This window comes from Pinus tabuliformis, chromosome 9 (assembly GCF_031772625.1).
Source record: "Pinus tabuliformis cultivar Carrire ecotype Pingquan chromosome 9, CPIR1, whole genome shotgun sequence".
Lineage (NCBI taxonomy): Eukaryota > Viridiplantae > Streptophyta > Pinopsida > Pinales > Pinaceae > Pinus > Pinus tabuliformis.
The window spans coordinates 929048467-929120555 of record NC_142307.1 but is presented as its reverse complement, the minus strand read 5'-3'; positions in this window follow the sequence as shown (position 1 = coordinate 929120555).

Genomic DNA, 72089 nt, shown 5'->3' with positions numbered 1-72089 from the left:
GGTTAACTATGTGGGCTAGTCGTGGAAAGAATATAACACAACCCAACAATGTTGCTACTGTGGAGCTCTTGGATCATCCTAGTGAAGACATGTAGCTAATGATTGACATCCTCTGGGAGAGGTTGCTATAGGATTTCCTACAAGATGTCCTGTAGCTGCTTCTCCCTCAGAATTCCTAATCATGTTGCTGGTTGGGCTGTGAGGATGGTACAATGAATGGACAAAGGCAGTAGGAGTGTGTGTGGAGTAAGGCACATTCAGGTAATTCTCTTACTCTCCTCTCCTTTTCCTTTTTTTCTCTCTCTTTTTTTTTACTGGCAGAAATTGATGTCCTTTTGATTTGAATGGTGAGTGCACAGATGATGATAATGGACAAGGTGAGCGGTTAGATCATGTTTAGTATTAATTTTAGGGACCTAGCAAACCTACCATGTGCCCTTGGATTGCTTCCTGTAGGTTTTCGGACCACTGTAATTCCTACAGGATCATCCTGAAGGTTTTTTAGGGGATCCTGTAGAAAACATAGTCTACGCATAAATTGAACCAGTGGAGTGGAAAACGATAGAAATGATGGAAGGATGCATGGTAAGGAGTGGAGGAGATGGATAGGTGTGAGGCAAGGTTCCCTTTGGATCCTCTTTTTGCTCCTTGACTGTCTTTCTCACCCACCTGCAAACAACAATTATATATTTTTATCTCTCTTTTTTTTTTTTGAAAAACACCTAGGCTTCCTCAGAGAGGTTTTCACCCTAGATGCTTGGCTTGGCTACTTGAAAGAAGGTTTTCACCTCAGTCCTTTTTTTATTTTTTATTTTAGTGACCTGATGAGGGAGGAGCTGGAACTTGCTCCACCATCATCATTATTTTATTGATATTGTCAATGAACTCTTGCTTTCATAAAGGCCTCTTGTAAATTTTCAATTGGTGTCCATTAACAAGCAATGGAATGGCTTCTTCATCTATAGTTTTCATTTGCACTAATCCATTATCATGGCATCTCTCCACCACATAAGGTCTGAGCCATCTTGTCCTTAGCTTGCCCTTGAAGTCTTTATACCTAGAATCATATAACATTTCCCAATCACCCTCTTGAAATTGCTTCTCCTTAATATGTTTATCATGCCATATCTTCCTCTGAAGATGAACTTTCTCTGTATGTAGGAGGGCCTGCATTCTAAATTCATCCAAGCCATTCGATTGGAACAATCTTTCTTTCTATGCATGATTGATATCCAAATATAGTTGGGCTGCCATCCTTAATGTGTTATATTCAAAATGAATGGATAGAAAAACCTTTTTCCCATAGACCATCTCATAGGGTGTAAATCCAGTGGTGGTATTCCATGTTCTATTATAGGCCTAGGTGGCCTCAACTAGTCTCTCTGCCCAACCTTCCTGCTGCTACTCACCACCTTGGTTAAGATGCTCTCTAGTGCCCTATTGGACACCTCCACTTGCCCATTAGCTTGTGGATGATAGGGAGTGGAGATCCTATGCTTGATTTTGTGATGGCTGAGTAGTTCTTAAATCATGTTGGAGGTAAACTGGCTGCCTTGGTCTATGACTAGCTCTCTTGGGTATCCAAATTTGTAGAATACATTCTCCCTTAGGAACTTAGCCACCTTCTCTTCTATTGCTGCTTTAATTGCCTTGGTTTCAGCCCACTTAGTCAAATAATAAGTGCACACAATAATGTACTATTTTTGCTTTGAAGGAGGGTTGATATGCCTAATGAAGTCCATGCCCCACTTGTGAAATGGCTCAAAAGTCACTTGAGGCTGTAGGGGAATTTCATCTCTTGGAGTAGACTTTCCCATCCTCTAGCATCGATCACACTGACTAATGTACTTTTTCACATCCTGATGAAGAGTGGGCCAATAATAGCCTGCTTGTAACACTTTGAATGTTGTCCTCTTTGTTGTAAAGTGACCTCCACAAGGCCCATCATGACAGGTATGAAGGATGTCAAAAAATTCCTCTTCCATTACGCACCTTCTCAAGAATTGATTTGGGCCAATTTTGAAATGATTTCCCCCAATCCAGGTGAAGAGGGCGCTTTTCCTGACTATCTTGCTCTTTTCTCTGGAGGTCAAGTTTGGTGGGAACTATGTTGATATCAAATAGTTTGCTATATCAGCAAACCATGGAGAGAGAAACGAAATAGCAAACAAGTGCTTGTCTGGTAACTGGTCATCCACCATTCCTTCTTCACCTGCTGGCAGATTCACCCTAGATAAAAAGTCTGCAACAACATTTTCTTTACTAGGATTATCAACAATGGGTAGATCAAACTGATGTAATAAAAGAAACCACCTTATAATTTGAGCATTCACATCTGGTTTGTTCATTAAATATTTGATTGCAGCATGGTCAGTATGCACAAATGTTTGATATCCTGTAATGTAATGCCTAAATTTGTTTAATGAATGCACAACAACCAGGAGTTCCTTTTTGGTCATTGTATAATTTATCTTAGCCTTTGACAAGTTCTTACTGATAAAATAGATGACATAGGGCAGTTTATCCTCTAGCTAACCTAAGACTACTCTTATGGCTTTGCATGAGGCGTCAACATGAATATGAAAAGGGAGGACCTAGTTTGGGATCGGAGAATTGGTGCAATGGTTAACTTATCCTTTAGAATGTCTAAGGCCTCTTGACAACTTTTTGACCATAAAACTCAGAATCCTTGGCTAACAACCCAAATAAAGGAGAGGCGAACTTGCTGAAGTCCTTTATGAATCTTTGGTAGTATCTAGCTAACCCTAAGAAACTCCTGACATCTCTCTGCTTTTGCAGAGATGGGACATTTTGAATGATTTCTATTTTGTTCGGGTCCACCTGCAAACCTTGCTGAGATATTGAATGACCTAGCACGATCCCTTTAGTCGTTAAGAATTCACATTTTTCCAGACTGAGAGATAGATTCATTTCAATGCATTTGTGCAATACTTTGCCTAGGTTTGTGAGAGCTTCTTGAAAATCACAACCATAAGGTGTAAAATCATCCATATAGATTTCCACCATATCATGTACTAATTCGGTGAAAATACTGAAGAATGCTCTCTGGGAAGTGGCAGGAACATTGCATAGGCCAAAAAGAAGGACCCTATATGAAAAATTACCCCAATGATAGGTAAATGTGGTCTTTTCTTGGTCTTCTAGGCATATTCGGATTTGGTTGTACCCACTATATCCATCTAGAAAAGAAAAAAACTTTTTCCCTGCTAGGTTGTTTAACACTTGGTCGATGAAGGGTAGGGGAAAATGATCCTTCTTTGTGGCTTTGTTCAATTCCCTGTAATTGACACAAATTCTCCACTTGCCATTTTTCTTGGGAACTAACACTAAAGGAGAGACCCACTCACTGTCGGAGATAGGGTAAATGAATCCTGCATCTAGCAGTTTTTGCAGTTCTTCTTTGACTATATCTTTAAGAGTTGGATTCATCCTCCTTTGTGGTTGTCGGACTGGCTTGCAACCTTCTTTGATGTATATGTGGTGAGTACACACTGAGTGTTGTACTCCCTTCATTTCCTTGTAACTCCAAGTGAAGGCTTCTAGGTTTTCTCTCAGCATGTTGCATAGCTTTTCCTCTTCGAGAGCAGAAAGAGATGGATTAATTTTCAATGTTTTCTCTGGGATGAATTCTATGGTTTTGACATGAAGTGGGTTGGGAGCGGCCAAGCGTAAGTCAATTGGATGATTGTTTTTGGTTTCCCTTCTTCTTCTAATGGTAAATATCCAAGAGTTGGACTTTGGATCAGGTGTTCAATTAAGTCATCCTCATCTTGCTGTCCTCCTCCTATGGTTGCTTCCAAAGCATAAAGTTGGACAAAATAAACCTCATATTCTTCCTCCTCCTCCAACAATAAAGGTAAATCATGCTCTAGAGAAGCTTGAGCAGGAGGGTATAGGACTAAATTCTTGGACATATGCCTATTATTGATGGTCATATTCCCAGCTCTGCAGCTAATGTAAGCATCAGCTATGGCCAACCATGGCCTACCAAGGATGAGAGGATAACTCGTAAGTTTAGCCTTAGGCTGGAGAATTAGAACATCTGCAGGGTACTCCCAGGAGTCAATGAAGACCATCACATCCTCTACAATTCCCTCAGGGGTGACTATGGAATGGCCTGCAAGTTGTAGAACCGTTGTGGTCTTTGTAAATGACCCTTGGAGGTTGAGCTTAAGCATGGTGTCCTTGGTCATCACATTAATGGTAGCCCCAAGATCGATCAGAGTGTGTGGGATGATGATGCCATTGATGTGCACATCTACTATAGGGTTTCTAGGGTCCAAATATTTCAGACATATTACCTGCCCTAGCATTAAGTCAAACAACTACCCAATGACATTAATTGTAGGGGCATCCATTTTTCTTCTTCCTTGATGCTTGAAGAATTTCTCCTTAATCAACTTATTTCAAATGGGAACATCTTTTATTTCTTGGAGTAGGGGGATCTTTACACATAGATTTTTTAATTCTCCTAGAAGTTCAGTTTCTTCTAGGGTAGGCTAGAGTGGTTGGGCTAATCTCTCAGGAAAGGCTGGATTTACTTTAAGGTTGCTTTCCTCTCTTTCTTCCTCAACCTCCCTATGTGGATGGGGATGTTGGTTATCCGGGAGGATTCTCCCAGATGTTAAGTTGATCTCCTGGATTGCTACGGCATAAGCTGGATATGATGTCTCTCCACTATATACTTGTTGAGCCTACCTATTGTTCGTGTTTGGATTTGGCTGGGCGGGTATATGGGGTTTCTTGGGTGGAGAAAAGTGTAGGAGTTGTGTTTGGGTAGGTGGTGGAGGCAATAGGGCTGGAGCATTGTTATATTGTGGCCTCCACCCCTCGAGTGGTGTATTCCACTGAGGTTGTGGCAGAGCGTAAGGTTGAAATGGCTGGTTGGTTCACTAAGAATGATACTGCGATGCATAGGACCAAGGAGAGGGTGTAGATCAGGAAGGATGAGGAGGGGGTCTGCATGAAGGTATAGCTGTGGTTTGGTTGGGGTTGTAATATGCATGGGATGACCCTTGCATACCCTGCTGGTATGGTCTAGGTCCAGGAGGTATCCTTTGGTTGATGTAGAAAAGCTGCTCAATGACCCCTTCAGCTCCTTGATATACTGCTTTGAGTCTGGGTAAATAAGGGAACTTATATTTGGAGTGGTTTTCTTCACAGACCAAGAAAATCTCAATACAGTTCAATGGACATTCATTCCTAGGATGCCTACTAGTGCAGCTAGGGTAAAAGATGGCCAAGGCTCTCTCTGCTTACTCTTGCTTCCTTTTGATGTTCATGGTGTCTAATTGCAAGGAAAGGGTTTGCAACATCTCACTTTTTAAATCTTCTAGTATATTTCCAATTTCACCCTTGATGGATGAGTTGGAAGATGATGTGCTAGCCATATGTTGACTATCCCTACCCTTTTTCCTAGCTGCCCTAGAATGGTTTCTAAAGACAATCTTGATATTCTCATGGGGTAATTGGTAGATATCTCCTCCTAATAACAAATGTAAGGTAGCTAGAAGATCTTCCCTTACTCCTTTGAGCAGGACCAAATTTAGTGACTCAGGGACAAGTGTGCACCTGACCCTTTTGTAACTAAGCTAGAATATTTCTTCGTAGTCTTCTAAGGATTCATCCTGGCCCATGGTCATCTTGAAAATTTCTTATTTAGTATCATTTTACCTACAGTAGTCTTGATATTTGTTGTTAAAAGCCTGTTGCATCTAAGCCCAAGTTGTGATGCTATCTCCAGGTAAACCCATGAACCAGCACAATGCTACATCCTTGAGGGTAGATGGAAATAATTTTAACTTTTGCTCATCATCCTTAGAGTCATAGGTTCGACATATAACAACAAACTCAAATAGGAAAGTGTCAGGGTCCTCTGTGGTCAGGCCATGAAAATGAGGTAGGGTACAGGGGCTTATATTCTTCACCTTAGTGTCCCCGTTGGTTTCCCTGATGGGGAAGGCACCCTCAACTCTCTCTCTATTCCCTCTGTTATTTCGGGTTTCAGCCAATGGTTCAGTAGGAATGGTTTCCTCTTCTTCTTATCCCCATATAGGTTCTTCAAATATGTTAGGTTTCTCACCTAAAGGTTCCTCCAGTTCACAACCACCGAAGAAGAGAGAAGGTTGGTTGTTGGATGCAATGGGGGTATTTGGCAAGAATTTCCCTGAATTGTTCCTATTCCTATGAGGCATGGAAGGAAATATTTTTGGGTTGGTTTTTGTAAGATTCTTTTTAATTGGAAAGTACTTTGTAAAAATAAAATTGCTGATTGAATGAAAAATACTGATAGAAAGAAAAGTTACTTGCTAAATTGAAATTCTACTTGCAAAATGGAAAGGAAAGCAGATAATGACAACTAAAAGAAAGGAAGCTACTAGATTAATTTTGCAGAAATAAACTAATGGAAGAAAATTGGAGACTAGAAATAGAAGAAAAGAAAGCAGTAATCAAATTCTACTCAGACACCTCCCTAGCAACGGTGCCAAAAAAGTGATGAACACCCACGAGGTTTGTACAAACTTGGAGGTGACAGTGTTATATGCACAAGTAAAAGTGAAGGTCCTACCTATTGTCACTATTCATTCAGCAAGAGACCCCAGGGGTTCCAAGCCAGACTTCTATAGAGTCAAAAGAAGCTTGATTCTTTGATGGAAGAATAGCAAATCTATTGTAAGAGAGCTACTCTATTGCAGTAATGAGGAAAACAACATGTAATGCTAAATCACACCATATCCTAATTAACCATTTAAACAACTATGTTAAGCAGAATTGCTATATCAACACTAACCTAATGCTGCTATCTATGTTAAAGAAGTAAAGAGCATCAAACCATACTAATGTGTGAGCAAGAAAACAAAACTAAATCTATTTTCACTTCTTTTTTTGGTTTTTTTGGTAAAATCAAGCATGCAATTTAATTGTTCTTGTGGATGTGACAGGTGGATGGAAGGTGGTTGAGGATAGCTAGAAGGTTTATGGAATGATTGGATGGTGTGGAAGGGTCCTAGGAGGATTTTTATGACTTCATAGAGGTTCCCCATCAATTCGACCTCAAAACAGGTCGTTTAAGGAAAACCTACAGGATGTATTAGAAACCTATAGGATGATCCTGTAGGAATTACAAGAAACCTACAAGATACAACCAAGAGCTCATTGTGAGGTGTTGGGAAGCTAGAAAAAGGTGCGTGGTGAGTGGGATAGGGTGTTAGAAGGTCTACGAACATTCATGAGTCAATATCCAAGTGAAGAGATGGCTAGATTCACTCAATGTTTCTAGGGGAATTTCAATGAAAAAGGACAAAAGAACTAGTGAGGGTGATGGAGGAACAAGAGATGGTTAAGGTTGATGAGGTGGAAGACGGATGCTAGTGATGAAATCTAGACCTCTTGCTAAAGTACTTGCAGTGCTTAAAACATGTGTGTCTTTCAAGAACTATGCAACAAGATACATCTTCATAAACTAGAAAAGCTTGAATCAATTGCCCATATTATGCATGAAGAAAGTGTTGAAGGAAATGAGAACATGAGTGAGATCTTATTGCAAAAATAGAGTAATGGAAAAAGATGAAAATGAAATGAACCAAACGCTGAATCAAGAAAAAAAACTCCAAAGCTCATGCAAGAACTAGAAATCTGTGTTTTTGGGGCTACTGAAGGGTCTCTTCCTCAAGTCATGGTCCTAGAGGGATGAAGTGAGGCCGAGGAACCTACTGACAACCTTGTGGTGATCCTTTTTCTCCTAGCTAACCTGTTAACTAAAGGAAGGCACAAATGGAAGCAAACTAACATACAACCAATCTAATCTACACTGCTGTAATGGAAATGAAGCTACTTCAGAAAATGAACAATCAAGCTATGAATCTATGCTAGCATACATGTACAATAAAGATGAGCCTTGGCTTCTAGGGTTGGGCCCTAACCTAAGAGCTTTAGCCCTCTGAGTTAACTCAGTGTTGGCTCAAAACAAAACTCATTCTTATTATCAAAACAATGGATTACATAAAAAATTGTCACAAGTCTTGCAGCTCGAAAATAGAGTAGAGTTTTATAATAAAAAATCCGAATCCTACTGAGGTCCTAGCCCTCTCTACTTATACATATGAAGTCTCCAATGGCATCCTTAAAATTAGGGAGGCTCGGATCCCAAACTCGAGATAAACTGGTGCTTTGTCTTTCACTTGCTCAGTTGCCTTCTAGTCCTCATGATTTAGCTGTTTGCACTCCAAGCTGATGGAGGAATATTTGAATGGAGGGGTAGTAAATGAGGAGGATTTACCTTCTATAAGTCCTCTCCCTTGTCCCATTCGAGTTTTGACCAAGGTCTTTGCCAAAATTCCTTGCTTTTATCCTTTAATCCTGCATTAAATGCACATTAGTCCACAAAGCAAAATATCCAACTCTAACTCATCTCATAAACAAAATATAATCAAAAGTATGCAATAAGTTGTGAGAATAGTTGGTTTGAATAGGCTAGGAGGTGAATTAAGGCCCATATAATTACCCAATGATGAGGCCCTTCAGTTATCAAAACTAGATTATTTTTGTTGAAACTAGCCTAACCAATCGATTAGGGGTCCATACTGGTTCTATTGATTGTTCCACACTGGAAATGGCTGGTTACATACTCAAATTGGTGATAAATGTCAAAACTGACTGGTTTTGTACAAAGCTATATAGTTGGTGATGGGGACGACTTGAGTATTTAAAAAAAATTGATAAAATATAAAAATATTGAACATGAAAACCTAACCAGGGGCCCATCCTAATGTTATTTAAAGAGATCCCCACCCTCCACTTGACTCACAATTCATTGCAACAATTTGGAAATTTTGAGTTGAGCAACTTCGGTTGATTTGGAGAGTTTTAGAACATTTTTGTTGATGTATTTTGGTTCAGATATGGATTGTTCTTGGCGCTATTTTGTTTATATGCACCCTTGCTTGCAACATATATGATAAACTTTGCAAATTTTTGTATGATGGCTTAATTTGGAGAGATGATTCGAAGAATTGTTGGGCTGATTTGAAGAGTTTTAGAACATTTTTGTTTATGTATTTTGGGTCAGATATGGATTGTGCTTGGCACTATTTTGTTTATATGCACCCTTTCTTGCTACATACATGAGAAAATTTCCATATTTTCGTATGATGGCTTCAATTCATTGTTGGCATTATGATGCATGTGTTGTACTTGATGGCAACCCTCACTTGTATATGGGAACTAGATGAATCTACAGAAGAGATATCATATGTGACAGAGTGCATGGCAGTTGTGTTTATAGATGTGACAAAATGCAGGGCAATTCAAAGGAATCAGTTCAGAAGTAATGTACAATGGCAACTCTCTCAGATGACAGTTCACAGTGCAATAGGTTAACAACAAAGGATTACAGATCAGACTCCAAAAAATGAAGAAAGAGAGGTATATGTTGGTTCAATTTGTCCAAGGAGCATATACACGTAGGTTAATAGAACCAAAGGAGCATATAACATATACACATAGTTTCACAAAGGGAAACACATGTACATGTTGGAAAACCAAAGTTTTTGACTGAGCTATTTAGTCCAAGGTATTGATCCAAGGTACTTGGTTCGAGGTAATTGGTCTGTGGTATTGACACTAGGCATTTGGACCAAGGTATTGGTCCTAAGTGGTTTTGGTCCAAGGTATTAAGAAAAGCCTAAAACTATATAAGGAGGAGAAGATCATTAGGCCAAGTGTGCAAGTATTGAGTATCTTTTGAAATGTTAGACCATATATGCAGGTTATGAGCTTTTGATGCGTTGCTTGATTTCATCTAAGGATGCACACATGTGGTTTATGATGGTTGATGGATCAGGATCATAAAGCCTTAAATGTATTATCATTATGTGGTTTGATCATGGACAGTCTAGATTTGAATACTGACGCATGTTTTATTCTGTAAAAGATATGTTCTGGGTATGACTGAAGTCTAGAACATCTGTGAAGTTTTAAGTTAGTATTTGCAGATATGTACATTGTTTCTCTTTGGTAAAAGCGTGTATACACATTGGTTCGACACATCAAAGTTGCGTATACCTTATGAACTTTGATGTTTGAAGTTACAGTTGGTTCTGGTTGTTGATGTAGAGTTCTAGGTTTTGCTTTATCTTCTGGTGACTGCATTCTGATGACAGTGTTCAGATTGATTGATTGTGATTTGCTTCAGTGATAATGGATGAGATCTAATGATGGATCAGGATCATAATGACTAATCATTATGTGATCTGATGGGCTAGAACTGATTGCTAACAAATATGTTATCCTTTATATTTGATGATCTAGGTATGTATGAAGTCGGGAAGTGCAGCGAAGTTATAAGTAAGTATTTGAAGATCTATACGTTGGTTCGCTTTGATGAAGTTGCGTATACACGCTGGTTCAGGTTTTCCAAGTTGCATATACACTCTGATGCATTTTTTTTAGGTTACAGCTGGCTCTGAATGAAGATGCAGTATTCTAGGTTCAGATCTATGTACTGGTTACAATGATCTATCTATTCTAGTGGATTTGTTGAAGTTGATTAAGTATGAACGAGTGGTTGATTTATTTGTGTCAGAGGTTCAGAGGTTGTCAGTGATTGATTGAGTTTGGTTGATTCAAAAAGTGATGATTGAGTTTCAGTGATTGGTTGATGTAGATGTAGTTGATGGTTGTATTGCAATGATGATTAATTCTAAGCTTCAATGTTGTTGATGGGTCCAGTATGAAAGTTGGATGAAACGAGGACTTCGTATGTATTTTTGTGTACCAGGAGCATCCAGTTTGAAAATTTATGAAACGTGGTCCTTGGAGGAAGAAAGAAGGTCGTAGCCTTTTGTAGGTCGGCAACTACGTACTAGTAAACATATCGGCTAGTACAAGAGCTAGGGGGTTGTAGCTCCCTTCCAGTAGAAGCTGGAGAATGAGAGAATGTTGTAATCTTTTGCAGGTAGAAGCCTGTGTATTGGTATGTGTCTGCACCAATACAATGTTGTAAACAAATTTTCTTATTATTAAAAGAAGATAGAGACAACAACAACAGGTGGTTTTCACCCACATTGGGTTTCGACCTTAAATCTTGGTGTTCATGTGTGTTGCTTATGTGTGATGGTTCATTCTATTATTAACTGCATGTGGTTACTGTTTAATGTCTAATAAAGTACTGATGCACAGATTAAAGATCAACATATGATGAATTCACTGAATCATAAGTTCACTAGATATACGTTGGTTGCCTTAAGAACAGTTGTGTGCACACGTGAGTTCCCTTCATTGAAGTAGTGTATATAAACTTGGTTATGGAAATGAAAAACATATTGATTTGCTAATATTGATTCAACCCCCCTCTCAGTATTCTTTCCAACAACTGGTATCATAGCAGGTCCTTTGCAGAAGCTTGATCACTTGAAGGAGATTCGTAGAAACAATGGGAAAGAAGAACGCACCTCAAAAGAAGAAGGCATATGAAAGGAACTATGACAGTGGGAGAGTCAATTACGGATTATGTGGAAGCATCTCTTCAGATTCAGAATCACCTCAGAATGAAGATGAACAAGAAAAAGAACTATCAGGTATGAATTTGTTATCCTCTGGTGATACATTTCTTTGTCCATTTGAAGATGATGAAGGTGACAACGAAACAACTGAATTTTCTCTTATGGGTGAAAGAGAAAGATATCAAATAGAGGCAGAATTTCAAAAATCACAAACAAAATTAGAGATCAACAAGATCTATTGGACAAAAGGCAGTGTGCCTCAAAGAAGAAGCTACCAGACTAAAAGCTCAACTGGAGGAAGGAAACAAAGTAAGGAAAAGGAAGATCAATGTCAAAAGCTGCAGGATGAAGTGACATCATTAAGAAATTAAGTAAATAAAAGGATCACACCAATAAAGAAACTTAAAGATAGATCCAGTTACTATGAAGGTCTTGAAGCTAAGATCCTCTCTCTAAAAGAAGATCTTGAAAAATAAAATAAGCAGAATGAAGAACTACTCCAAGCTCTTGAAGAACAAGAAAAAGAAGTTCTCAAATTAAGGCAACAAGTAGAGGAAGGAAGAAAAGCTGAAGAAGTCATGAAGAAGCAGTATCGTGAAAAGGAAGAGCAATATTAGGTTTAGGTAAATATACTAAAAGGTAAATTAGAAGAAAAGGATAAGCTTTTACGATTTCAAGATAGTACTAAGACTTCAGATGATATTCTTAGTATTCAAAGGTCTCCTACCATCAAATTTGGTCTTGGTTTTCATGAATTTATTGAAGGTGAATCTAGCTCACAAGCTGAGGCAAGGAAGTCTAATGTAAAATCTAAAATGCTCAACAAGGAGATTAGAGGTCAACCCCATCAACAACCAAGGAAATAAATTCTTCAAAGAAAATATTTTACTCCTAACTATGGAAGTGATAGTCAGTTATTTCCTCAAATGAATAATGTTGAATGTTTTATATGTCATAATCTTGGACATGTTGCAGCGAGATGCAGAAGTAGAATGGTTCAAGACCATCACACAGAAAGATCATCAGCTTCCAGGTACTTTAAGGGATATTGTTTTTCTTGCAATATGTTTGGTCACAAAGCCATTGACTGCTATAGAAGAAATATGAAACATGTAAGATGTTATGCATGTAACAAGTTTGGACATATAGCAAAGGAATGCGAGAGAAAATTTCAGATGCCATACCAAAAGGAGAAAAAATCATCACTGAAGATATGGAAGAAGAAACAAGTAGAGTCAGAAAAATGTGGCATGGCACAATGTACAGACATAACAAACTTAGGGGGAGATGAAAGTGTGAGAATAGGAGGAACAGGTTCAGGGGGAGAACATTCTATGCTTCTAATAAAGCATTATTGGAATTATGTTTAGAAGTCTTTGGTACCTAATCAATGATGATGATGCTTATGTGGCTAAATGATATATCTTGCTATGTTACAGTTATGAGTTGCCCATGATAAAATCTCAGATGATACTTGGGGTCACAGTTGGTATTCAGATCATATTTATGGATGATTGTCAATGACTTTTTGATGATGAATATAGTACATAAATGTTGCTTACATGGTGATCTTCATAAGGACAAGAATAAATACAAAGCTTGAGTACACAACTTCATTATTTGATGATGAGCCACTCATTTCTTTTATGCTGTTGTCATCACGCCTTCAAAGATGCATAAAGTTCATATGGTGCAGTTATGATGCATGACTCCTATAGTTCTTGGCTCTCACATGGTTGAAGATTGTTGCTATTGATCATATCAAGAAATCTTGACAAATAACCATGAGCTCATGGTTTGCTAGATACACATTGCTATCTCTTTGATGGATATACAATATGCTAGATACATGGATTATTACTTAAGTTGCATATTGATAAATATTGCTGGTTGGCCAAGAGAATGGCATTATTGAAGGTCACATGAAGACATAGCTATTTGAAGACATGGATATTTGAAGACATGGCTTACTTAGACACATAATGATGATGAGTTCTTACCTTATGATGATAGGTTGATACTCAGATATGTTGATTATCATGGTTGATGCTTATCAAATGTAGGATGTTCCCTAGTGATGAAACATGGTTGATATATTAAGGGTTCTTGTGAAAGATCATGCAGTTCTTGATGATGATGTGATGACTACGGTGTTTTCACATATGATATGATGTGAATGATTTTGTGTTACTACTTGGAGATATGACATATGCTTAGTTTATTCATGGAAGGTTATGATAAGGCTCTTTCTACTAAGGAAACGAAGCAAGTTGATCTTGATGAGATCAAGAGGATGAGTTGATATCTATATACAACATACTTAGTCACAGGTTGATGATATTTACTTTGTCATATCTTCAGAACTGATGATGGACATATACAGGTTACAGGTCTGGATGTTGTTGACAGATGCTTATGGTGCAAATCATACATGGTGTATGATAGTTGTTGATGACTATCATGGTCTTGTTTAGATATTTGGCCTCTATTATAAATGTCATGTATATCATTCGATGTAAAGGTCATATAAAGACCCATGATGTAATAATTTTTCTCTGTCTTTTGATGAGTCCTTTTTGGTCATATGATGTAATTTGTACCCCCACTATGCATAGGAAGGATGATGTAATAATTGCTATATTTTAGTCATGTATAAATTGGTATATCCCCACTTGGTTTGAAGGATGAGTCAAATTTGGTATATCCCCACTTGGTTGGGAGATTGATATATGTATGAGTCATTGGTGATAGGAAGGTCAAAGTCACTTAGTTGAGTTATAGAGTCATGTTATTCTTTTGGAAAATATTTGTAGACTCTGCATGTGCTCAGGGGGAGCATGGATGATATAGTGCATCTCAGCATGTACAAAGGGGGAGTTTAATCAAAGAATTCAGCATGTGCTTAGGGGGAGCATGATCAATGTTTATATTCAGCTGTTCAGATATGAAAGTCTTCTTTTTGGTCATCCCTTTGCCCTTGATATCAAAGGGGGAGAATATCTTGGTTTTCCCTTTGCCCTTGATGTCAAAGGGGGAGAGTATTTTGGTGTTTCTTGATATCTCTAACAGTTTCTATAGCTTGCGGTAATCAACACCAACATGGCTGGGATCAAGTCCAAAGGGGGGTGTTGTTGGCATTATGATGCATGTGTTGTACTTGATGGCAACCCATTTGTAGTAGAACAAATCGGTTATATATGGTAGCTAGATGAATCTACAGAAGAGATATCAAATGTGATAGAATGCATGGTAGTTGTGTTTACATATGTGACAAAATGCAGGGTAGTTCAAAGGAATCAATTCAGAAGTAATGTACAATGGCAACTCTCTCAGATGATAGTTCATAGTGCAGCAGGTTAACAACAAAGGATTACAGATCAGACTCCAAAGAATGAAGAAAGAGAGGTATATGCTGGTTCACTTTGTCCAAGGAGCATATACACATGGGTTAACAGAACCAAAGGAGCGTATAATGTATACACGTAGTTTCACAAAAGGAAAAGTGCGTACATGTTGGAAAACCAAAGTTTTGGACTGAGGTATTTAGTCCAAGGTATTGATCCAAGGTACTTGGTCCGAGGTAATTGGTCTGAGGTATTGACCCTAGGTATTTGGACCAAGGTATTGGTCCTAAGTGGTTTTGGTCCAAGGTATTGAGAAAAGCCTAAAACTATATAACGAGGAGAATATCATTAGGCTAAGTGTGCAAGTATTGAATATCTTCTGAAATGTTAGACCATATATGCAGGTTATGAGCTTCTGATGCGTTGCTTGATCTGATCTAAGGATGCACCCATGTGGTTGATGATGGTTGATGGATCAGGATCATAAAGCCTTAAATGTATTATCATTATGTGGTTTGATCATGGACAATCTAGATCTGAATACTGACACATGTTTTATTCTGTAAATGATATGATCTGGGTATGACTGAAGTCTGGAATGTCTGTGAAGTTTTAAGTTAGTATTTGTAGATATGTATGCTGTTTCACTTTGGTAAAAGCGTGTATACACGCTGGTTTGACACATCTAAGTTGCGTATACCTTATCAACTATGATTTTTGAAGTTACAGTTGGTTCTGGTTGTTGATGCAGAGTTCTGGGTTTTGCTTTATGTTCTGGTGACTGCATTATGATGACAGTGTTCAGATTGATTGATTGTGATTTTCTTTAGTGATGATGGATGAGATCTAATGATGGATCAGGATCATAATGAGTAATCATTATGTGATCTGATGGGCTAGATCTAATTGCTAACACATGTTTCATCCTTTATAATTGATGATTTGGATATGTCTGAAGTCGGGAAGTGCAACGAAGTTATAAGTATTTGTAAATCTATACACTGGTTCACTTTGATGAAGTTGTGTATACACATTGGTTCAGCTCCTCCAAGTTGTGTATACACTTTGATACATGTTTTCGAGGTTACAGCTGAATTTGAATGAAGATGTAGTATTCTGGGTTCAGATCTGTGTACTAGTTACAGTGATCTATCTATTCCAGTGGATTTGTTGAAGTTGATTAAGTATGAATGAATGATTAATTTAGCTGTGTTAGAGGTTCAAAGGTTGTCAGTGATTGATTGAGTTTGGTTAATTCAGAGAGTGATGATCGAGTTTCAGTGATTGGTTGATGCAGATGTAGTTGATGGTTGTATTGCAATGATGATTAATTCTAAGCTTCAATGTTGTTGATGGGTCTAGTATGAAAATTGCATGAAACAAGGCCTTCATATGTATTTTGTGTACCAGGGGCATCCAGTCTAAAAATTTACGAAACGTGGTACCTGGAGGAAGAAAGAAGGTTGTAGCCTTCTGTAGGTTAGCGGCGATGTACTAGTAAACATATTGGCTAGTACAAGAGCTAGGGGGTTGTAGCTCCCTTCCAGTAGAAGCTGGAGAAAGAGAGAAGGTTGTAACCTAATGCAGGTAGAAGCTTGCATACTGGTATGCGTTTACACCAGTACAATGTTGTAAACAAATTTTCTTATTATTAAAGAAGACAAAGACCACAGAAGCAGGTAGTTTTCACCCACATTGGGTTTCCACCTTAAATCTTGGTGTTCATGTGTGTTGCTTATGTGTGATGGTTTATTTTGTTATTAACTGCACATGGTTATTGTTTAATGTTTAATAAAGTACTGATGCAGAAATTAAAGATCAACATATGATGAATTAACTTAATCATAAGTTCGCTAGATATACGCTGGTTGCCTTAAGAACAGTTGCGTGCACACGTGAGTTCCCTTCACTGAAGTAGCGTATATAAATTTGATTATGGAAATGAAAAACATATTGATTTGTTAATACTGATTCATCCCACCTCTCAATATTATTTCCAACATTCATATGGATGCAAATGAATTTGTAATTTTTCTAAAATTTGAATATTTTATCTATTTTTTGGTTGATTGGTTTTGTGGCCCAGTTATGTTTTCATTTTTTGTTTAGTTTTGATTTCTGTTGTCAGTCAGTGGAATTATTGGTTTTGCTTTGATATTATTGAGAGGAATTAACTGGAGATTTTAGAACTGTTTGAAATGGATGAAGAACGTCTCCGAAATTTTGAAATAAATGAGAAAAACATGCCATTGAAAAAATACACCTCAAGTTGGGAGAATTAAATTCTAGCAAGGATAATAATACGATATTATAATGTTTACAGCGAGGATGGGAAGATGATGTCATCATATTTATCAGGAAGGATGAGAAGATGTTGAGGTAATGCCAGTAAATGACCAATATGATGGTATGATACTTTCTTGCTTTCCTTCTAGCTCATGTAGCCTTACAAGTACAAAATTGCTTACATAAGAATAAATTCTTATCCAGAGCTAAGAATACTCAGTAGAGAGGAAGATAGACACACAAAGGAGGTAGCACAGAGGGCAGAGAGGGTGATGCAGAGCCAAGAAGGGCTCACATAGAGCAACGCAGAGGTCCAAATTTTCAAAAGGATTTGTCGTTTTTGAGTCGGGAGGGTTGGAAAAGGCTCCTAAAGGCAAATGGATTCTTAATTGCGTTGACACAGTGAATTAAAGGCTGACACAAAGCCCATGCGGGGGTAGTGAAAAAGTAGCTGGGGAACTTGCAATTCAGTTACCGAATCAACAATGTTAATTGAGGTAATCTCACCAGTGTTTCTTGCCAAATGATTTTCTCTGTAACTGGATTGTCGGGAGGGCATCCAAAGTTGTATTCAGAATACTTCTGCATAATAATAAAAAACCCTCATATTTGTTGCACCGGTTTTCCCGCATTGGGTTTTTTCGGGGACATTTGTCCAAAAAATATTGTCACTTGTGCGTATCTTTCTCTATTGTTCTGTTCTTGTTTTGGGAAAATTAATTAATTAAGGGAAGGTTGTAGTTGTATTAGCTTCGATATTTGCTGTAGGAAGTAGTAAATAATAATAGGAGAAGTTTAATCAGTTGCTGCACGAGTAGATTCAGGTGGGGTTCTCAATTTTTCACATGGTATCAGAGCTAGTGTAGGTGAAGCAAGAAGAATAGTGCCAAAGAACCTAGCACTGAGCAGAAGAGGGAGATCGAAAAAGCTGCAGGAGGTAGCAGTTCAAATCCCCAGAGGGGTTTGCATAGTCTTAGTCGGAGGGTTGATTTTTGAGGCAGTCTCTCTCTGAGTGAGTCGACAGAGAGAAGGGCTTCCAGATTGAAAACTTGTCGTGGCAGAGGGAGCAACGTTGAAGCCTCAACGTGAGGACAAGCTAGTGGGGTGCAATATTTTCTATAGGCCGTTTTGCTGGGCAGAAAGATGTTAGAAGAGAAGGAAGAAGAACATTGAGGGAATTTCTTCCTCAAAGGACTTCTAGCCAAGGAGTCTGAATTTTCACTTGCCGAGAAACAATGGAGAGTTGTAGATCTACAAGCTCCAACATGGAGTGCATAGGCCAATCTGGTGCTGCACAAAGGAGAGAGGAGGTCATTCGACAGTTCTTGTCATAGAAATGGCGACCAGTGGCTTGAGAGATTAGGATAGGTTCGACATAGCATCCAACTATGTCATCTGGAAGGCTAGAATGTCATTCCTTCTAGATGAACATGCTCTCAAGACATGTGTCAACAATGTGATGGTTGTGCTTGCAGATGTAGATCTGTTGAAGCCATACAAGGCCAAGATGGCAAAGATAAAAAGAATGATCCTCGACGGAGTGAAGGATAATGTTGTTTGTCACATCGCTAGTAGAGGGACTACTAAGGATATGTGGGATGCATTGTCTATGCTGTGTCAGAGATCTTTTGAGAAACAAAGATGTACCTTGAGCAGAAACTAAGACCTACTCGGATGCAAAAGGGGGAGCATGTGGATCCATTCCTCACAAAGCTTCAGGAGACTCATGATGAGTTATCTGCTGTGGGGTCTACACCTCAAGAATCAGAGTTGGTTAGACTGTTCCTCAATTCTATCTTAGATGAGTGGAAGGGTGACTTTGCCGAATAGGGATGAGATGTGGGAATCTATCAAGCAAGAGGAGCTGAGGAGAGACTTGGTCAAGTGTAAACTTGATGGAAGCAGAAATAATGGGTCGAAGCCCAAGGAGGAGGAGATAAGTGCAACCTTTGCATCTAAGGGGTAGCAGGAGCAACATAGGCGGAAGAAGGACGTCTTGTAGATAAAGTGCTTCAGGTGTGGTGAGATGGGTCACTACACTACACAGTGTCCTCTCAAGAAGAAGGACAAAGATGAGAAGCACGATTCGAAGGCTGCGCCTGTGAATATCGAGGAGGAAGAGTTCGCCATCACAACTGAGATACCTCGAGGAGGGAGGTGGGTTGATTTGGAGCTGTAGTTCAAAAGAACTACAGATGGGCATGATCCTTGCCCATGCCCACCTCTTGGATCAATTCCTTGTTATGGGAGCCCAGATCAAAACTAGCATGATTGACTAGTATCAGATGGTGCCGAAGAGTGTGGAGAGATAGTTCCAATGGCTAGGAGTGCGAGAGACTAAGTAGCGCAGAGCGGATTTGACAACAATAGTATGATACCATGTAGATTCGGGTGGGATTCTTGAATTTTTACAGTGGAAGGGGATTGTTCAACGTGGAATTTGTAGCCCTCACCCGTGTAATGAGAACATTGGATGTCTAGGTTCCAGTCATTGTTATTTTGTAAAGTTTTGAACAACACAACTTTATACCTTTGAATTTGTGTAAACTGAGTAGCAAAATTCAGAGATCCAGTCGTGAACATTTATCAGTTATTGCAGCCCACCCAAAGGATCACCATGGCCAATCAACGTGTTCCAGCTAATGTCAGTAGGACCAACAGAACTGCGGGAAAGAGTCGCCAGTGTTTTCTATTGATCTAGGTGGATATTGGTGGCCACCTGCCAAGTCCACTTGGATCCCCACCATTGTTTCTCTCAGCATTTTCAGTTTCCTTAATTGTAGCACAACTTACTATTTTTAGCAGTTTTTTGCGTCTTGAACTTACAGAACCGTTTTGAGGCCCTAAACGACGTTTTTTGGGAAATATGGGAGAAACATGGGTCCATGGACCGATGTTTCCCTTCCCAAAGTGGTAGTGCTCAGATAGATCTTTCTAACGAGCTATTGTACACGTCAAACGGATATCGTATGGCAAAGTTACGACCCTGGGAAGTTGATGTACCAATTTACCCAAACGGGGCCCACAGTTTGGCGTTTCATCTTCTACAGTTAGGTTTTGGAATGTTAAGGGTTTTACATTGTTTCTTAACAATAAATAGGCCTTCGAGCCTCATTGTAACATGGTTCAAAGGCATGTAGCCACAACACATCTCTTCTCAGAGATAAGCTACCATCGCCCTAGCTGGTTTATTTCCATTACCGTTTGTAAGCACATTTCAGTATTTTACATTACTGAAATTAAGTATTATTTCCATTGCATATATGTGTTTATGGTTATCTCTATAATTTGTTGCATTCCTGTTTAATTCCGGATCAGTGGTATCAGAGCAGTATGCTTTTCCTCTGTTTTTCTTTGCATGTCCCCAACGAGGTCGAGATATAAGGAGTTAGGGCTTGAACTGGTCGAACCTTTGCAAGACCAGCCTCGGAAATCTAGATGGCCTCCCATGGTGAATGAGAAGAAATATGAGGGGGCAGGAGATCCTATCAAAATCTTGCTCGAAGAAGCCCTAGAGTGAGAAAGTAACGCGATGATGGATAGCTTTGCCTAGATCCTTCTGTGGCTACCTAGAAGTGACGCATCATCTTCTAGCAGCTACTCTAGAAATGCCATTCCCTTTAAGGTACAAGTTAATTTTGAAATCCCCATATTAAAGGGTCAAATAGACGCAGATGCTATAGATAAATGGTTAAATCTGCTAGAGGGTTATTTTTCTGTTCATGAATTTTCAAGTTGGGAAAAGATTATTTCTACCCTTCTCAAAGCAGCCCCACACGTCAAGGACTAGTGGGAAACCTACTGCGAGCAAAGGGATGAAAATACTGGCTCACTATTTTCAGTAGCACCCACCTAGAATTCATTCCGGGATGACATCAAGGAGAAGTACTACATTGTCGGAAGCTATGAGGATGAATACATAAAGTGGACCACGCTGTGGAAGGGAAGGGACCAAGATGTGCCAGAGTTCACCAATATTTTCCATACCCTTCGCACAAAGTTGGGTATCAAGGATTTAGAACAACATTTGATACTCAAATACCATGGCTGCATGCACAAGTACATCCAGGAAGAAATAGAATTCCTGAACATCTCCTCACTCGGCACAGCATACCGATATGCCGTCAAGGTCGAGCAGAAGTTTAAACAAAAGAAGCGAGACTTTGGATCTGCGAATCCAAAGCAAGGGAAAGGTGCCCCTAAACAATAGAACAAAGGAAAAAGCCAAGGCGAGGAAGCCCATGACAACCCACCAAAGCTACAAGCAAAGAACAGTGCCGCGAAGCCAGAAAAGGACACGGGAAAATGGTGTGAGTTCCATAAGAGCTCCACTCACAACACAAGTGAGTGTCAGGCTAAGCAGTCACTGGTGGCTGAGCTAAAGGTTTGAGAATCAAATGCATGTTCTAACTTTGAGTGAGAACCTGACAAGGGGAATGATGAAGGGAAGCAGATCATTGATGCGTATCCCAATGCCACTGTTGCTACTGCCAAGATCTAGAAAAATGAACCCGAAGATCTAGAGGAGGAGGAGCGTCTCTTCCACTCCTAGATGTGGGTAAAGCGCTCCCCGCTATATTTCATTGTCGATAGTGGGAGCCAAAAGAACCTCATTTCAGTAGAGTTCGTGAAGCAGTTGGGCTTACCGACTACAGCACATCCACATCCATACACCATCGGGTGGCTTCACCAAGGATAGGATCTTTGTATGAGCTAGCAGTGTCACCTTCCATACAACATCAAGCCCTTCACAAATGAGGTATTGTGTGACATTGCTCCCCTTGAAGTTTGTGATGTATTATTAGGACACCATACTTGTGGAAGCGACATGCTGTGTATGCATCAAGGCCCCGGGCTTTTATTATTACATTGGGAAATAAGTTGTACAGGATACCAGAGGTAGCACCGCCTACCGCCATCTCTTTGATTACTAAAAAACAATGTAGTAAGTTCATTTCCAAAACTGGGAAATTTGTTTTCCTGATGATACACTCTTAAGGAAAGAAGAAGACGGTGGCCACGGCCTCCAGACAGGGCCCCTCCGCATGATAACTACAGATGGACAAGGTCATGGAGGAATACGAGGACATCTTCACCTCCCCCATAGGGGTTCCTCTGCACTGTCAGGTCAAGCACTCCATCGATCTGATCCCAAGTACGTCGCTACCCAATGGACCAATTTATCGGCGCTCCATTTTGGATAACAATGAAATCAAGAGACAAATTCAGGGGCTGCTGCAGAAAGGTCACATCCATCCGAGTTCATCGCCTTGTGGGAGCCCAATTGGTACAGAAGAAGGATGGGACTTGGAGACTCTGTATTGACTATCGGGCACTGAACAAGGTCACTATCTGTAATAGGTACCCGATCCCGCAGATTGATGACCTCCTGGACCAACTAAAGGGGGGAAAATATTTCAGCAAGATCGATATGAAGTTAGAATATCAACAGGTACCAATCGAACCCTATGATGTGTGGAAGACTGCCTTCAACTGCCTTCAAAGCCAAGGAGGGCCTTTTCGAATGGTTGCTTATGCCTTTCGGATTGATGAATGCTCCTGCAGCCTTCATGAGGCTAATGGATGACATCTTGCGGCCATTCACCAACTCATTTGTAGTGGTATACTTGGATGACATTATGATCTTTAGCCAGAGTTAGGAAGAGCACCTCCACCACATCCGACAGGTTCTACAAACATTACGACAACACAAGCTATGTGCCAATTTGGAGAAATGCACTTTTGGCATGACCCAGGTTCAGTATCTGGGATACATTATTGATGAACAGGGGGTGCATGTGGATCCAACCAAGATCCAAGTCATTCGGGATTAGCCATCTCCAACCACTCTAACAGAGCTCCACAGTTTTCTATGTCTTTCCAACTTCTACCGCAGGTTCGTGTTGGGGTTTTCTCATATCACTTGGCCCTTGAGTCAAGTCACCAACAGAGGAGTGAAAGAAAAATTATTTTGGTCTGAATCTCAACAGAAGGCATTCATAGAGTTGAAAGATCACCTCTGCACGGCACCAGTGCTCGCATTACTAGATTTACAACAACCATTTGAGGTCGAGACAGATGGCTTTGACTATGCTATTGGGGTAGTCCTTACTCAACACGGGCATCCAGTGGCATATCACAGTGAAACAATTTCAGACACAATCCAGAAGGATCCCACTTATGATAAAGAGATGTATTCCATTATGCAGGCCTACCGACAATGGAAGCATTACATTTTGGGGAAGGAAACAGTCATCCACATAGACCACCAACCCCTGTAGTTCATACAGACCCGAGGGAAATTGCAGAATGATCGCCATCAAAAGTGGTCTACATACCTGCAAAAATTCCATTTGAATATCAAGTATAAGAAGGGAAGCACCAATAATGTTGCATATTGCCTCAGTCGACCACTGATCATGGCGTTAACTATCGTGCTCAATTCTTATGGGCACGAGACTTTTGATTGGCCACTTCTCTACAAAAGCGACCCAGAATTTAGCCACACATACTAGACACTCTTGGAGGGTCAGCATGTTCCAGATTTTCACCTCCAGGATGCCTTGTTATGCCACCTAGGTCACCTTTGTGTTCCTTCAAGCGAGCATGCCAAGATGATTTGGGAAGCACACTACAGTCAGGCTGCTCGGCATTTCGGGGTCGAGAAAACAGTGGCAGTACCGCAAAAGTATTTCTATTGGCTGAATCTTCGACAGGATGTTGGGAAGTACATCAAATCATGTACTGCCTGTGCCATTACCAAACTGACCATCAAGAAGCAAGGCCTCTATACCCCGCTTCCTACCCCTAGTCGACCTCGGGAATCCATCTCCATGGATTACATGTCAGGCCTTCCTTCCACTAAGCACGCAAATGACTGTGTTTTTGTGTTTGTCGATAGGTTCTCGAAGATGGCCATTATGGTGGCCTGCAAGAAGAATATCACAACAGAGGCCATTTCTGAACTCTTCTTTGAACGAGTGTGGGTGCACTTTGGGATCCCAAAGTCTATCATCTCAGATCGGGATAGTCGGTTCCTCAGTACATTTTGGTCCAGTCTTTGGTCAATGCTGGACATCAAACTCACTAAGTCCACAGCCTTCCATCCTTAAACTGATGGCCAGACAGAGGTTGTCAATAGGATGATTGTACACATTCTGTGCATGTACAACCTAAAGCATCCACGCACATGGGATGAGAGCCTCCCCTATGTTCAGCACAGCTACAACCGATCTCTTCACATCTCGGCTGGCCACAACCCTTTTCAGGTGGGCTTGGAATTCCAGCCACTATGCCCCATTGATGTGTCCATGCCACTTGTAGCTACTCACATAGATTTGGCTCATGTCTGGTCCAAAACAGACAAGGCAACCAGCTTCATTGAGCACATCCAACATATTCGCCAGTAGGTCCATGAGATTCTAGAGAAATAAAATGCCAAGTACAAGTAGTGACATGATCGACATTGGGTGCCACACAATTTTCAGGTGGGTGATAAAGTCTGGTTTCATTTGCAAAAGGAATGCCTTACTGGAGCCTATCAGAAACTAAGACCAATCTCCTATGGTCCTTACACCATTACTAAGGCTATGGGAGACAATGCATTTGAGCTCAGCATTCCTCCATTCCTTGGCCTGCACCCAGTGTTCAATGTGGACCGCCTTCGGCCATACTTTCCACCATTGCTAGACACATCCGACATTGTAGAATAGCTCACACACACAGAGAATTAAATCCAAATTTCATGGAACAAGTTGCAGCTGATCGGATCACGGACACACAGATCAAGATCACTCGCCAATAGAATATCCAACTGTATAGAGTTCTCAAAGCAGGCCAACTCCTTCACCAGGGCAAGTGGTTCACCAGGGACCAAGTTCAGCAAAAGTTTCCTCATCTCATGGAGGAACTCAACGCAATGGGAACCATTTCTTCCTAAGGGAGGAGGAATGATCTAGGTGGATATTGGTGGGCACCTGCCAAGTCCACCTAGACCCCCACCATTTTTTCTCTCAGCATTTTCAGTTTCCTTAATTGTAGCACAACTTACTATTTTTAGTAGTTTTTCGGGTCCTGAACTTCCAGAGCCATTTTGAGGCCCTAAACGACGTTTTTTGGGAAATCTGAGGGCAACAAGGGATTATGGATTGATGTTTTCCCTCTCAAAGTGGTAGTGCTCAGATATATCTTTCTAACGAGCTATTGTACGCGTCAAACGGAGATCGTATGCCAAAGTTACGACCCCGGGAAGTTGATCTACCAATTTACCCAAACAGGGCCCACAGTTTGGCGTTTCATCTTCTAGGGTTAGGTTTTGGAATGTTAAGGGTTTTCCATTGTTTCTTAACAATAAATAGGCCTTCGAGCCTCATTGTAACACAATTTAGAGGCATGTAGCCACCACACATCTCTTCTAAGAGATAAGCTACCATTGCTCTAGCTGGTTTAATTCCATTACTTTTTGTAAGCATACTTCAGTATTTTACATTAATGAAATGAAGTATTATTTCCACTGCATATATGTGTTTATGGTTATCTCTGTAATTTGTTGCATTCCTGTTTAAGTCTGGATCATCTATACATATAGAGGAGCTCCTTGAGAAGATTTGATCTCAGGTTGGAAGCTCCTCTTCCGAAGCTTGTACCACTCCCTCCTTTCCTTTGCACCTTAATAGAAGAAAAAACCACATGGAAACCTCCATGTACTCACCAAACACCACACGCCTGCTCATTTTAAAATTTCAAACTGTGTTGTGAAACTTTAAAATGTACATAACTAGTTGGTTTATTTTATGGCATATTCTAGTGTTATGCCATATTCAGTTTGTAAAAGATTAAATGTAGAACTCAATAAAATAATGACTTAGATTGTTCAACTAGAATGCTCGAATGTTAAAGTGCATAGTGAATTAAAGTCTGTACTTCTCAAACTTTCTTCTAATCCAAAATAGTGGTTGAGTCATATGGTTTGTTACTAAGTGAGGGTTGGTTTGAAAAAATAAATGGATATTTTTTTGATAGAATGGTCACATCTTTGGCTTCCATATAATGGTAAGACTAACCAAATTAAAATAACAAGGAAGATGCATAAAAATCATAGTATAGCTTATTGGAATGATTCAAATGTGTTCATTGTGTTCTTTAATTCTACACCTTTTAACTACAATTTTGACTCCCTTTTTTGGAAATTTATTGTTGAATGTTCACTTTTTGTAGATGTGTATTATCAATATGAGATCTTTCACTCAACTTAGCTTGTTGTAAACAATTCTATAAATTATGTAAGAACATGTACAAAGTTATTTTCATAATTAGTAAATTTATATGTAAATTAGAATGTATGGTTTTTATTTTTTGATGGCTCTAAGTCAAGTTTATGTGCAAGGTCTAGATGCACTCTTAGAGATCTTAAATGATACAAATATTTGATGTCTTGTCGCTTGGATTTCCCATGCACAAATAATGTCACTAAGTATGAGGCTTTGATACAATATCTTAAAAAAAGTGATAGATTTGGAAGTTAAATAGCTCCAACTGGTAGGGATTTACAAATAGTTATCAAACATTTAAGAAATTCAATTCATTGTATTTTAGTCACCTTAAGAATTGAATATATGAGGCGTAGATTATTATTTCTAATTTTGATAAATTCAATATTAATTATGTACATTTAAGTCAAAATGCAAATGCAAATTTAGTTTCAAACAAAACTCCTATATTTATACCACTGGGAAACTTTTCTATGGACATGTTTTCTAATGAACAATTTTTGAAGCCTTCTTACCAAACAATATTACAAACTAGATATTTTTTCATGATGATGCCCCTATTTTAGAATTCATCATATAGGGAGATACTTTTATGGGATCACCATTGATGAAAATTGACATTGTGATCAAATTAATACATTGTCTCTAGATGCAAAACCAAAGAGTGAGAACTTATTTCATAAATATGTGGTTCGAATGGAGAAGTATCATGACCCGGAAGATAAGTTCATGGGGGAAAAACTATAAATTCAATACCTATGAAATGAAATATTAGGTAATGAATCTCTATAACAAATACCCACAAAATATTAATCTAGGTATTGGTTACGTGCCCATTGAGAGGGCTACATTTTTTCGTTTCCCCAAGGAATATAAAGATTTTTTTCTTCTAGAATTACATTGGTTCCAAGACCCATGACATTAAAATCATTCACAATGTGATATAATTCAAGAAATATATAATCATATTCAACAAACATTCTTAGATATGTATTCAACAATACAATAAAAAATGAAAATGAAACTCAATAAGTTTTTGGAGGAAAAAATAATATTTATCATTCATCATGTGCTAGAATTCTTTTAGCGTGAAATGTTGATATGCTCTTGTATTTGTGTTAGAAGAAAATCTAGCACATGTTAGATTTATTGTACCTTGCCTTGTTGTTATTTATGTTTATATTTGTGATAGAAGAAAATCTATCTTGTGCTAAATTTATTTTACCTTGCAATGTTGTTGTTGGCAATAGGCTTGTATTTTTGCTAAAAATAAATATAACACATGTTAGATTTTTTTCACCTTACATTGTTTTTATGTGCTTGTGTTTGAGCTAGAAGGAAATTTAGCATGCACATATTTCTTTCACAATGAAATGTTGTGGTTGGAAATATGGTTGGTTGTGATAGAAGGAAATATGCTAGAATTCTTTGACCTTGCAATGTTTTTATTGGAATTTTGCATGTCATTGTGTTAGAAGGAAATTTAGCACATGCTAGATTTCTTTTATTGCAATGTTTTTATTGCCAATATGCTTCAGTTTTTTCTAGAAGTAAATTTAGTGTGTGTTATATTTCTTTAACCTTTACAATGTTGTTATGTTATTGTGTTTATGCTAGAAGGAAATCGAGCACGTGTTAAATTTGTTTCATCCCATAATGTGCTTGTGTGCGTTAGAAAGAAATCTAGTATGTGCTAGATTTCCTTGCCTCGTAATGTTGTTGTTGTCAACATGGTTGTGTTTGTGCTAGAAGTAGATCTAGCATGTTTTAGAATTCGTTCACCTTACAATGTTTTTGTCTTCTTGCATTTATACAAGAAGGAAATCTAAAACACATTAGATTTCTTTCTCCTTGCAGTGTTGTTATTGGTGATGTGCTTAGCTTTGGGCTAGAAGGAAATCTTGCATGCGCTAGATTTATTTCACAATGCAATGTTGTTGTTGGAAATATGGTTGTTTGTGCTAGAAGTAATCTAGCATGTGCTTTGTTTCCTTCATCTTGCAATTTGCTTGTGCTTGTGATAGAAATTAATCTAGCATGCACTAGACTTCTTTAGTCCTACAATGTTGTTATGTGCTTGTGTTTGTGCTAGAAGGAAATATAACATGCGTTAGATTTATTTCAAATTGAAATGTGCTTGTGTTTGTGTTGGAAGAAAATTTAGCACAGGCTAACTTTCCTATACTCTACAATGTTGTTGTTGGCAACGTGCTTGCATTTGTGGTAGACATAAATCTAGCTCTTGCTAGATTTCTCACTCTACAATTTTTCTATGTTCTTGTGTTTGCGCTAAAAGGAAATCTAACACATGTTATATTTTCTTTTACCTTGCAATGTTGTTATTTCTAACATGTTTTTGTTTGGGCTAAAAGGAAATCTAGCTTGTGCTAAATATGTTTTGTCCTGTAATGTTGTCAATGGAAATATTTATATGTTTGTTTTAGAAGTAAATATAATGCAGACTAAATTTTTTCTCACCCTACAATGTTGTTATGTGATTATGTTTACACTAGAAGGAAATATAGTATGCATTATATTTCACCTTGTATTGTTGTTATTTGCAATGTGCTTGTGTTTTTTATAGGAGGAAATCTAGCATGTGATAGATTTGTTTTCTCTAGTAATGTTGTTGTTGGCAATATGTTTGTGAATTTGTTTTAGAAGGAAATTTAGTATGAGTTAGATATTTTTTCATAATGCAATTTTTTTTTGACAATATAGTTATTTTTGCTAGAAGGAAATCAAATGTCTTGCATTGTTTTTATTTTACAACGTGCTTCTGTCTATGCTAGAAGGAAATCAAGCATGCACTAGATTTCTTATTTTCTTGCAGTGTTGTTGTTGACAATATGGTTGTGTTTGTGATAGAATTAAATCTAGCACATATTAGATTTAAGACACCCTACCATGTTGTTATGTGCTTGTGTTTATGATAGAATGAAATATGGCATGTATTAGATTTTTTTCACCTTACAATGTTATTATTCGCAATATGTTTTTGTTTGTGCTAGAATAAAAGCTTGTGGGTGCTAGATTCCTTTTGCCTTACAATGATGTTATTGGTAATATGGCTGTGTTTGTACTATAAGTAAATCCAACATGTATTAAGTTTGTTTAACCATACAATAATGTTATTTATCTATGTCTGTTCTAGAAGGAAATATAGCATGTGCTAGATTTTCTTTTACTCTCTTGTAAGCATGGTTTAACTTTATTGTTTTCCTGCCAGAAGGAAATGTGGCATGCTTAAATTTCTTTCCCCTCCCAATGTTGTTATTGGAAATGTGCTTGTGTTTGTACTAGAAATTAATCTAGCATGTGCTACATTTAACTTTCTTTGCAATATTTTCATTGGAAACATGTTTGTATTTTTGCTAAAAGTAATTCTAGCACATGCTAGATTTATTTTACCCTACAATGTTGTTAAGTGTTTTTTTTTATGCTAAAATGAAATTTAACGTGTGATATATTTATTTCACCTTGCAATGTTTTTCTTGGCAATGTGCTTGTGTTTGTGATAGAGGGTAATATAGAATGTTTTTCTTCACAATGCAATGTTGTTGTTGGCAACATGCTTATGTTTGTACCATATCCCATTCTTAGACCACATATTCCATATGAAGGGCATTCTAATAATTTGAGCGGAAGTAAATCTAGCACATACTAGATTTAAGACACCCTACAATGTTGTTATGTGCCTGTGTTTAGGATAGAATGAAATATAGCATGCATTATATTTTTTTCACCTTACAATGTTATTATTCACAATGTGTTTTTGTTTGTGCTAGAAGAAAAGCTTGTGGGTGCTAGATTCCTTTTGCCTTAAATGATGTTATTGGTAATATGCCCGTGTTTGTGCTCTAAGTAAATCGAACATGTATTAAGTTTTTTTAGCCATACAATAATGCTATTTATCTATGTTTGTGCTAGAAGGAAATATAGCATGTGCTAGATTTTCTTTCACCCTGCTGTAAGCATGGTTTGTTTTTGTATTTGGTTTTTTTTTTTTTGGTTTTTGTTTTAGTTTTTTTGTTTTGTTTAGTTTTTTTGTTTTTTTTGTTTTGTTTAGTTTTTTTGTTTTTTTTGTTTTGTTTTGTTTTGCTTTTTTGTTTTGTTTTTTTGTTTTGTTTTTTTTTGTTTTCTTGTTTTCTTTTGTCTTGTTTTGTTTTTTTTTTTTGTTGTGTTTTGTTTTGTTTTTTTTTTTTTTTTTCTTTTTTGTTTTGTTTTGTTTTTTTTTTTTTGTTTTTTTTCGCCAGAAGGAAATGTGGTATGCTTAAATTTCTTTCACCTCCCAATGTTGTTATTGGCATTGTGCTTGTGTTTTTACTAGAAATAAATCTAGCATATGCTACATTTAATTTTCTTTGCAATATTGTCGTTGGAAACATGTTTGTATTTTTGCTAAAAGTAATTCTAGCACATGCTAGATTTATTTTACCCTACAATGTTGTTGTGTTTTTTTTTTTATGCTAAAATGAAATTTAATGTATGATATATTTATTTCATCTTGCAGTGTTTTTCTTGGCAATGTGCTTGTGTTTGTGATAGAGGGTAATATAGAATGTTTTTTTTTCACAACGCAATGTTGTTGTTGGAAATATGCTTATGTTTGTACCATATCCCATTCTTAGACCACATATTCCATATGAAGGGCATTCTAATCATTTGAGGGTTTAACATTTTTTATATTGTAACAATACTCTATGTAGGCATGGACTACAACCTCATTGTCTCTAAAAGGAAAGGTCAACTTTCATAAGCATGGAGATGTTTCAAGAAAGATTACTATCACAATGTTTTTATTGACAATGTGTTTGTGTTTGTGCTAGAAGGAAATTTAGCATGCACTAGATTTACTTTACAATGCAATGTTGTTGCTACCAGTCTTATTTTATGTGATAGAAGGGAGTCTAGCATGTGCTAGATTTCCATTCCCTTGCAATATTTTTAATGACAATGTGCTTGTATTTGTGCTAGAAGGAAATCTAGCTTGTGCTAGTTTTCTTTTCTTTTCTTGGAAACATGCATGTTTTCGTCCTAAAAATAATTCTAGCATGTGCTAGGTTTCTTTCACCATACAATCTCTTTATTGGCAATATGCATGTGTTTGTGATAGAAAGAAATCTAGGATACAAATAGTTCTTTTTCTTCGCAACATTCTTGTTGGAAATATGCTTGTGTTTTTGTTAGAAGTAATTCTATCACATTCTCTGTTTTTTTCACCTTGCAATGTTGTTATGTGTTTGTCTTTGTGCTAGATGAAGATCTAGAAGAAAATCTAATAATCACCATAGTTAATGTTCTTTCATTGTGTTTTTCTTTTATGGTTTCTAAAGAAAGCTAAGAAAATACATGACTATAAAAGATTAATTTTGTATATGATGTTGTTATAGTCTCTACATTTGTTTTTATTTATTCACAATGTAATGTCTTTTGGAAATGTTCTTACGCTCATGCTAGAAGGAAAGCTAGTAGGTGCTAACTTTCCTATAGTCATGATTAAAAGAACATAATAAATTATTTGGGGGTTCCCTTTTCTAATTAATGCCATGATTAGTTATTATTGTGAGTTCTACACTTGTTATTGTTCTTGTTCATTTTGTTACACATATAATGACCCGAGTAGTTATAGTATTTATAAATTTATACTTTCTTCAATAATTCGAAATTGTGATAGTAGTCTTTTACTTTTTTTTTTTTTTTTTTTTTTAATTCAGAAACCATGGACTATGAAGCTAGTGAAACAATTTTAAAATTATTTTATACTTTGTTACAATGGTTATACATTATGCTAATAAATGGTTGTTGATTAGTTTATATTTACTATTTTATTTGGCCGATGATGAAATGTTGTGCTTCTTCTTCGACTGTCCAATTACAATTTTTTATGATGAAAAATTTCTTTTATATCTTGATCAACTTATTTGGGATAAATGGTAGACTGATTTTCACTGTTACCAACTAGGAACATTAAAGTGTTGTCCAAGCCAACCTAATTTTTAGAACTACAAGATAAATAGTCTACACAAATTGACAACATCTACTCTTCGGCCCCTTCAGGGATTAACCATGGAATAAATTGCTTTAGTAGTAGATAAGCTATTGGATGGAACCATTTCGTTTTCTATTCCACTTAATCATCCAACAAATGACATAAAATTAAAAGATTATTGTTGTAAATTGAAAACCAACAGAACATTATTGGATGCAATGGTTACATATTGTCAAAGCCATGATGAGAAATTAAATGAGAAAACTCTTACCACATTCAACATTCTTGAGCATTATGAAACAATATCATATTTTCCAATTTTTGCAACATGGTGGAGGGGTCTACTTATGTAAAAGGAACACGTAATACAAAGATATAGTCCCTTTCTCTGTAAGCATGTGGAGTCCTTGGCAGAATGATAAATGGATCAACAAGTGTTCAACGGGTTGACAACAATTTTGAATTTGGTTGTCATTTTTTGGGCTGTGATTTTTTTTCAACACTTTTTCACTCTTTTCTGATGTCAGTTGGAACAAGTTTTACATACTTACCTTGTTGTATTACCTTGTTGTTCTGGATACATTGGATTTGAAAAAATAACCATTCCACAAGGGATATTATATAGAATTTTTTTGATTTCTTATCGAAAAAAATGAATTGAATGACTTTACTACAATTCTCATAGTAGAACATTGGTTTTGTAATGATGTACGCGAATCTTTGGAAATTTCCATAAAGAACTCCAAGTTCAAATATAAAATTACTAGTGGCATTTATGAATATAAGTCTCAAAACAGAAATAGTTATGATATAGTTTTTACTATACATTTCTATACCTTATAATTAAAAATATTGGAGGCTTCAAAATACTCTCACACATTTGAAGGCACATTTGATGGAAATGAGAGAGATTATGATTTCTAGATGGATTTATTGGAAAAACACCAACAATGTAGTGATGCAAAAGTGGTTCTTTCTCTTTATGTTGGGAAAAATTTAATCAAGGCTTGTTGTACATATGGAAGAAGAATTGCATGTGTTGTGCAAACAAAGTCACAAAGGACAATCATGTTGAATAATTACAAATATTTTCAACTATCAAATCTAGGATCTATTAACTTCTTAGAAAATTCAGGTACTCCAGTTCCTTTGTTGTTTCTCTTATAATACTTTGGATAATATTTTGTTCATATTTTTTAATTGTCAAAGTGTTTACTAAAATGACTAATGACAGAGATTCTAAAACAAATAATGATGAAAGTGGGAAGAAAAAAAATAATCAATATAGTGCTTATGATGTTGAAAAAAGTTTAGAGATGGAAACATGAGGAGAAGAACCAGGTACATAATTTGTTTGGTTGTTTCTCTTGTTATTTTTTGAATTTATTTAATTTCCATATACATAACATTTTTGGATGTCTATTATAGGGAATTATGAGAAGATTGAAATTAATCAAGACAATGACCATGGAACAGAGATAGAAATGGGAATTAATCATACAAACTCTATCTTTTTTATTTTTACTTTTTGTATTTTTATCTAAATTATTATTTGTATTATCATGATTCATAGCATTTCATATGTTGATTATAGTTTGAAATAAAGAGAATGAATATAGTGACTAAGGGTATGTCCCAGAAAACTACAATCAAGACCAAAATATTTTATGCACGATTAACGATGATTCATTTTTTTGTATATTTGTTTAATGAATTTTGTTCATTGTCACAACTTATAACATTTTTTATGTTTATTATAGCGACAAGAAAGGAGAACAAAGACATTGATCAAATGAATGTGAAACAAATCTTTAATCAAGGACAAAATATAATATTAGGTACTTATAATTTGTCCACTAGTTTTCCTTATTATTTAATGATTTTATTCATTTTCACAATTAAAAATATTTTATATGTTTAATTTAGAGACAAATAAAGGTAACAAAGATGATGATGAGGTGCAAAGTTACAAATACGAAGATAATGTCATATCACATACTTATAACTTGTCTTCTTGTTTATATTATTATTATTCGAACTCTAATGCTTGTAACTAACATAACGTTGTACATTTTTATTTAGGAAAAAATAAAAGGGATAAATTTAACAATCAAAATAATATTAAAGGTGTGTGTGTGTTTTTCTTTTTAAAGATTGCATGACTAATGTTTTTCTTGGTATTGGTATTTGATTGAAGGTTTAATAAGAAGTACTATTGGTATTTGATTGAAGGTTTAATATGTTTACTCCAGGTTTTATCAAGATGATAAAATAAATTATTATTTCATCTATAAATAGTGATAAAACCACTCAAGGTGAGTGTATTGTTTCAAAAATTCTTTTAGTAATTTTTATAACATGAACAAAATTGTTATGAAACCAGCTCAAGAAAAGATAGAAAAGATAGATCAACGCCTTAGAACTCAGCCTCTTCGAGGGGGCAACCTCCTTTACATTACATAAATGAACAATTTTTGGATGATACAAATGAAAAGACCTCCTTTCTATATATAGGAGTCTAAGGGCTCAAAACATAATCAGAGCCGACATAACAATAATAATGTAAGGGCACAATAATAACAATAGTGGGATTCTATGGGGCACAATAGTAACAATATGGGCACTAGATGGGTACATCAATATAATAAGTGGGTTATACTAATAACAATAAGGGGTTACACTAGTAGTATAGGGGCCTAACATGCTCCTCTCCTTCAAAAAGCGTTGTCCTGAACGCTTTAGTAGTTCTTGATGCTTCTGTATAAAATTCTTGTCCTCCCATGTGGAATATTCAGCGGGTAAGTTCTTCCACTTGATGAGATACTCTGAAATTGATCAATTTCGTAGCTGTCGGGTTCTTATTTCTGTGACTGCTCCAGGTTCCAATATGATTTTTCCTTCCTCTTTAATTTCTGGCAATATTGTTTGAATTGGGATCTTTTGCAACTTTTGAATAAGTGGCCATACTTCTTCATCCTTCTTCCATTCATCCCTTGCTTCGTTTATCCAATCTGGTTGGATAATATAAATAGCACAAAAAAATGCTTCCACATCCTCATCCTTGAAGAGTCTTCCCATTCGGTAAGGTCGCCATTTTTTTAAGTGCCTGTTGTTTCGTTTGATTTTGCACCAAAGTGGCATTATCCTTTAAAAGTTGGAGAATTTGTTGTTGATGCTCGATCTGATCTTTCACTGCTTGAACCTTTTTCTTCTCGATATGTCCTTCTATCTCTAGAGTTTGAGGAGTGGTAATTTCTTTCAATCCTTTACAAGATATGGTCGGATTTATTTGTTGATGCTAGATGTGATCTTTCACTTCTTTAACATTTTTCTTCTTTATATGTCCTTCTATCTTGATAGTTTGAGGAGTGGTAATTTCGAACAATGAATTACAAGATATGTTTGGATTCATTTCTTCTTTCTCGATGTGATCTTTCACTTCTTGCACCTTTTTCTTCTTGATATGTCCTTCTATCTTGAGAGTTTGAGGAGTGGTAATTCTTGCCAATGTTTTACAAGATATGGTCTGATTCATCTCTTCTTTCTCTGGGGTGGGGTCCTGGCGTATATCTTCTTCTTTTGTTGTTTCTTGATCTTTTTCTTCCTCCTCTTCATATTCTATGTAAAATAATTTCTTCTCAACACACTTATGACCTTTAGTGCATTTACTATCACAATTGTAACAAAGCCCTTTTTCTCTTTTTTCTTCCAATTGTTGTGGTGTAACCCTTGTAGGTTGTGGAAGGATAGGAGAAACAACACTTCCATCTTTATAGTTGTGAGGGGTATGCTTCCTGGTTTCCATAATTTTTCTTTCCACTTTGTCACAAATCCCTTTTACTCTTTCCAATTGTTGTGATGCTGCTCTAAAGACGGCGTTGCTCTTTGTATCCTCATAATGTGCTATCATTTCCTCCGTGAAAATTGACCACGTAACAAGTTTTTTACGAGAACAAAGCCCTTTGTACCATAAAAATTGATCTGGTTCTAAATATGAAGATGCAATACATACCTTTTGTAACAGTTGTACACCATGTAGATCAAAATATTTCTTCATCTAAAGTATCCAATATATCGTATCCTTGCCATCAAACTTCCTCATCATGCGTTTTCTTGATTTTAGGAGCTCGACATTGAAATGACTATAACTCTGTACTTTCAAATCTCTAAGTTCTAAAATTGTGACCTATAGTAGCCCTCTATGTCCTCTTTCCAATGCCACCAGTCTGATCCAAATTGGATTCTCTAAGAAAGAGTTATGAACAATCTTCCAAGATGATCTGATTATAGACCTTTCCAGAAGAGCGAACTTGTATGAAGTGCCACGTGTCACTGTTTCGTCCTTTAGATCTGAAAAATATATAACAAAATACTACAGTCGGTCCTCTTTCTGCACCTTCTTACGAAATTTCAATTTGATCCCCAGAGAGACAGTTATGACGATTTTCCCCAGGTCACCTGTTTTGAATGTAATTCAGGAGTCTGCAAAAAGACCAACTTCCTCAGATCATATCTCTGAAAATGTCGCGCAAAAAGTTCTGAAATTTGGACCCAAGGTTCAACGCGATTTCTTCTCAAATGGGTTTTTTTTGCAACTTCTGAAACATCACAAAAAAAAGTTATAGCGAAAATGCCACGATGACCTGTTTGGAGCAGCGAAACCCTAGAATCCAAAGCTCTGATACCAAATGTTATGAAACCAGCTCAAGAAAAGATAGAAAAGATAGATCAATGCCTTAGAATTCAGCCTCTTCGAGGGGGCAACCTCCTTTACATTATATAAATGAACAATTCTTGGATGATACAAATGAAAAGACCTCCTTTCTATATATAGGAGTCTAAGGGCTCATAACATAATCAGAGCCGACATAACAATAATAATGGAAGGGCACAATAATAACAATAGTGGGCTTCTATGGGGAACAATAGTAACAATATGGGCACTACATGGCTACATCAATATAATAAGTGGGTTATACTAATACCAATAAGGGGTTACACTAGTAGTATAGGGGTTTGATTAGATTATTTGTCATTGTTTTGCAGCTTAAATAACTGAAAATAAATTAGTTATTTTTTAACTAAAGGCCATTGTTTATCATAGCATCGATGATCAAGCAACAAAAAAAGGGCATATTGGGAAAATGGGAATTGATGTTGAATACACAATAGAGAAAAAGCTATTTTGGATTCATCCACATGCAAAAATAATTTTTGAAATGTGTTTAAAAATGAATCTCTTGACACTGCAATTTGGACAACATCTTTGAAAAAAAGCACAACAAGAGTTTTAAAAAAGTTGGTTTCAAAAACATTACAAGATAAAATTGTGTTTATGTGCACTACTTAAGATTGTAAACCATAAAAGGGACATAAGGTCATTTACAATCCAACCAAAATTATACACACTAAATCATTGAAAAAGGTGTGGGAATTGCATACCCAATATGATGCAACCAATACTATTATAGTGGATTGTTCACTTGAGAGAGTGAAAGAGAATCCCAAAGAAAATGTGTTTCTTACCCCTCCATTCATTGGAACAAATAAAGAGGATAATTGGTTGACCGATGAGCTATGGAGAATGTTGCATAAACTCAAGAAGGTTACATATGTGTGAGCTACTTTGAAGGATGTTAAATTACATCTAAAAGTACCTTAAGATGACCGATGTCTATTTCATGCTATTATATGTATGACATAATGAATTATTACTTTTATTTCACAACACTAACAAAATAATTGTTAATTTGGTTTGTCATTACTAAAAGTAAAATATTTGTATTTTCATTACCTTTTGTAAGATATTGTGTTGATAACAATTATTGATTTGAGTGGCCATTTAATGTTTTCATATCAAAATTTCCAATGCTATAAAATTTTTACAATGGATTACATTATATGTAAAATTTAATAGATAATTGATCTATTTGTTTGAATTAGATCATTACAATTATTTGTTTCAATTGTAGTTTAAGCTGTCATTATACCTCTTAGAAATTAGTAATGTGAAGTATGGCCCATTATATTCTTATAACCTTTTTTAATCCATATAAGTTGAAAAACTATATTAGGCTGTACGTAGCACCAACAATAAACATACAATTTGTAGTAAAAGAAGTAGCAAAAGCAACTAAGGTAGAGACTCTAGAAATTAGCATATAATTAATTAGGTTTGAATTTTAAAAATTGCATTATATTATATGTGGAAATTAATATATAATTAGTTTGTTTACTTGCACTAGACCATTGTAATTATATTTTTCAATTGCAATTAAAAAAATCATTATAAGTATTAAAATCAACGATTTAAATGGTGGGTCAATGCTTCTTAGAATACTTTTATTCCATACAAATTAAATAAAGGTATTAGGTTGTATGTATAAAGTAAACATATCATTAGTTTGTTGATTTTAATGGGGCCATTGTATTTGTATTTATATTTTGTGATTACTATTAACTCATTGTAAAATTCCCTTTGCATACAGATGGAAATAATTCATAATAAATATTAACATCATTTTAAAATTAATAGATTTTTATGTCCTTAAGAAATGAAGTGTTGAAGTGGAGATGTGTTAATATCATACATGTGGTTGCAGTGCAGACCCACATGGGCATTACTACAAGTCAAAATATGTTGATATTTTAAATGGAAGGAGTATTCTTCCAATCATACGCCAAAGATGAACATAATTTTCATATTCAAAGAGAAACAGATTGGCACTTTCGTGATAGGTCCCATTTTTTAAGGCCTTTTCAATTAAGTATTAAAATGTTGCTTAAAAAATTATGATGTTGCAATATGGACATTAAATGTCACTAACAAGTACATCCAAAAAGTACTTTAAAAATCAAATATTGATATAGAGGACTTTAAATTTGCATCCACGGGTCTCATTGTCATTTTCAAACAAAATTGGAAGCACAGAGAATAAGACAATTTTATGAGAAAACGTTGACTGATGTGTGGTCCCAATATGGATATAATTTTGAAGAATCAAATGTATTGCGAATAGATACAAGAAATCATACTATTCAATTCATTGGATATCGATGAAACCACATCTTGATAAAAGCCTATATAGGAAAAGAGCAAGATACTTGGCTTATGCAAGTTTTATTCCCTTTCTTAAGACACTTCATCGTATCAAACAAAAACATTAGTACATTCGAATGTTCAATAGAACATGTACTTCATTTTAGTGGATGCAGATGATTTCCTTTAAATTTGTTGAAAAGTATATTCCAATTTTTCGATACATTTTGGACATAGGTTTTGTTGAATCAATTTGTATGATTTTATATTTTCTGAAATATACGGGAATTGCCAATTATATTAATATGTATATCTCTTATTATTTATAATTTCTTTTGCAATGACTTTGTTGAATCGATTTTTTTTCTAAGATATGTGTGCATGTGTGTGTTCTTAAATGAATTGTTTATCATTTAAATTATGTTACATGAAACATCAAAGCATGTTATTTTTAATGACCTCTGTTTACTTATATGCATCAATAATAATTTATAAATGTGAAATATAAGTTTTGCAATAGAAATCCTTGCAAACAAAGGAGTAATTCTTACTGAAGAAATTATAATAATTTACTTGATAAATGCTATGTGCACTATTCACTATTAACAATCCATTATTCACTATTAAGGCTAATGTGAAATGTGTCATAGGTGAATGGTTTTAACTCTTTGAAGCATAAGATATGTGATTTCTCAATCCATAATTTTCATAAATTTATACGCCTAAATCAAATAATGGTTGTAAATGAAATCATATCATATTGAAAGTCAACAAGGTACAAAGTCAGTTATTCATTTTTTACATATAAAATAAACTAATATGAGTGCATAAATGTGAGTGGTAATTATTGAGATAAAAATATATTATAAATAATTTTGCATTTCTTAAAAAACATATAATTAATGATAATGATTTCTAAGTGGACTATCAAGGTTTGATTAGACACTATCATGGATGAATTATGTCTTTGAAATGTAAGGCATCTAATTTCATTACTTAAAGTTATTTTTTTGTAAATTTGTATTTTAAATAAGCAGAATCATATCATTTGAGCTAGAATTATATTATTGATTTGTACTTAGTTATGTCCATTAATATGAGTGTATAAATGTGATATATATTACCCATATATTATGATGCATTTCTTCCAAAAATAAGTCTTATAATTTGTCAATAATAAGTATTAAGTGGAAATTTTAGGTTAATGAGTTATGGCTCATAGATGAATACTACTTAAATTGTAGGGAGTTTGATTTTTAATCCATAATATCTATCTATCTATCTATCTATCTATCTATCTATCTCTCTCTCTCTCTCTCTCTCTCTCTCTCTCTCTATATATATATATATATATATATATATATATATATTCTTAAATCGACTATTTGTATATGAAATCATCTCATCTCACATAATTTAATAAGGAAGCCATTTATTGACTTGTATTTGTCTATCACTTAATTTATTAAGAATGTATTAATGTGATATTGTATTGTTTTAAAACAAAATTCTATGTAAAGAAAAATCTTTTCTAAATAAAACATGGAATAATTAATTAACAATGTGTTAAGTGAAGCATCTAGACTCATTAAAGGGATGGGTAAAAAATAGTTTTATTTAAAGTTTTTGCACCATAAGACATCGATTTTCTCATCCATATTAACATTTTGTCATTTTCAATTGTTAAATAGTTTATTTTTGAATTAAATAATTTCATAGAATCCAGAAGGACTTGAATAATTCTATTTCGTTATATGCATTGATAGAATTTTATAAATGTGATGCATTTTTTAAATGTAGCTCTTAATATATATCTATATATCTATATCTATATATATATTAATTACGAAACAAATTATAAGTAATTGATAATGATTTCTAAGTGGTCTATATAAAGCAATTTATTGACTTTTACTTTTCCTATAATGAGGTTTAATATAAGTGTATAAATGCAACATATTTTTTTTTGACATAAAACTCCATGTAAAACGAAATGTTTTTCCTAACAACATATGGAATAATTATTTGGTAATTGAATGTTAAGTAAATTGTTCAAGTTCATTCAAGATACAGATCATAAATAAATCTATTTAAAGTTTCTGCAATATACAACATTTGATTTTCCCACCCCTATTAACATTTGGTAAATTTCATTTCTTAAATAAATGATTTGGAATTGAAATAATCTCATAGAAGCCAACAAGACAAGTATGTATTAAATTCTATTTAGTATGTGTCAGACCAGGAGTAACTCCAGACTTCGCAGAAAAACTGATTCATTTATTTCATTAGGTAGCTATTGTTATATACATGAATGTGACTGATCAGTTCATCTTCTTGATGACTGTTCACATTCCAAATTCACCCAATCGCAGAGGATTAGGTGTCAACATTCCCACCCTTAATCTGAAGGGATGTTGGTGAGTCCAAGCATCGTTCTGAATCTTTCAAGCCTTTCTCTTCCAAGCGCTTTGGTGAAGATGTCTGCAATTTGCTCATTTGTGGAACAATGACGGAGATGGATTGTTTAGGCATCAACATGATGTCGGATCAGATGATATTTAGTATTGATGTGCTTTGTACGATCATGGAACTTTGGGTTCTTGGCCAACTTTATTGCAGAGGTGTTGTCAATCATGAGTGGAGTTGATTGTACTTGTTTTACCTGCAAATCTTCAAGAATTTTCCTGAGCCACACAATTTCTTTCGTTGCTTCAGCTGCTGCCACATATTCTGCTTCTGTTGTGGAATTTGCTGGAACTGATTGTTTGCGTGATCTCCAAGAGACAGCTCCTAATCCAAGACTCATAGCATATCCTGAAGTAGATACTCTAGTTTCTTTGTCTCCATCGAAGTATGAATCAGAGTATCCAATCAAGCTGAAGTCGTCCACCTGTGTATACTTGATTCCAAGGTCTTGAGTTCCCTTCAAGTACCTTAGAACTCTTTTTGCAGCAGACCAATGTCCCTCACAAGGCTTTTGCATGAACCTGGAGAGGATTCCAACAGTAAATGAAATGTCTGGTCTGGTAGTAGTGAGGTAGATGAGACTTCCTACAAGCTGTCTATACCTTGTTACATCCTCAAATTCCTTTCTTTCAATAGATGTGAGCTTTAAGTTTTGTTCCATTGGAGTAGAAAGAGGATTGCAATCTGTCATGCCAAATCTGTTTAACAAATCTCCAATGTATTTCTTTTGAGAAAGAAATATGGATTTTGGATGTTGGGTTACTTCAATGCCAAGATAGTAATGAACATAGCCCAAATCAGTCATTTCAAAACTTTTTCCTAATTCTTTCTTTATGGATGCAATATAGCTTTCATTGTTCCCTGTCATTAAAAGATCATCTACATATACCACAAGATATACAACTGTTTTGCCAACTTTCTTGACAAATAAAGTTGCGTCATCAAGATCAAAATGATTGAAGTTGAGTTTCAGAAGATGCTCAGTTAGTTTTTCATACCAGGCTCGTGGTGCTTGTTTGAGGCCATACAAGGACTTCACAAGTTTGCATACTTTATGTTCATGTCCTTTCACAACAAATCCTTCAGGCTGGGACATAAAAACATTCTCTTTTAGATCTCCATTCAAGAATGCAGTTTTTACATCCATTTGATGGACTTTCCAACCGTTTTGAGCAGCTAGTGCAAAGAGTGTTCGGATGGTGGCCCATTTTGCTGTGGGGGCAAAAGTTTCCTCATAATCGACCCCTTCCTTCTGTGCAAAGCCTTTTGCCACAAGCCTAGCTTTGTGCTTGTCAAGTGAGCCATCAGCTTTGTATTTGTTCTTGTAGACCCACTTGCAGCCAATTGGTTTGGTTCCAAATGGAGGATCAACCAGCTTCCAAGTGCCATTCTTTTTTAGGGCATCATACTCCTTTTTCATCGCTTCTTTCCATTCATCATGAGAAGCAGCTTCTTTGAAGGAAGTTGGTTCAAAATCTGTAGACAAGTTCAATTCACAATCATAGGTAACATCCATATCAACAGGTGAATTAGAGTCATCTACATCACCTCCATTTTGTCGGTTTGAATTTCTGGTTCCTGTTTTTCCAATTTCATCAGGATGAAAACTTTCAAGTGTCTTTGTCAGCCACTTTGGGGGACCTTTCTGAGATGGTCCAGGCTGCTCTGTTGATTGAGTTGGGACTGAATCAAGATTGAGTCTCCCAATTCTATCAATTACATCACTTAAAGCATCATCTATTGTTGGAGTTTCATGCAGGGAATATTGTTCTTCAGAAGAAGATTCCACATGTTGATCTAGTATAGGAATCCCCCCTTCAAGATGTGGAATCTGATTATCAAATTCTTGAAATGATTTTGTTTTTGCGAATCTATCCAAGCGATCAAGTTGCCGCTGAACAACGTTGTCAGATTTGGATGATTCCAGAAAAATGAGATCTCTAGATACAACAAACTTTTTATTTACTTCATCATAGAGGAGATATGCTTTAGAGGTGTTTGAATACCCCAGGAAGATACACTTATGACTTCTAGCACCAAGTTTGTTTCTATGTACCTTTGGTATCAAAGCATAACAGGTGGAACCAAAGATCCTAAGATGTTTTACCGAAGGAACATGTCCATACCACAATTCATAAGGAGTCTTGTTTCTTATAGCATTAGATGGACATATATTCTTTATATATGCAACACATAGAACAACATCAGCCCAAAACATTATCTTTACATTTTTGAAGAAAAGCATGGATCGTACCATATTCAAAATTGTTCTATTCATTCTTTCTACTACACCATTCTATTGGGGATTATAAGGTACAGTTGTTTGATGTTTGATCCCATGTTGGCGAATATAGTTTTCAAATTCATTTGATGTATATTCTTTTCCATTATCAGTGCGAATAGACCCAATATGAGATTATGCATCATTTTCAATCCATTTATGAAAATTCTTGAATGTTTGAAAAGCATCAGATTTGTTCTTCAATAAATAAACCCAACACATTCTGGTGTAATCATCAATAAGTGTCATGATATATTTATTTCCATTTTCAGAAGGAATAGGCATTGGACAACATAAATCTGAATGAATGAGTTCAAGCTTCCTATGTGCTCTTGAATGTGAATCATGAAAACACTGTTTGCTATGCTTTCCTAGAATGCGAGCATCACATTGCTTATGCTTCCTAGGAATTGTAGGCAAACCAGCAACACCATTTTTCTTCAATAAGCGGAGACTGTCATAGTTTAAATGTCCAAATCTAGCATGCCATAATAAACTTGATGGAAGTGTACCTTCTTCATGATGAGAAATATATGAGAAGTGTTGTGCATGAGCAGAGGTTCCTTGCAGTTTGAGAAGCCTTTCTTCTTCTATTCCCCTCATGACAAGTGAGTGGTCAGATGCTTTTCTTACCTCAAGCTTGCCATCAAACATATGAATGGAGTGACCTTGCTGACAGATGTGGACCAAGGACAGAAAGTTTCTCTTGAGCTGTGGGAGATATAGAACATGATCCAGAAGAAATTCTGGAAGACCAGGCAGTTTAAGCCTGATGGTGCCAAGCCCTGATGGCTTGATTTTTGACTGATCTGCAAAGTATACTGGTCCATCAACATTGTCAGTGAAATCTTCAAAAAAATCTTTCCTATGAGTCATATGACAGGTTTCTCCTGAATCAAGCAACCAATCATTTTTCGAAGAAGCAAGTGAAGCATTAAACAAATCTTCATTTACTCCAATGTTACATTGTGCCTCAATATAGTGAGTGCATTCAGGTGCTTTACCTTTGTCTGTATCATCAGTTTTACCTTTCTGCTGGTTTCTTTTCTGCTCAATTTTTTCCCATGGTAGCTTGCATGTAGAACCATCATGTGATCCATTTCGTTTGCAGCGAATGCAATGCCGATCTGCTTTTTCTGCTTGAGAATGTCTGCCCCCCCTGCCTCTGAAGTATCTTCCTCTTCCTCTTCGTCCACCTCTTCCTCTTGTAGAATCTTGAGCATGATGCTTTTCTTTATGAGCAAGGCAAACAGTCTCTTCAGAAGATTCAGGGACTGTCTTCTTTCCAAAGGCTTTCTCTCTTTCAGAAAACTTTTTCACAGGAGAATCAAAGGTTATATCTTTAAGATCTCCATTTGCTTGTAGAGACTCAAGATAATTGGAGTAAGTAGGATAGAGTGCCTTGAGAAAAGCAATAAGAGGGATATCCAGCTCAACCTTAGTGGATTTAATATCATGCATTATAGACTTTACTTCAGATGCAAGAGCAAGAGGATCATTATTTTTCAGTTCAAGAGTGAAGAGTTTAATCATGAGCTGAACAACTTCAAGTGCAGAATGTGAGTCATAGAGTTCTTTCATCTTTTGTAAAGCTTCAAAGGCAGTTGAATATGATGAAATATGGCAACTTACTTCTTCATTTACAGATGCTGCGATTAATGCATAGGCTTTGCTGTTCTTGTTTTCCCAAATGACGAGCTCTTTGTCTGATGTAGGCTGCACTGGGTCATTGTCTCCTTCTCCGACACACACTCCTTTCCACAACTCATTGAAGATGAGGGTGTGTTTTATCATCCGGGACCACTCAGGATAGTTCTCCTTGCCAGTGAGAACTATTCCTACCATAGAGATGATTGAATGCATTCTATAAAAAAATACTTCTACTGATAAAAAAAAACTTCCTTACATTACAGCCTTATGCACTATATTTTCTTCAAATCCCTCTAATGTTTGATAGAAGCATCAGCATTTCATTTAAATATTATGTACATATCACTTCAATATTACATATCACTTTAATGCTTCAACATAGCATTACCATTCAAATGATATAAAAAACTGTGCAATACTACTATTCACCTCCACCAGCAGCTTTAATGCTGTTCAACTCGTCCTCTCGTTCGGGCTTATGGTTACTGGAAAGGGGAATAGCTTTGCCTCCCCTTGATAAGACTGTTCTGGAATCTCCACAGTTTGCAATAACAAGTCAGCAGTATTTATTTGAAACAGGCATTCGATACCATTCATAAGTATCGATACAAGTCAGCAGTATTTATTTGAAATAGGCGTCGATACCATTCATAAGTATAGATACAAGTCAACAGTATTTATTTGAAACAGGCGTCGATACCATTCATAAGTATAGATACAAGTCAGCAGTATTTATTTGAAACAGGCTCCGATACACGAATTCGATATCATTCATACCAATCTTTAGCCGCATTCGATACCATTCATAAGTATCGATCAGCAATATTTATTTGAAACAGGTTCCGATACACGAATTCGATACCATTCATCCAATCTTTAGCCGCATTCGATACCATTCATACCATTCAAGTGCCTCAAGGCATGTTGAATGCCAGACGAGCTGACGAGAAATACATTATACGATCTCTGGCGTAGCTTTTCAAACAAGTAACCATTCCAAAGAGCACTTCTTGATGCAAGCGATTAATCAAGGATGCTATTTTTCATTTTTCAAAAAAACTGGGTTGTTTCCAACCATCTCTCAGGCAGCCTGAAATTTCTCAACATTCTGTGCTACAGCTTGACAGTGTACCCATTGAAGAAGGTACCGACAGGGGATGTGTTCAAGGCTTGATGTGGAGCGCCTCAGGTATCTTGACTGTTCAATTTCAGATGTCAGTCCTATGCAGGTCAAAGACAAGCGTTATTGACAGAGCACAGTGGTAAAGGCAGATTATTTCAAAACAAAAGGGAATAAAGCAGAGGCAGAGGCAGAGGTCAGGACAGAGGAGTTACAAGGAGCATAATAGCTAAAACAAGGAGCTGGCTCTGATACCATGTCAGACCAGGAGTAACTCCAGACTTGGCAGAAAAACTGATTCATTTATTTCATTAGGTAGCTATTGTTATATACATGAATTTGACTGATCAGTTCATCTTCTTGATGACTGTTCACATTCCAAATTCACCCAATCGCAGAGGATTAGGTGTCAACAGTATGTATGTATGTATAAATGTAATTCCTTTTTGAAATAAAGTTCCTAATGTAAGTAAAAATATATTTTTTAGAAAATCAATAATTTAAAATCAATTGTTGATGAGTTCTAACTCGTTTATTCTATTTCGAATTGACAGCCTTTTCTAACTATGCATTCTTAATGCAATTATTTTTATGTGCATTCATGTCATATAGGTCAATAATCCAAGAAACCATTAATTGATCTTTATTTAACTATCATGTGGTTTAATATGAATCTATAAATGTGACATTGCTATTCCTAGAATAAAAATCCATCTAAAAAAATGCATTTTCTAATAGAACATGGATTAATGAATTCACAATGATCATTAAGTAGTCTGTTTAAGCCATTCAAGAGATGGGCCATAAACATATTTCTTTAAACGTTTTGCACCATACGACATGATTTTCCCATCAAGATTAACATTTTGTAAATTTAAATTATAAAATAAACTATTTGTACTTAAAATAATCTCATGGAATCCAACAAGGCTTAGAAGCTATTTATTTAATTCTTTTTTGTTATATGTATTGATATAAGTTTATAAATGTAATTTATTTTTAAAATGAAACTCTTAATGTAAGTAAAGATATATATTTGACAAAACTAATTAGAATTGATTGATAATGAGCTTTAAGTGGTTTATTCATGTTAGGATATTCTGACACATAGGAAATAGTTAAGTATAACTTGGTCTCGTGTAGAGTTAGGTAAAGTGTGTTTCTTTACTATGTACTTTTGTAACTTACAGTCCGACGTTCATGATATGTTCTAGACATGAAGTGATCCGAAGATTCATTCTCTCCTTGGTATTATTGACACTTGATCCGTGGCTTAACACCCGATTGGTCCATGATCTCCATTTAAAGAGCATGGAGGGTCATTTGTAGGGCGACTGTTCATGAGAGAAGCTTATGCAAATTTTCTTTCTTTTATTAATAAATTTCCTGAAGTGGCTGCATTGGCTCAGGCCGTGGACTGTTTCTCTCTTTGAGGGTTTTAAACATGTCAAGAATACTAGTGTATTGATATGTTATCTGTTTGTGAGCAGTGTCCTTTGGTGTTCTATCTGAGGAACTTACCCTGTAAATTCCTACATGGTATCAGAGCTATTTGAGGGCCGCATCTGTTGGTGATCCAAATCGGAAGTCGGTACAACTGCATCTGATTGTCATTTCCTAGATCTACTGTTTTTGATTGTTTTCGGGCCGAGAGGACTGCTCTATTGTGTTAGGAGCATCTGTTCCAGTCAGGAATCCTTTTCAAACCCTGCTCTATTGTGTTAGGAGCATCTATTCCAGTGGGGAACCCCTTTTGTTTCACGCGAAAAGGTTTCTGGTAGCCCTAGCTACATCATTTTTAAGATCTAGGGGTATACAGTACTTATTTGCAGTTTTAGCTATTTATCTGTCTGTTTATTTCGGTTTATTTATCTCTCTATTTTTTATTACCGGATCTATACCTTTCATTTATGCGTATTCTCTTTGATCAGAGACTCTGTGTGATCTAGGCAAATCAGAAACAGAAATGAAGGATTTTTCTCACGTGTATGCTCTTTTCCGCGTGCCTTAGTGGGATATCGGAAAATCAGAAACATACAGGAAAATATTTCGTTTTCGATGAAAGCTAACTTGAAGCCATAAGGTTTGGTTTTTTTTGTATGTCAGTGTTGGGTTGTGTGGTTTTTTTTTTTGTAGGAAAAAAGAGCATTTTCAAGTAAGCATGCACCCCAAGCTTCAGTGACTAAAAAAAAAACAACAACAACGAAAAACAAAAAAAAAACCCTCCTTCCTCTTTTCCAAAAATTACTAACCTTTTAAACTAACTCACTTGGCCCAAAGTTACTTTATGAGAATAGAGGTCTTGAGTTGAAATCTTTCTTTCTTTTGAGTTACTTTTTCAAAAAGCACATGTATCTTATGTTTTAAAGTTACTTTATGTAAAAGTGTTCTCACCCAGTATAAAAAGTGAGTCACTTGTAGTTTTAAAGTCTCTTTATCTTTTATTTAAGTTACAATTTAGTGGGTAGCTCATAAATTACCATTGTAAAAGTGACTTTTACTTATTTATAAAAGTGGGTCACATAATTTTTTTTTTTAAAGTGAGCTAATTAGATTAAGTTTGGAAGGGGGGGGGGGGGGGGGGGTTATTTTTAAAATATAACATTATCATTCACTTCTGCACATTCATGCACTTCGTCAGCATTTTCAACAACTTTTCTTCAAAAAGCCATAACTTCTTCATCCGGAAGCCGTTTTCAGAGCTGTTTTTTTAATCGGCCTAATTTTTCGAGATATTTCCATTGGAACACTTAGTTTCAGCATCTACGGTTTCATTTTCTGTTAAAATGGAAAGTCCATGTCAAGTTGTTCTTGACAACACCAACTACTTCCAATGGTGGTCCTACATTGTGGATTTACTTAGAAGTAAAGGTCTTTGCAGAATAATCACAAACGAAGAAACTAAACTTAAAGATGAAGATAAGGCAGCCAAATGGAAAAATAGGCAAGATCAAGCACGAGGGTTGATAGGGATGCTACCTTTCCAGGCCTTAGATTCCATATCACAGAACTTGATACCCATAATGATGCAATGAAACAAATCACTAAAGTTTTTGGAATTAAAAATGAAATTAGAGCCCATCAACTCGAAAATGAGTTGCTTACATTGGACCCCAAGAATTTTTCTTCCATTGAAGATTTTTTGTCCAAGTTCAAGACCCTTAGACTTCTCTTGGAAGGTGTTAAGATTAAGAAAGAAGATGGTAGCCTTATCTATTCCATTCTTACTAAGTTGGGACTAGCCTACTCTGTGTTTGTTTCCACCTTCCATTATACTAGAGAAACCTTTATTTCTTAATAACATGACTACAAGTCCCCTTCTTTTGATGCTTTATGTGATTCTTTGATAAGAGAACAAGAAAAACTCTTACATCTTGGTCTTCTTAATCTCAGAAACTCTTCTAAGAAAGCATTAGCCGCCTAACAAAAACCAAATTCAAAGAATACTAAGAAGCAATATCCTAAAAAGAATGGTCCTAAACCAAACAAGGGTCCTAAGCAATTTTAGTCTCAAAATGAAAAATCAATTCAATAAAATGATAAGACAAATAAAAAAAAGGGAAGAAGATTGATAGACATTGCAAATTTTGTAATCGAGATGGCCACTTAGAATCCAAATTCTTTCCGAAGATGGAAGCCTTGGAAGCAACAATGAAGAAGCATAACATCCATTTGGATCATTCTTCAACTTCAACTTCATCTTCAGGAATAGCACATTCTGCATGTGGTTGTCAAGCATCTCGGTTAGGTTATGCACTTAATGTATCTTCTTCTTCTCATGAGTGGCTCATTGATTTGGAGCTTCTTATCACATGGCCAAAAACAAAGCCATGTTTTCTTCTTTAAATAATTGTAACACCAAAAATATATAGATTGGTGATGATAGATCTCTTAGTGTTGTAGGGACTGAAACTATTAATCTAGAAAATGGTCAATTTAATGATGTATTATGTGTTCCAACATTATCCTACAACCTTCTATCTGTATATCAGATAACTCATTTAGGTGAAGCTATAATCATTGAATTTTCACCTCACGGTGTTGTAATTAAGGACCTAAAAGAGCCTCGACAGATTTTAGCTATTGGAATTGCTGATGATTCTACAAGGTTATATAAGTTTAACAACTTTGGGTCATCAACACTTCCCTTTGTATTTGTTTCTCATAATGATGAAGTGAGCAAACTTTGGCATGAGCGATTTGGTCACTTAAACTATCACTCCCTTCAAAATCTATGTAAAGAAAATATGGTGACAAGTTTTCCTATGGTATCTTGCAGAGCTGGTGTTTGTTCCAGACGTGTACTTGGAAAACATCTTCAGGATAGTTTGAAAAACATGCCTCTTGGAATGCCTCAGCCCCTTTACAGCTTGTGCATAGTAATTTATGTGGTCCACTTCTAGTTGTTTCATTCTTTTGCTACAAGTATTCTTAACTTTCATTGATGATTTCTCTAGATGCACTTGGGTATACTTCTTAAAACTCAAGAGTGAAGTATTTAACATGTTCTTGGCCTTTAAGGCCTTTGTTGAGAAACATTATGGACATCAAATTCTTAAGCTAAGATCTGATAATGGTGGAGAATATGTTAACAACAAATTCATCAACTTTTTCATTGAGCATGGAATTCAAATGCAACATATTGTTCCATATACTCCACAACAAAATGGTGTAGTTGAAAGGAATAATCACACCTTAAAGGAAATGGCTAATTGTATGCTTTAATCTAAAGGACTTAGTCTTAATTTTTGGGCATAAGCAATTAACTGTGCAAATTGCATAGTAAATCACACTCCTACTAAGGTTTTAAAGAATATCACTCCAGAAGAAGCATGGAGCTCAATTAAACCAAATGTAAGTCACTTTCATGTTTTTGGAAGTGAAGCATGGGCCCATATTCCAGATGAGAAACATAAAGCCTTAGAAACTAAGAGTGAAAAATTTATTTTTGTTGGATATTATGAATATGTCAAAGGATATAGACTTCTTCAACCTAAATCCAAAAATGTTATCATTAGAAGAGATGTAAATTCTGCTAAAAATATATAGACCTATGAGTCTAGTTCGGCAGATGTGCCACCTCTCTTTATACCTTCTGCTTCTGAAATTATTTCTTCTTTAGATGATATCATCAAGGATGCCAATCCTCCCCCACCTTCTCGAATCCTCCTCAGATTATAGAATGGGTCCATTCTACTCGGGATGTAGTAGGTGCTCTTGCAGGTGATGCTACAAATCAGTGACGTAGGCGTTCTCAGTTCGATAGAGCCTCTTCTTTACTAGCTCAAGCTTCAACAAATTATGATCCTGACACCTTTGCATAAGCTTTAGGCCATCTAGATTGGGATAGAGCTATGAATGAAGAATATCATTCATTATTGGAAAATGATATATGGGATCTTGTTCCTCTTCCAAAGGGATGAAAACTTGTTAGATGCAAATGGGTTTACAGAACCAAGTTTGGACCAGATGGAAAAGTTGATAAACATAAAGCTCGTCTTGTTGCTAAGGGTTTTTCACAAGTTTAAGGCATTGACTATACTAAAACCTTCTCCCCTGTTGCCAAAATGAACTCTATCCACCTTGTTCTTTCCCTTGCTGCCTCTTTCAAATGGGAAGTCCATCAGATGGATGTTAAGTCTACCTTCTTACATGGGGACTTGTGTAAAGAAATATATATGGAACAACCTCCTGGCTTTATACAAATAGACTCTAGCCTTGCATGTCGGCTTAAGAAATCCCTTTATGGTCTCAAGCAAGCGCCTCGGGCTTGGTATGCAAAAATGGATAGCTTTCTTTTAGATACTGGCTTTTCTAGGTGTCATTCTGACAATACTGTCTACACTAAGAAAGTGGGTAAGTCTCTTATCATTCTTGTTCTTTATGTTGATGATATTATCCTTATTGGTAGTGATCCCAGCCTTATAAACCATGTGAAGTCCAACCTTAAAAAGAAGTTTGAAATGACAGACTTAGGACATTTTCATTATTTTCTTGGTCTTCAAGTCTTGCAAACTGATGAAAGTATTTCCATTTCCTAGTCCATGTATTCATGTGATCTTTTATGCCATTTTCACATGGAAGATTGTAAGCCAGCCCCTTCTCCCTTTTAGTATGGAGCTAAGCTTTCACACTTGTACTTCCCCTGAAATTGGTGCTACCTTATACCGTCAGCTTCTAGGAAAAATTGTGTATCTGACCCATACCTATCTTGACCTTTCCTTTGTTGTTGACCTTATTGCTCGGTTTATGAAAAAACCACATGAAAGTCATTGGAAAGCAGCTAAAAGAATAATTCGTTATGTTCGAGGTATAGTTCAGCTTGGGATTCATTACAGTGCAAAAGCATCTCCTACATTGGTTGGTTTCACTGATTTCGATTGGGCTAGTGACCCTGATGATTGAAAGTATACTGTAGGTTATGTCTACACTCTTGGTTCTGGACCTATTACATGGTCTTGCAAGAAACAAAGTGCAATTTCTCTTTCTTCAGTAGAAGAAAAGTAGCGTGGCACCGTAGAAGCTAGTAAGGAAGCCTTGTGGCTTCGTCAGATCTTGTCAGAGGTTGGCTTTCAGCAGCAGCATCCGACTACACTTTGGTGTGATAATCAAAGTGCCATTCAACTATGCAAAGATCTAGTCCAACATCCGTGCAACAAACACATTGAACTACACATGCACTTCATCAAAGAGCTCATTCATGACCATGTTCATGAAGTGCAATATTTTTCTATCGATGATCCAGTTGCAGACATCTTTACAAAGGCTCTCACAGAGGCGAAGTTTACTAAACTTAGATCTATGGTTGGAGTTGAGGAAGTTGTCACTAAGGGGGGATAGGCTCTAATGCCTCCTTCCGTCTCCTATTGTGTCATATTTGTACATCCTTCAATCCTATCCCAACTTGTTCTTAAGGGGGGATGTTAGGATATTTCGACACACAGGAAATAGTTAAGTATAACTTGGTCTAGTGTAGAGTTAGGTAAAGTGTGTTTCTTTATTATGTACTTTTGTAACTTACAATCCGACAGTGATGATATGTTCTAGACATGAAGTGATCTAATGGTTCATTCTCTCCTCGGTATTACCGAAACTTGACGGCTTAACACCCGATTGGTCCATGATCTCTATTTAAAGAGCATGGAGGGTCATTTTTAGGGTGACCATTCATGAGAGAAGCTTATGTAAATCTTCTTTCCTTTATTAATTAATTGCCTGAAGTGGTCGCATTGGCTCAGGCCATGGACTGTTTCCCTCTTTGATGGTTTTAACCACGTCAATAATACTGGTGTGTTGATCTGTGATCTGTTTTTGAGCGGTGTCCTTTGGTGTTCTATCTGAGGAACTTACCTTGTCAATTCCTACAATTCAGACTATACGAAAAATCAAGTATCGCAGATGAATTCCTTTTAATACATATTTAATCTTCAAAATCAATAACTTAAGGATAATTTATTTGTATTTACATTAAGGTTTAATAATTAAAGAACATGGGGACTTATATAAATTTCAAATAAAATCCATGAGTTATGTTTCACAGTTATTTCTTCTACATTAAAAATTCTTATCATTTTCTCCTCTTAGTGAAAGTAATGGTCAATCATGGTTTTCCATACAATTGGTTGGTGCTATTACATCAAGACTATTATTGGTTTTGACAATGTTGACAAGGAGAGATAAATACCCACACTACCATCAACTATACTAATCTTTGAAAATCCTTGCCTCCACTACTTACAAGAAGACCACTAATTCTTGTTTACTTTAATTTGTGACACTGTCCATCACAATGGAATGACTTGAATACCCATTTAAGAACTCTCATTTGATGTACTTGGCTTTGAGTGGATATAGATCAATGGTGCCTAACCTTATTGAAATACCTAGATCAACAATGTCTAACTTTTATAATGGATGCCTGGATGCTATGAAGATGAATGATCACCCCCTCATTAGTGCTTTGTAAAGGCACGAAGGGACGGTAAGAAATTGAGCACAAAAACATTTTACTAAGATTTTAGTAGACTAGTTTCAATGCAACGCAAGGGATGCACATCCTTTCCATTTACACTAAGATCCTCACATCACCATCATTCAATCAACAAATCCCCCATAGGTTGTGGGAAACGGGTTTAGAGTCGTCAGACACAAAATTCCAACATCAAGGAATCTAGTATGTTATCCATAACTATAATATCTATATTGTATGTTAGACATACTAATATGAATGATCTTAAACCAATTGCTTCTAAAAGTTTGACTTCACATTCCTATTGTGTTTTCAAACTATTGTACATAACAACCCATGTTTGACCTATTCATGATCTCTACTTGGTTTGAAATTACTAAAATCATTTTTATGTTGAATTAAGTTAATATGGTGATTTACAAAAGAATGAATGTTGTTGAAGGCCTTGTAATAAAAAACTTCCAAATTTAATGAAATATGTGTTTTCAGTTGATGTCACAAAACTTCTTGCAAAGTTTTTATGTTTTTCTAGCTCTTTCCACAACTATATCCCCTTATTTTCATGGTTATTCTAGTCTATATGTTTATATACCTCTTTTTTATTCTCTCCTCTAATATAGAACTTCACATTTCCTATTGTTTTTCCTAGTCCCTCCTCCTATTTGCCATGCATAATTTCCTAATAAGAAGTGTAATGCCCCTCCTCACATTTACCTGCTTTTACAAGCCCTCCGGGCAAATGTGAAAGCAAAGTGCCACTATGACATGACCCAACCTCCTAGCTCTAGTTAAGGAAGTAGGGTCTATAATTGAGACTTATGGACCACAAAATCACATCCTACAGGGGCTACATATCACCCAGGACCTAAAGAGACACCCCAGGTGGTTAATCCTTGAGCTAGAACTTTTTTTCAGTGACCTAAACTCCCAAATACACCCTTGACACTGCCTAAAAGCAGTTGAAGGCCTCCAACTACACTCACAAGCCTTTTTCAATGCGGTCGTGACCTAAATTGTTTAGTTCAATGCCCGCAGTCCCAAGATCTGAGCCACAATTCCAGGTCAGCCTCCAGACCCCTACCCATAATTTCCCGAGACTTCTCAGAATGATAAATGACATAAGGAAAATTTTAAACATACAAAAATTGAATAAAAAACTCAACCTCATGAGGTCTAACCATGAAAATAATTTCCTCAAACATATAATGAACATGTGAGTTATAGGTCATGAATACATATTTGATCATAAGGGTTTGTAACTTACCTGAGAATCATCAAGAAGGTATAATTCCCTCTCATAATAGTTGCAATAACACTTGTTAGTGCATGCATTCATTAACCATGAAATACTTATCAAATCCTAAACAAAGCCATAGCTAGAGCACATTACAGATCCATTCTTATAACCAACTTATAACCAAATTATTAACCATGAAATAACAACCACCAAAGCCACATAATAATAAGTACAAGTATTGATGAATCATAATAGGAAAATAACTCTTATTAACATGTGCAAAATCCAACCATGTCAAGGACTTCCATGTGCCACCCGACCATAGATTGGGCTAAACCAAATCTTTCTTTTAGATAGTGACCCGTGTGCCATATTCCAAGCATGAATGTAGGATCTCATGACATAAAAAATGAGAGCTTCTTGGAGATTAAACCACCTCCACCCTCAGGCTACCATGATATCGCCAAAACTGGTCAAGGGATAACCAAACCCAAACAAGGTTGGATGCCTCAAAGTTTATTCACCATTTCCTTAAGGATTTTTCTTGTCTCCACCCACATGTTGAGGGATTCCCAAATATTAAACCAAGTCCACCCCCAACCCTTGGGAATTTTCATAAGACCACCTCACGGTGTTCTAAAACCTTTCGGCAATCCAAAGCTCAAGCAAAAAATAATCCCTTCACAACATGGCTATCGAGGAAATGGAAAGGAAAGGCTGAAACCATTGTCAAAATTGGAAAAATCCATGCCAATGACAACAAATCAACCAAATAAACCTATGTATGTACCATGCATTCACACATCATCTAGGAAATCACACATGCAACCTGTTACATGGAAAATTTTCCAACTAGAGTTGTTGATCCAAACTTCTCCTTACTTTCCTTGCTTGTCCTTGCTTGTCCTTGCTTATCCTTTTCCTTCCTTTTCTTTCATTGCCTTTACGATTCTTTCCTTTTCTTGCTTGATTTCTTCACTTGGTGCTCTTCTCTCTCTCTTTGAAACTAATTCCAAAGAAAAAATGACAAAAGGCCCCAAACCGATCCTCTGATGCATTTTTATTATTGATACCTATAATTTCTTCACTTTCCTTCATTTTTTCTTCAATTTTCCTCTCATGCAAATTTGTGTCGCTTCACCTTCCTTTCCCCATATTTTCATTTATTTCTCATAAATAAAATTCCAAATAATACCTCTTTTCCTTTACTAATTTCCTTAGCATAAATAAACCGAAAGTGACACCCACTATGATGTTTCTCCCAACATCGAGCTTGGAATAATTGTCCCATGACCTTGGTCTTATATCTTTTTACATGGAAAATCAACCAGGGGATGTTACAAACCCCTCCCCCTTAGGGAACACTATCTTCTATGTTATATGACACCGATGACTAGCAAACTGTTGAAATAAAACATATTTCCTATGGAGCTTTATAACCCAACTTGATGTAGTATTTACAATAAACAACTACTCAAAACCATGATTAACATATCGTTAATTAGAGCTTTAAAACACAACTCATTACGGTATGTATAATAACAATGACATATACTTATGCACATTTTATTCAACTAACAAATGAAAATATTTTCTAGAGAGCTTTATAAGTCCATCTCAATACAATATTCAAAATAAATACACATGTATACATATGCACATTTTCTCTAACAAAAGAAAATAGGGATACAATACTCACATTAGTAAACAAGGGAATCTAGAGGCTCACACGTCCACCTTCAAAGCAATACCAAGATTTGCCTCCTTCTCAAGGAGGCTAGAATCCACTGCCAAAGTAAAACCTACATCCAATGTCTAGTGCTACGATCCTTGCGCTACCTATTCTCTTAGTGAACATTTACCACATGTAGAAAACACCATGTGTACACAACAACAAATGCACAATGTGTACACAATACCACATGTACACAACACCACCTGCACAACGTATACACAACACCATATGCACACATCACCACATTAAAGCATGTACACAACACCTCATATACATAGCACCACTTGCACAACGTGTACACAACACCACCTATACAACGTGTACACAACGCCACCTGGACAACATATACACAACATCACGTGTACATAGATCCACTTGCACAACATGTACACAACACCACATGTACTCAAAACCACCTACATGGCATGTACACAACACCACATATACAACATGTACACAACATCGCATGCACACAACACCACATGTACAATGTTTACACAATACCACATGTCCACAACACCACCTACATATCATGTACATAACACCACATGTACAACGTGTACACAACACCACATCTACGCAACACCACTTGCATAGCGTGTACACAACACCACATGTACACAACACCACCTACATAGCGTGTACACAACACCACATGTACAACATGTACACAACACCACCTACATAGAGTGTACACAACACCACATGTACACAAAACCACCTGCACAATGTGTACACAACACCACATGTAGACAACACCATATGTACAAAACAACGCATCTACAACATGTATGCAACACTAGTACTGCACATTCAGTGACTACACTGTCTCTACTAAGAAAACTTGCTTCTAATGTCTTTCCACTATCCATTCTTGTCCCAACATGCCACATATCACACTTCTTTCATTCCACTGATGTATCCTTCAACATTAGCTACCATAGCATAAACATAGGTGTTGAGTTTCAAGATTTTCCTCAAGACTTACTTTTCAAACTAGGGGTCATACACATCAAGGCACAACATAGTCAATGCCAAGAAGGTTCGGAAAACCCTTGTAAAACCAAACTCTACCTCCACCCAAATAAACAATCTTTCTAAGTTCTGGAAAAGTAAGAAATGAAAAAAACCCTAATTCTCTAGCCACCTTGCTCACAAACAACTCAAGGAGACTAATATTATAAATGAAATAAAATCCTCAAAATAAACTCAATATTCAATCGATAACTCAAAATAATCATTCGTTGAAATCATACATGTAACAAAATCATTCATGCACTTTTAATCAAACTTGTTCCTGTACTGTCTACAACCTATGCTATGAAGTTCTTCACCACTCTCTTTTTCACATTGTGCATCCAAAACATACCCATCCTGATGTGTTATATCAATCATAAGTCATGCATAATAAAAAATACTTTACCCTGCTCAAACAAATCAAGAAAAATATTCCAAACTCTAGAATCAATCTGCACTTTGAATAAAAAATTGTGAAAATAAAACAACAACTTGTCTACAATGAAAGCAACCAAGTTCAAGAAATATAACAACAGAGTAGTAATCACACACTTTTAATAAACCTCTTCCTCACACCAACTCATGGATTTCCAAAAGAAACCTATCTCATTCATGCAATAATCAAGATACTTTGTTCTTTTCATTGTTCTTTAATCACTATGAAAAGACTTAGGTAATCACAATCATCTCCATTGTAACATATGTTCTTAAAATATTCACCAGTGGGTTGGCTTTATCTTATACCTAAGAAAACAAATCAATTGAAAAGTATTCCTTTCACTTAGAAAATACCCTAAGGGTCTCTTCTTGCACTAGAGCACTGTACAACGAATATACCTTGGTCTTGTGAGTTTTTAGAGTTAAAGTCTTATGAAATCACTATGCTTATATTCATAACAACATCATATTACTTTCACTTTAAATGCCTAAATCAACGTAGAAACTTCAAAAGAACAATTCCCGTTGTTCAATATATAAAACCCTAACCCTGAAACCATCAAAGTTTACAAGTCCATCATATTAAAGTGATTCATTAAAACACATAAGAGTTCTGAAATCCACTCCAGAGTTTACTTTGACATAGGATGTATAAGTGTAGGATGAGATTTCAATAAAAAATATCTTCGTAGTTACAACATTGAACCTTGGCTATCATAGTCCTTCAAGTGTCAACACACTCATCACAAAATAAAGGCTTAAATTTGGCATCAACTTGAAATAAATCATTCAAAAGAACTTGAATGATATTGAAAGAATATCTCAAGCCTAACAAACTCTAGTAAAAGAATAACACCATAAACCTTCAAAGACACATAATGGTTTCTTCCAGATCTGGATTATTTCATATTCAAATCAAACACATAATGAACAAAGTCTTCAAATCACCTGTGCAAGTTTATGTAAACAATAAGAGACTAAATCTTACACACACCACAACAATATAAAAAAATCAAACGAACCATGCTACTTAACAAAGGATAACGAGTTGGGTTGGTTGTGCCATGGCCAACAACCTTGTTTCCTTGCAAGAAAGAGAGTAAGCTACAGGATACTAAAATACATTAACAAGATTGAATACAAACAAGATTTAAACCTATCATTTAAGCTTATTTATTAATGAAATATTAGTTCAATACATTTGATGATTAGTGGTCTAGTTCGAGAGAGATCTGCCGCTACCTAACTTAACTTTGAAAACACAAAAATGACTACAGTATCGCTAACCTGATTGTTTTCGGGAAAAGTGTCTATTCAGAATGACCCTATCCCACCGGGTTGTGACAGAGACCTCAGAAACAAACAGGGAAAACTACTCTTGTATTCTCCTTTATGAACTATAAACGAAGATGAATAGGATGAACCAACCTGTGTCTTGCGCTAGTCCTTTGATCCAATCTCTCTTCTCTTTGACAGCTTCCAGCTACCTGCTCTCTTACTTGCCCAGCGTCACCAAGTTCCTGCAAGTTCACAGAAGAAAGAAACTACACAAAGACATGGATTTATGTTCATAAAAAGCTTAGGATCAGATTTAAGCTAAACATACAAATATAACAAACATCAGTGATATACAAGCATGTAGGAGAAACTCAAGTAGTTTTATTGATAAAACAAGAAGATCCAAGAGGAGTTACAACCGATGATTCCTGATCCAGCATCAACCTCCTAGCATAGAATCCCTTCTTCACCTCTAACAAAGCATAAATCACCCAATACTCTGATATCTATCACAAAACCAACAACAATTCTCTGCAATGTACAAAATTCCAGCCTCTGGATCTCTTGGTGAGGGATCCATATATAGATGTATGCAAAGAGAATGAGTCAGCTCATGAATTGATTAGTGGCTTCTCTCTGTCAGTTCTTGCTTCCACATGGAGACTGAGAGCCTCTTACTCATCACTGGTCGAATTTAGTGAGGCAAGTGTCATTGGAGAAGATTCTAGAAGCTTCCATTGTCTCTCCACCTCGTGGAATGACTCTGCCACTTGTCATTTCCCGCTCAACGCACCCTAGTAGTGCATTCAAGTGCATTGCAACGGACCTAGCCAGTGTATTTGGGTGCTTTGCAACGCAGCTAGGTAGTGGAGCATCTGAAATGATCTTGATTTGACTAGTTTTGAGCAGTTTCTGGTGGAGAACTTCTGGGAGAAGCTGTAATTTGTTGACCTTGTTTCTTTAGGAGCTGGAACAACACTTTTAGGGACTTAGGATCCCTTGGTTTATGTACATTTCATGCTTATAGCTGTAAGGCACAAAAATGTCTATAACAGTTGCCCCCTAAAGTATGAGGCCATTTATCGGTTGAAATGCTTTATTAGGAGGATCCAAAGTTCTTCTAATGCTGGGGAGGAGACCTGTAATAAGATACAATACAATACATTATCTTCATACTGTTTTCATGATCTAGCTGAGGCGGGCATTTCGATGCTCAGCTTTATAAATTCATTTTCATGTACATAGGACAGACAATCGTCTGATGGTAGACTGATGATTCTGATGAAGTCATCATCCTTTTGGTAGGATGATTATCTGTGCTGCAATGCTGTACATTTCAATGTCTTTATTTTTCCTGAATATATATCGCAGCCCGGATGGATGAAACTAGATCCGGGGTCTTCAATCTCGTCCGATCTTCACTAGAAGTACAAGTCGATCCATGTGAGAAATGTTTTGAAGTCGAACATGGAAAGACATCGCTTGATTACCAGTCAATGATGTAAACTGTTAACAAGCGCGAGAGGAATCACCGATAATGATAATGACCCTCAAGGTACTGCAGTACAATTCACGTGGTGTGAATAAAGGACTTGGCGTCAAACACCACGCAAAATCTTTCGATCGAAGGTCATTGATGTATACCTGTCGCCGGAAGTGAGAAACTTACCATTGAGGCATGCAAGCTTCAAAGTACTGAATGAGGTGTTCCTAGATCAACTTCTTGGATAATGAGCTGATGTTGACAAGAAGCGATTCGTCAAAGGAGGGCCTTAATGAATCCCACATCAATGACATGGAACGGAGCAAATGATTTTGATGGAGGTGAAAACGATCTGGTGATATATGGTTCAGGGTGGCGGTCATGAAAGAATGAAGTATAATGTATGGTAGTGGATGGGTCACGGGTGACTTCTCTGGATGACTTCTCTTGAACATGTCGGCGACACTTATGTGATGGATCGGTAGCATTTACCCCAAATGTGGATGGTATGGCGTGACCATGGTGATGTGACCGGTGAATGAAACAACCCAACCCGACTCTGGCACGGAGTGGAAGTGTCATGTTCAAGAGCGACTTGCTACCAATAAAGATTCTTTGAGTTTTCTTCCCAATTTTTCCCCAGTCATTGCTGACCAGTACCTCTTTATTTTTGTCAAGCTTGAGGAGGATAACATATGCTTGTTCTATAATTTTCCCTTCAGGAAAACCCATCGCTATGTTTTAACGAGCCTAGCGATAGTGAAACTCGTTCTCGTCTAAAGACAAGTTTGTCGCTATTAATTATTTTTAACGAGTCTAACGACAAAGATAACTCGGTCCTTTTCATTTTTAGAGAGTCTGAAAAGGTACGTAAAGATAACTCCGAAATTCCTTTTTCGTCATCTAATCCCTTATGTCCGAAAAAGTATAAAACAATACAGAAGGGATGAATTTTCGATAGTTTTAACGAGCCGAACAAAACAAGCGCTCGATCTTTTTGTGCAATAATCCCTCAGGTCCAAAAAGATTAAAATCTAGAGGAGGGATAGCACTTCCTGTCGCTTTAACGAGCTGGAAGGCCAAAACTCGGCAATCTTTTCATATTTTACGAGTCAGATGAAAAGAGCTTAAGGAAGACTCGTCTTTTGAGGAACGAGTGATAAAATGGGTAGCAGCTGATTCCAAGTAAGGTTTGGAATTTTCCAATCACGGCAGTGTCATAAGGATGGCTGGTGAAATCACTCTTCGCAGCTGTTCCTCAAAATGGGTAAACAATCAAATGGAGGTGAATGATCGGCCAATGGAAAAGTGGAGGTGATGGTGCAAACACAACCAAGGCTTTAATGGCTGAAAATTCTTCATTCACGGTGGTTATTTACCGGAGGATAGTTCATTTTTTAACGAGCTTAAACGCGGGTGGAAACATTTGCTCGATCTTATGTTTATTTTTTAACGAGCTTGAACTATGCGCTAAAACTGCTCGATTAATTGGTCTTGTTTTGATTTTTACCATAGATAGCTTTGTCCTTCCAAAGATAGTACTGCATTTTTTCAACTGCTTCATCAAACTAGTTAGAAATGAACAATATTTGCTTTGAAAACGAGATTAAAATGCTAATACTTTACTTCGAACTACGTCAAAGTAATTAAAAATTGTTTTTTACCTCTCATTTTACCATTTCATTTGAACTTGGTTTGTTGGAGCTTTGGAGGTGCTTTCCCCCTCGATTTTCATCAGCTGATTTCAGGAGATTCTGTGGACGATTCTCGGCGCTGTTTGGACCAGGTAGGAGCTAAACCCGAGCTCTTTCATTTCATGGTTTCCTTTTTGCATTCTGTGCTTTATTCCCTACTTTTCTGAGCCCCTGGGGTTTGATGGGTTCTTTCTGCCATCAACGCACCTAGTACACATCGAAACCTGCGTTGAATGTTGGCCTGTATGAAGGCAGTTTGACATTCAACGCACCTGTAACACTGCTGCAGGTGCGTTGGGCGCAGAAAGGAAAGTTGTTGCACAGTTTTTTATGGAATTTTTACCTGTTTCTCATCAAAATCAGGATCTAATCTCCTCTCTTGTTTGTTTTTGCAGAGATATTGGAGCAAAATGACCCTTACATGGCGAGAACGAGAACATGAAGAAGAGGACATGATTGCCCTACATGATCCTGTTACAATGAACGCGCTGCGGAACTGTGGCTTGCTGAAGTTCTTCCGCATCTCTAGCATGAGACAATAGATTAACTTGCTGAAGTATTTGCTTGAATCTTGGGATCCTATCAGCCAAGTTCTCCAGATTAGAGGCAAATCTATCCCCTTAACTGTAGTAGACATCTATTTCTTGACTGGCTTGTCGAGGCGGGGTGCCCCCATCTCTTTGTCAGGTTCGCCTCGAGGAGGCGATTCTGTGAGAGATTATGTCCGTCAGTATTGTAGGGAAGGATCTCAGCCGAGTAAAGACGACAAGATCATCATCCGTGATGTCACTGATAGGTCCCTTAGGACTATCCTATTTACTTTTGGTAGGATGGCCGGTAGCGTGTCTCTTCATGTAGCCAACAGATCCTATATGCAGCATGCCTTGGAATGCCTCCAACCGAAGGTGTTCAACTAGTGCGACACAGTACTTCTTGTAATGAAAGAACAGTTGACCAAGATAAAGAACGGGAAGTTGAAGAACTTTGGGTTCAGTTCTATTTTAACCGCCTTTTCCTTGGAGAAGATACCACTGATGCAGCCGCAGTACATTGCACTCGATTTACCTTCTCCTACTGAACCACGCATGTAGAGATGGGTTGACCATATGTCTAGGCATGCTGGTCAATCTCAGATTTCATTTTCTGATACCTTCTTCAGGTGGTTTGATCGTCAGGAGATGGTTTATTCCGAGTATCCATATGCTGGCATGGACTTCTGGGGTGATCCAGATTTGGTACTGCCGGATGGCGAGCAGTGGGGTGCTATTGGTAAATTCTCTGACCATATTGTTGTTTACTGTTTTTGTTTATAATGTCCTTGTGTTTTGTTCTATCAAGACTCTAATCAAACTCATGTGTACATGCAGATGTTGGTCCTGTTCGCCCAATAGTTCGCCTGAGAGTACAAGTTGTCGCCCCAGCTAGAGAGGCCGCCGGAAGGGTTATTCTTTGCTACCTCGATGTGGCCGAGACTCTTACAGCCGTGCAAGAGCAGGTTGAGAGCCTTACTCTCGGTATTCCAGATGTGAGGATCGATGAGCTACCTTCGCAGTTACAGAGACATACTACTGGTGTGCCCAGACGATGGACTCGTCTCTTACGCATGATCGCACAGGCTGTGACTTGCTATCACGAGCATCATTAGACTAGGGTGCCCCCTAGCATTTTGAGTTTTGGGTCATGTGACCGATTTTGTCTTGGTTAAAGAACATTATATGTAAACCATAAACAGCTATATATATATTTTTGATTTTCGGAGTTTTATTCTGGTTGAGTTATGTGATCCACTTGTAGAACATTGATGATGTGTTTCTTTTTATAAATGTTGCAAATGTCTATCTAACACATAGTTCGCTAATGATTCGGTTAATGTGCTTAAGTTTCTGGAAATATGTTGGTATTGAATAAGATCAAATTGTCTTTCCAAAATCTTAACCCTTAGGAACATGTGATAAATAGCTGGGTTTCGGACGAAATATATACCATTGAGTTGCAGTATTACGAGCTGTGAGTCTAGCCTGACGAATAGCCGGCGTATACCATGAGTGATGGCATCAGAGAGAAGTTCTATCAACGCACTATATTCAGCGATATTGTTCGTTGATCGACCAATACATACACCTCTGAAACTTACTAACTCGCCGCTTGGATAAAAAATGGCCCAGGCTGCGGAAGACAGGTTCCGCGAACTACGACTTGCTCCGTCGGCATATCCAACACATGGTTCCAATGGGTTTGACATCTACAATAAATGTAAAAAAGGTGGATTACTCGACCAAAACAAACACTCTTAGCGAAAACAAAAATATAACAAAAGCACATTGGTTACTACTAGGCGTAGTAACGCTTGAGGTACAAGCCATTACGAGGTTGCACCAGTGGAATCTCGTCGTAATCCATCAACTCGTAGGCTCCTTTCGCTAACATTCGTTTAAAAATATAGGGGCCCATCCATAAAGAGTTAAATTTACCTGCTCCCAATTTATCGGATTCTTGGTCGTAAAGCAAGACCAAGTCACCTTCCGAGAAGACACGGGGTTTGACATTTCTGTCGAACTGCGCCTTGACTCGTTTCTTATGGGCTTTGTTAGCCAACGCGGTGTCACGACGGGTTTCATCCAATTGGATTAATTCCAAGAAACAAGCTTCTTCTTCTGATGTTTCGGGGAGGAGATCGATTGCGAGTTTGAGAGACGAGATTTCACACTGGACTAGTAAGACTGCTTCCAGGCCATATACCAATTGGAAGGGTGTGAACCCGGTTGCATTCCTTACCGATGTTCGGTAAGCCCACAAAGCTGAGTACAGGATTAGGTGCCATCTTCTTTTGTGAACTCCGATCATCCTTTGCAGCATGCGCTTCAGGACCTTGTTGATCGCTTCAACTTGTCCGTTGGCCTGCGGATAATATGGAGTAGAGCTGTCGTGAGATAGCCCTAGTTTGGCAGCTAATTCAACCATCATGTGATTGTGAAAATGCGATCCATGATCTGTGACTATAGCCTGTGGTACGCCGAATCTAGCGACTACATGATTGAAAAAGAAAAGGGCAGTTGTTTCACCAGTATCATCTAATGTAGGCATCGCCTCGGCCCATTTGGTAAAATAGTCAACTACGACTATAATATACCCATGCCCCCCTGTCGAGGTGGGGTTACATGTCATGAAATCGATGCCCCATTTGGCGAATGGCCCAACAGCAACTATTGGCTGTAAAGGTGCGGGTGGTCTTCTGGTTTTGCTATCAAAAATTTGACAAGCATGGCAACTTCTGACTGCGGTTATGCAATCTTTGAACATGGTTGGCCAGAAGTATCCTACTCATAAGATTTTTTGTGCTGTAGCATATCCAGATTGATGCCCCCCACACGCGCCTGAATGACACTCATTCAGGGATTTTTCGGCTTCCTCATGGGTGAGGCACCTCCTCAGAACTGTATCAATACCACGACGGTAAAGTGTATCACCGACGATCATGTAGTCTTTTGCTCGGTATCGAATACGTTTTTGTTCAGAGTGAGAGGTATTTGGCCTGAATTTTTGTGTTTGGAGATAAATGTTTATATCCCCATACCACTCATTGCTTGTAGATATCAGAAACAAACTTTCATCCACGATTGATTCTTCGGATGTTTCGTCGTTGGACGACGATGGGAGATCACATAATAATTCTATGAAAACTAGAGCTTTCTTTGACTTGGATTTTACAAATTCCAGATCAAACTCTTGAAGGATTGCTATCCATTTTGAATATTTGGCCCCCAGCAACTGTCGCGACAATATATAAGTCATGGGGTTGCAATTTGACAGAATAGTAGTTTTCCGAAAGAGGACGTAGTGTCGAAATCTTTGTATCGCATGAACTGCTGCAAGCGCTAGTTTTTCAACATAAGAATATTTGCTTTCTGTATCATTTAAGTTCTTACTTAAATAATAAATAGGATGTTCTATCCCATCGACTTCTTGAACTAAAACCATTGCGATGGTTGTATCTGCTGCAGCCAGATACAGGTTAAAGTCTCTTTGATAATCAGGGGCGTACATTAATGATGCTTTCATTAGGGAATCTTTTAAAGCATCAAAGGAAGCTTGTGCAACCTGATCCCAGTTAAAGGGCACCCCCTTTTTCAAAAGACATGTATAACCTTTAGCAAGTTCGGCATAATTTGGAATGAACCTCCTCAGAAAGTTTTCTTTCCCTTGGAGTTTCTGAATCTGAAGTAAATTCGAAGGTGGAGGCAAATTTATGATTGCCTGGACCTTACAAGGGTCGAGACGAATCCCATCCTTGGAGACTACAAAGCCAAGTAAACGCCCAGAACTGACTCAAAAAACACATTTGTACGGATTGAGTCGTATCTTGTAGTGTCGGCAACATAGAAATATCGCTCTTAAATGCTGCGGATGATCAGTCCGCTTTCGCGAATGAGCCAGAAGGTCGTCGAGATAAGGTTAAATGATGCTTTTGATGTCATGGAAGGCATAGTTCATTGCCCTCTGAAACGTCGCCCCCACGTTCTTTAAACCAAAGGGTAATTTTCGATATGCAAATGTGCCCCACAGACAAATGAATGCAGTCTTTGACTGGTCCTGTGGGTGGATATTTATTTGATTATACCCGGAGAATCCATCCATGAATGAGAAGAGTTCACATCTGGCGCATTCATCAATTATCTGGTCAATGAAGGGTGTAGGGTAGTTGTCTTTTGGACAAGCTTGATTTAAATCCCTATAATCGACGCACACTCTAATTGTCCCTTGTTTTTTCATAACCGGGACAATATTCAATACCCAATCGGTCAGCGGAACCGGGTAGATGAAACCAGCATGGAGGAGTTTTTCAACTTTTGCCTTAATGGCAGCGGCTTTCTTGGGGTGCACCTGCCTCAGCCGTTGCCGTACCGGTTTAACATTTGGATACATCTTAATTTCGTGTTCAACGATACTCGAGTCGATGCCTGGCACTTCACTGTATGACCAAGCAAAGACATCTCTGAATACGTGAAAGAGAGCGTTATATATTTCCAGTTCTGAAGGAGAACAACATTTGTCGACATATATATTCTCTACAACATCTGTTTTGGTCGAGATATTTATGGATATAGTCTCTTCAATATTGGATAAGTTTCACTCGGAATCCACCGTATTTACAGTATTTGAGAGAAAATCAACTACTGAAGGATGGTAGAGGTCATTTTGAGTATCTTCTTCATAATTCAGAAGAAGAGAACGATGGTGGGAATCATTCCATGGTGCTCCTTCATCTACCATAGCTTGGAGAATTCCTTCGTCAGTGGCATGCACTTGCGACCAAGCATCTGAAGGGTTACCATATTCTCTAGACCTATCCATCCAAATGCTTGATGAGCGTTGATTTGGGTTTGCCTCCCATGCCAGAAACATTGATTGCTATAATATTTCTATTGGGCTTGGGGGCAAAACCATCGCATGATACATGTTTATATCGTTTTCTGAGATCTTTGTGGAAGATATCATGTTGCAGGTTCCTATCGACGCTACTTCCACCAGATTGATTGGAGGTGGAAGAGCGAAAGTTCCCATTAGTATAGGATCTTTTAGTAGGCCTACTCCGATATTTTGAAGCGAATGGGGGCTTCCATGGATCATGGGAATGCTTCCCATAACTTGTGAACCATTGGGGAGGAAGTTTTGTTGGTCAAAGATTGTAATCCCTCCCTGAAAGGGAAATGCAATCTTTCTAAAATAGGTCGACACAACAGCTGCCATGGCATATATCCATGGTCATCCTAGTAGGATGTTGTAATCAAGATTCCCATCGATGACTTCAACATCTATTTCTACAGTTTTCCCTCCTAGTTCAACTTTCAAGTTATTTAGGATACCGTATGGGGTATATGTCCTTCCGTCGAATGCTTTTAATGTTGTCGCAGATCGTGACAAGGTTGGAGATCCTAAAGTTTTCCAGCAACTCATCGACATAATACATGTGGATGCTCCCTCATCAATAATCGTTCGATGAACAAAACAAATGAGTGGCTGTTCTCTGTTTGAAGTTGGTAAGCAGTTCTGTTCCCGTTTCATACCTTATTGGTAATTGAAAATGGCTTAAAAAGGTTGTGGCTAAGGTGCTGAAGTTGTCGAACGAAGCTCTAGGCAATTCAATGTACCATTTGGCTGCTGGACCCGTTAACGTCCTCTAAAAAAGGCGAAGCCTTATCAAATCATCATTTTAAGTGTTTGATGAACACCATAGATGAAATGTCATCACGTGATTCGATGGGTCTTCACCCGGATTTCCATTAAATTTAGGAATATCTTATGGAAGTTTATGCAGAATTGCTGGCCACCAAGGGGCGTAAGCAATTGGATCGTTTGTTAACCTGTTTAAATCAGGTAACTCTAAGGTTGCCACGAATGGTAACTGTTGATTCAGGTTAGGTGAAGCATATCCAGGATACGATGGAATCGCCTGAGCAATTGGTCTTTGCATACCGGCATAATGCATTTGATGCTGGTATGTTTGGTAAGGTTGGTGGACTTGACCATTATAAAATGATTGATTTTGACCGTTTTGAATGTACGGCTGTCCACTGTTCGCAAAGATTTGCTGCTCAACGCCTTGGTATACTTGTTGGAATTGTGGTTGTTGGTATTGCACCAGCCACGGTTGTGAAGCCATGTGCTATTGCCCGATACTAACCGTTTGACCAAGGTGAGGGGTAATTGTACCCGTCTGGGCCTGTGTCGCCCCACTAGTTGGCGATTGTGGTTGAGTCGCAGGGTCAATGGGCTGTTGCATTACAACCTGAGAAACTTGAGGTTGACACACAACAGGCAGCGCTTGAACTTGCGACACAGTCACAATAGCTGGCGTAGTGGGTATGTTCGACACAGGTACGCATTGTTGCATCGAATATACAACCCTTGGTTGTTGAGGTAGTATAGGTACCCAACCACTTGAGGTAATTCCAGTATAACCTGAATGCTGTTGTGAACTCTCGTATGGATATCCTCCCGAAGGTGGCAATGAAAGGGCGTACTGCCCCCCATACGGTGGTAATCCAGAACTCAAGGGAATTGTTTTCCCTTGGGGACCGGACTGCCCAAATTGACCTCCAAACGGATCAATTTGTTGAGACTCAACATAAGATTTTCCGGATATAATTCCGGATGAACAAACAGGAACGGACCAGACTGTCGAAATAGCCCCTGGGTGGGCTCCTTCTAGCGGTTGTGAGCTAGTCAGGACAGACGGTATGCCGACGAACATTGTCAGAATGATAGCAGGGAATTCTGCCGTTGCTGTGTCGGAAGACACAGTCTTAGGTGTTGACGGTTGTTCACACATTTGTAGTCTATCCAAAAGATTACCTAGCAATTCTACATGAACTTCCGCTGGTGGTAGACTAACTTCTGATGTCGAAGGAAATAGAGTGATCCCGACTCCAAAATGCGTTGGAGTACTTGCTTGCGGATCTTCTACAATTTCTTCTATCGCAATCAGACCAGGTGGAAGGGGAAGACCGTCAGGTCCGTAAAATATTTCTGGTGCCGAAGAGGCAGCGATAGATGTTTGAAGAGTAAGACTCTCTGAACCGGTTATGGATGGAACTGGTTCAGTAACACAAGTGCTTGTTCTCAAACTAGGATCAGTATCACTGTCCTTCTGTGGTTGTTGAACTTCTTCTGTTGAGGCAGGGATTCCAGAAATGTTTGGAGTAACCAGAGTCTCTAATGTCGTTGGAACACTTGTTCTAACTTTGATAGGAGACTTGGATCCGATTAAACGAGTTCGCTTTGTCTGTACTTGTTTCGCTTCCGGAGACAAAGACGGTTGACTCATAAGCCTCCGCGAATGACGGGGTTTCAATTGACTTTCTTCAACGACTGGGGATTACTCGATGAACTAAAATAAAAGGGAAAGTATGTTTCCATATTAAATGAATTTTAGACGCTTTTGACACAACTTTGTTTTTCAGTTTTAAAGAGTCGAGAAAAAACAAAAGATGACTCTAGTCTCCTTCGATTTTTAATGAGCCTGAAGTGACAAGTGCTCAGATGGACCTTTTCTGTTAAGGAGTCTGAAAAGGAATGAAAGGGATTGCTCTGGAGGTCTAGGTAGAGGGAGTACCAAACCAATCGCAAAACTGCAGAATACTTTTTAGGGTACGACAGTCAGTCTTCCCGAATGCTATTTTCAGTGCATTGCGATCAGTAGGGCGGCCGACACGGCTTTTTATGGATAAAGGTTTTATGCCTATAGGGGTCTCCCAATATATACTCG